The sequence below is a fragment of the Solanum stenotomum genome, chromosome 5 (assembly GCF_019186545.1).
Source record: "Solanum stenotomum isolate F172 chromosome 5, ASM1918654v1, whole genome shotgun sequence".
In the NCBI taxonomy this organism is placed as follows: Eukaryota; Viridiplantae; Streptophyta; class Magnoliopsida; order Solanales; family Solanaceae; genus Solanum; species Solanum stenotomum.
In genome coordinates this window covers 47,917,379-47,980,769 of record NC_064286.1, presented here as the reverse complement: position 1 = coordinate 47,980,769, position 63,391 = coordinate 47,917,379, and the positions used below count along the sequence as shown (strand labels likewise).

Genomic DNA, 63,391 nt, shown 5'->3' with positions numbered 1-63,391 from the left:
GGATTGAAATGCAAGAATGTTATTTTCTTTTCTATTCGCTTCCCACTTTCTTAGGAGAAATGCTTCTACAAGACTTCAGGTCTCTCTTTAATTTTATGTTACATAAGTTTCCTTTGCAGGAATACAACAACAAACCCGGTATAGCCCCAAAAGCGGGGTTTACTTTTCAGGAATGTCACAAAATAATCAACCTACAGGTTATGTTAACAGCTATCCCCCAACTGATGCAGGATGAGACTAGTGCTTATCTTTGTTTTTTAACTTAATGGGAAAACTAAATCTGGATGGACTGGGAAAGGTCAATGAATTTTAACAGTAGCTTGAAACTGCAAATAAAAGAAAAGAAATAACAGCACACATTGTCGCTAAAATTTATTTTCTAAGAAGAGGGAAAAGCAGAATAAAATAATCATAAATAACACTCCTACAAGTCCTGGCAATCATAGAAGATGAAGATGTTATTTTTTGACAACTTTGAGATTCTAAAAATTAGAAGTTGTGACATGTTACCTTTTAAGTAGTATATATTCAAAAGGGGAGCATAAAAGACGAATGGTGTTTTTACATATAAAGCATACACCAACACTTTGGAACAGACGAAAAGATTAGTTTACATCTTTCGAGAAAGGAAGAATGTTATTGACCTAAGTCAAACAAGAAAAGACATTATTTGAATAGTGATCCCTAAGTTTTCCAGAGCAATAATTAAGAAAACAAAAATGCATGCCCCTCAAGAGTGCATGAGATTAAGTTGCACACACAATATACTTTTTGACAAGTTAAAGCAATTTAAGATGTATTACTGACTCAACCTATGGACAAACATTGACACCCAAGGGTGTGGCCTAGTAGTCAATGAAGTGGTTGAGAACCCTGAGGTCTCAGATTCAAAATTCAGTGGGAACAAAAAACACTAGTGAATCTTCCTTTTTGTCCTAGCCTTGGTGGACAAAGTTACCTAGTACTTGTTGTTGGTGGGAGGTGGCATGTATAAAGTGGAATTAGTCGAGGTGCACAAAAGTTGGCCCGGACACCACGGTCATCAAAAAAAAAACTTGTGGACAAACATTTCATTTGAAAATTTGAACTTTCAAAACCAATATAAAATTTGATATGTTGCTTTATCACCTTCTAGTCATGGTAATGTTGAACTTTCAAAACCAATATAACTTAGTTCTACACTTAAAAACCAAAAAATAACTTGTGGAAGGCAAATGTTCCCACTATCAAAGGATAATGGTACACAATGGTTAATTCAATATTTAATAACTAAACAATAGCAAACAACTCCATGTATTCCAATTCACGTGGTACTATTTCCTTAATAAATCATTCCAAAAAAAAGTGGTGCCTTTCTATATTTAGAAACAATTTAATTTTGAATTTCTCATATGATCCTTAATGGCATGATATAACCACAAAATGGTCATGGCTGGTTTAAAACCAAAAGTTCCAAGTCTTTCTGTCTTTCCTAAACATCATGATGAATCAAATTCTACCACATAAATTGGAACGGAGGAAGTAAAATAAGCAATTTCAAATTGGAGTCGGTATATATATGCACATTCTGCTCATTCCTACTTTTTAATAACGGGTGAAAAGATTACAACTCGTCTACTTTTTTCATAGTTATAGTTTTTTATAACTGAGAAATCTGTTGTTTCAACTATGAAACTCAGAGACAATGGGTCCTCCACCTAAAAACAAGATTTGGTTCAATAGTTAGGTTTTGAACTCGTGATACATACCTATGATAAACCATGGAAAACTTTCTAAGGGGTCATTTGGTGTGATAGATAAGAGAAAGTTATCATGGAAAAAAATTTAGTGTCTCTTAATCCTTTGTTTGGTTAGACGGGATGGGATAACGTATCTCAGGATTAATAAATAATACTGGGATAAGTTATCCCTCCCTAGGGTGGAATAGTAATCCCAGGATAACTTATCTTGGGATAAAGTATGTAAAATAACAAAAACACCCCTTTAAACTCTCTTTTATACACCACTTTTACATTCATGTATATTAACATAATTTGTAACAACTATAATAACATTCACAACCTTAATTAATCGTTGTTTTTATGATAATATATTTTTCTATTAAAGAATTACATTTTATAAATACAATTTTTATTTATGAATATTTTATAAGTTGAATTTATTTGTCTAATTCTTATGTTTTATTTATAGAGAAAATGGCCAAATGACCCCCCAATCTGTAACCGGATTTCCAACTACACACTCATACTTCACGGGAGTCCTATTACCCCCTGAGCTATTTTAAAGTGGAATTATTTCCTCCCTGAAATGTCATTACCAGCCATCCGTCTTGTGGTGAAATACACGCACTTGACACGTGTATTTCACCATTTAATGATTTTTTTTAAAAAAAAAAGTTCTTCTCCTTCCTCTTTCTTTCTTCCCCAATCATTTCTTCAACCTAACTACACTAAACATCATTTTTTACCTCAATAAATTTCTATATCTCTAACATTTTATAAAAACGAAAATTCAACTCACCTTTTCATCTACTCCGAATCTCTAGAGTTTAGAAGATAGATGTCCTAATTAATCAAATCTTTCATCCAACTAATTCAACAATTTTCCACATTTTTGTACATTTCGTTTGATTTTCTTCCTTGGACAATTTCAAATACACATTAAATGGGTCATGAACATTCGAGATCAGATTCATCCCTTGAAGATTTCGCCGACAACTCAAAATAATCGCGGATGAGAAGACCAATTTGTAACACCAATTTGAGAAACCTCTCTCTCTCTTCCCCATTCTTTATTATTTCTCCCTCTAAAATTTTCATGATTAATTTATAATTTGAGTTTTTGATTTTGATTCTTCATGAATTTTAGGAGAACATGTAGGATCCTTTTTTAAAATGTAGAAGAAATTGTTTTGTTTTAGTTTCTTTTATTAAGTTTGAAAATATTTTTTAAATATACAATTACTTCACTTTGATTTTGTTACTCTTGAATCCATCACTTTAAAAAAAATAAAATTAATGGGTATGTTTTTAAAAAATAAAAAAAATTAATTTGTTAGATATGTCCTAAATAAGTTTATTGAAAAATTATTTATTCATTAAATGCATTTGTTGTTGATAATTTTTATTTCAAACATCCATTGAAAAAGCTTCAACAATGATAATGGTGAAAAATGGTGTATAGATAAATAAGAAGAAAGAGAAAGAAAAAAGAAAATTAGAAAAAAAAACGGAAATTACAAAAAAACTAGGCAACTCACTCTCTCAAAGAGAGTGAGATACACTCTCTATGCCAACTCAGCACTTAAGAGGTTATTTATTCCATTTTAAAGTAGTTCAAGGGGGGTAATAGGACTCCCACAGAGAATAGATATGTAGTTGGAAATCCGATAACAGATTGGAGGGTCATTTGGCCATTTTCTCTTTATTTATATTTTGATTTCTCTTAAAATATTCACTCTACTACTAAATTACATACTACTAAATTACATATTTTGAATTAAGTAGTTTATTACTCACTAAAAAATTATAATCTATATATCAATTAAAAATGTAGATATCTTTAATAATAAAATTTCTTTTACTTTGATAAACTTAAAATGGAAGTTTTATTTTTAAGCTAAATAAGATGGAAGTTTTATTTTTAAGCTAAATAAGATGAAAGTTTTATTTTTAAGCTAAATAAGTTGGAAATTTTATTTTTTAAGCTAAATAAGATGGAAGTATTATTTTTTAGTTAAAAAGATGAAAGTTGTTTGACCTACTTTCTTTTTTAGTCTGTTTAAATAAAGATTCTTTCCTTTTTTAGAAACTCTTTAGTTTAAACCACAAGAATCAAGATTAATGAAAATTTTGATACATTTGACATATTTTAATTTACTACCATGAGATTCAAAAAAAGAATTCTTAAACGTCGTGTCAAGTCAAAATAGGTCAAACAAATTAAAATGGGAACACTACTATTTTTTATTGATTGTAGTGTATATGTTAGCTTGCACGCACTTAGATTATCCCATTGTGTACCTGATACCTCCTACCAACACAAGTACCAGATAAGTTGGATTACCAAAGCTTAGGTACATGGAAAGAAATCACCTTGTGTTTTATGCCTCCATTAGGATTTGTACCTGAGAGCTCATGATTCTTCTCACTTCATTGACTACTAGATGATACCCTTGGGTGCGATAATTATATTATTACTAAATGTTTTGTAAATTACTTGCTCATTGCAAATAAAAACACAAATTGCTTCCCCAGTAATTGGAGTTGGTAGTATACTCAGTTGCTCAAGTGGTAAGCACCCTCCACCTTCAACCCTAAGGTTGTGGATTCAAGTCACCAATGGAGCAAACAATATACTCCTCACTATCAATCATCATCTAAACATGTCTTAATCCATCATTTAAAATTTTAGGTTCTCAAGCACAAAAAACAAAAGATAATGTTATCTTTCTTATTCAGAATTATTATCTGATGTACATTATCAGCACAGTGTGTACGGAAGGGGATCTGAAATTAAGATTGTGAACTGAAGAATTAAATTGAACCTTAACTAAAATTACCAGGCAACTATGTTCTCGATTTGAACTCTTTATTTAGAATGCAATTTTCACAAATCATAGCATACACATACCAAGGAATCTCTATCAAGATGCAACATACTACATTCTACTAGATCCACTCTCACTGGAACTCTAGTTCCGACTGCTAAAAACAATTCTCTTTTTCTTTTTTGTAAAAATATTCGACAACTAAAAGTTTATCCTCTCCATATTACCAAATGACAAACAGTACAAAGACCATCTATCAATTTGTTCTAACAGCATAACAATAAAAATCAATGTGGCGGAGTTCTTCGTATATGATCTTTCACATTCTAACTATTCAATTAAGATTCAACAGGCACTAGCTAGCAAAGAAAGAAAAGGACACGGAACCAATAAAAAAAATCAAGGAATCAATACCTAACACCAGCATCTCCAACAATACCAATAGCCATTCCAGCAGAAAGTCCAGCAAGACCACAAGCAAGTCCAGATGAGAGATGAGCATAGCCATCAAATAGGTAATACGACTTTGTTTTGGGGTTAATCCCAGTACTGATGATCACAGCAATAATCAAGCCATAAATACCTAACACACCAGCCATAACCACTGGAACAATTGATTTCATCACCAACTCTGGCCTCATCACTCCCATTGACGCCACTCCAACACCACTCTTTGCTGTTCCATAAGCTGCCCCCATACCTACGAATTATTCAAAATAAAATTAGATTTGTGATCAGTTGCAAATGAGCATAAGCTGAGCTAGGCTGATTCACATATGATGTGCTCGTATCTCCAGCAAAGACAGATCCAATATTTAAATCTTATAGATGCAAAATTTCACTGTCTTAGATGGTCATAACTCATAACAGGTACAGATTTAATAAAATGATATAATTTTCAATACTGCTCAGCTCCATATGTAAATCAAAAGCAACAAATTGAACTACTAGTAATAAAAAAGCAACGCTAGCAAATTAGCATTCGGAATAAAATATGATCAGAGGCCAATCAGAGATTTCAAGCTGGTAGATGCAAAGAACCAGCAGCAGTGCTAACATTATTCAAACGATTTCATGAGTTGACTAGAAGACGAAATTCAAACATCAGCTGTCATGGACTCTGCAGATCTAAGGTAGAACTTACATGAGAAGACGAGGGCAGCGGCAGCACCAAGGAAGCCGAAGAAAGGAGCAGTTTCATCTCCGGCAAAGTTCGACATTGTGGTTAAGATTTGGATCTGAGAATTTTGAGTTTTGGAGCTGAATAGATTTTTTTTCTCCTCCCTCACACAGTGTCCATTGGTGTTGAAGCAAATGAAATAATCGATAACTTGGTCATAATGGGTTTGGGCTTTCCAGGCTATTTTGGGCCGACTGCGCACAACTTCGGATCTTAAGAGGGGATAACATTCAACACCAAACTATTTTGCCATACATACAGGGAAAACTACATAAATGGCCATAAAATTTAGGCATAAGTCATTTGCAGCCCCTTAAAGTTGTCTGCATATTTCACATAGACATCTCAACTATGACTATTACTTATTGAACACCTAAATAGTTCAAAAAGTATACCTATTAAACACAAAATGTTGATGTGGCAAAAAAAGTGTTTATCACTTCAGCTGAGCGCGTGAAAAAACCTTAAATATTATTTTATTTTTATTTTTTCAAAAAAAACTTAATACTTTTTGCCACTTGGCATTTAAATAGTTTAATTTTTTAAAAAAAAAAATTTAAAAGTAATACTAATTCTTAAAACAAAAAAAATAAAAAAAAAGCCCCCACCCCACCCCTTTCAAGTCGTCTTCTTCACCAAAGAAGACATGTACATTGTTGTTGTTTTTTTCTTTCTTTTTCTATTCTATCTCTTTTCAACATTTATTAAAAATAATAAAAATTGAATCGACTAATTGAATTTGAAGGGAAAAAAGAAGAGAGAACATCAGGCTGAAAAAAATTAGCCGATTGACGTCCATCTCGGTCACCTTCAAACAAATATTATCATTCAAATTAAAATGTAAACCCATTAAAATTATCAAAAATAATATTAGATTGATTCAATAAAAATAATTTAGATTCTCTCGATTTCTCTTTGCTATCGATTTCAAGACGATTGAAAGACTCTCTTTCTTCATCACTCTTGTATCAGTCTCTTTGAATATCTTTTTCTCTCACGTATTAGGAATAAAAAAAAATTATAAAAGCAATTAACAAAGATATTGAATTTTGTTGTTTGAGAAAAAAAAATCTTGTTAGGAAGAAGATGAAGAAGAAAATGGGCTGGGTAGGGTTGGGCTTCTCATTTTTTAAAAGAAAAATTAGATGGAAAAATTTATTTGAAAAAAATTTCATTCTTTTTAACATAAAATTCTTTTTTTCTATAATTGTTGGACCCTACGCCACATGTTATCTTTTAATTAGCCATTTTGCCACACCACAACAAGTGCATTACACACACTTTATTTTTTTTTACTTATTATCGGAAAAATGTCTGATAGGAACAAGTTTTGAATAGATAAAAGCGTTCAATAGGTACTAGCCTTAGTTAAGGTGTCTAAGTGAATTATGCAGACAACTTTAAGGGGCCGCAGATGACTTAAGCCTAAAATTCAGTAGGGGTTTGGCCATGTGATACCTTATCACGATATGGCATCGTGAGATGGAATCAGCGTTTGGACATGCAATTTTACGCTGATTCCATCTCATGATTCCATATCATGAGATGCGATTCCATATTCTCCAAAAACTATGATATGGAATTATATGGAATTTCATATCATGATTTGAGATATTTTAATACAAAAATTGATCCATGAGTTTATATTTTGTTAAAACAACCCTACATTTATATCTACTAACCATTTATTTCATATGTAAATAAAATTTATAATCACATCATTACTTTTTAAAATTTATTATTCACACGGATATAAAATTTATTAATCTCACCAACATATAGTCACTTTAACTCACACCAACCGATTGTTGAGTAATAAATTTATTTTATGGCCTTAATAAGTGCACATTTATATTTTATGTGTAAGTTATTAGTATTTAGTTACATATTTCTCCTATCAACTTTGTTTAAAGAGATAATATTTATTTTATGACTTTGCATTGTCTTGGAAGCACTATTTTATTACTCTTACAAACATTATTTTTATGAAGTGCATTCTATAATGCTTCCAATTTATTTTATGTTCACTAAACTAATATTGATGTATTTTCTATTTGATAGGATTGTGTTGGTGCGATTGATGGAACATATATAGAAGGGGAGGTTCCTAAAGCGGTGCAACAAGCATATCGTAATCGCAAAGGAAGAACATCACAAAATGTCTTATGTGCTTGTGATTTTGATATGCGATTTACCTTTGTTGTTGTTGGTTGGGAAGGTACTGCACATGATAGTAAAGTACTTGAGAATGCACTTGTTGAACCAACGTCACAAATTCCATTTCCGCCATATGATAACTTTAAATTACATTCTTAGAATAAATATTATTTATTTACACAAAGCTGTCTCATTTACGTCACATATGTTTTTAGTAATTCTTTATAAAATGTTTGTTGGTAGATAAATATTATGTTGTTGATGTTGGTTTCCGAAACACAAAAGAATTTTTAGCTCCATACAAAGGACTACGCTATCATTTGCAAGATTACCGAGGAAGTGAAAGAGAGTCTCAAAATTCCAAAGAACTGTTTAATTATATATAGGCATTCATCTCTGCACAATGTGATTGAACAGACGTTTGGAGCTTGGAAAAATAGATTTAGAATATTGAAACAAGGCATGAACCATTATGATATTGATACACAAGTGAAAATTGTCATAGTTTGTGCAGTGTTACATAATTATTTGCGAGAATACCAAAGTACTGATGAAATATTTATGGTCTATGACATGAAAATATAGTTGCGGATGATATTGACCAATAAATGGCTCAAAGTAACAATGTTGGTTCGTCTTCTCGGTCACATGTTCGAGAAATTCAAGTTCAACGTGAGGAAATTGTCCGTATTATGTGGGAGGATTATATTAAAGACTAGTACACTACAATTTATGTTCAATTTTTTTTATTAAATTAAATTTAGATGAAGCAATTACTTAAGTGGATAACAAATAACTTTGTAATAATTTATTATGCTATTTTATAATTTTTTGTTTATTTGATAAGATTGAATAAACAATTCAGACTATTTTAATAGTTTTACAACTTATGAGATTTTTATGTTTATGAGAAAATATACAACACAAAAATTCCATATCGCATGTCCAAACAAAACTTCAATTTCATCTCATGATTCCATATCATGATACCATATTGCATGGCCAAATGGGCCCTAAAATAATTATAAGTTCATATCTTTTGATAAAAATAAAATAAAATTATAAGTTCATATCCAAACCTAAAGTAATTCCTGAAATAGTCATTCTCTCATAAATATACGGTCCATACCCCTCATTCATTAAGGCTGATAATTTCGATTAACTGATACTAAACCAATATCATATATTGTATTGGTATATCATTAAGGCTGATAATTTTTGCTTAACTGATACTAAATCAGTATTATATATTGTATTGGTATCATTAAGACTGATAATTTCGCTTAACTTGATACTAAATCAACATATATATACTGTATTGGTATCATTAAGGTTTCTTGTTCAGAAATTACTCATTAGTCAATGATACTATAAGAGTATATGTATATTGTTGTGGTATTAATTATCATTGAGGTTTTTTGTTCAGAAATTACTCATTAGTCAATGATACTATAAGAGTATACGTATATTGTTGTGGTATCATTAGGGTTTCTTGCTCAGAAATTACTCATTAATCAATGATATTATAAAGGAATATATATATATATATATATACACGCATACATACTTATTTAGTATCCATTAAGCAAAATTATCAGCCTTAATGATACCAATACAGTATCTGATACTGCTTTAGTATCAGTTAAGTGAAATTAGCTGGGGGTATATAGTGTAATTATTTAGTGGGGGTATGAATATAGGTATATGCTTGTAATTATTTTGCTTTTATGGGGTATTTGCTTTGTTTCCCCTACATATAATTAGAAGGAGAATTTTCGTAAATAGTCACTATAGTAAACTTAATTATGTTTCATAGTTATAGTTTGCATATTTACGGGTTGTAGCTACCATTTAAGTTGCGTCTTTGTATAATTTGCGGGTGAATTTGTATAATTTGCGGGTATATTTGTATAATTGAGCTATTTTTTGTACAAACTCGAAATAAGAATATATACGAACACAAACATCTGAACTTTAAACAATTATACAAATTATATTATACAAAAGTTGTACAAATTATATTATACAAATTCTAAATTATACAAACTCGAAATCTCAGCCCACGTAATTATCACTGAATATTGGTCGCGAGTGGTAATCAACTAAAACTATAGTTATGATAACTAATTAACTAGTATATGTTTGTTTAACCATGTAATTTTCTCTTATTAGAAACTCTTGGTATGACCGATAATAAGTCATCTTTAATATGTTATTTATTAAAATTTCACATATCAATATATCTCTAATATGTATTTATTTTGTGGTGAATTTTCGTATGTAGTGATTTAATTTGTGAAATAATATTTAAATTTATTTTTCTTGATATTTTAATTTGTATTAAGAAATAGAAGCAAATATAGGATATATATATTATATATATTTATTATTTTACCCATATTTAGATATGACAGTTTGTTAGGACCAACACTGCACTAAAGAGCTGAACTAAAAGCTATACAAATTGTACATTGAGGCCCACTAAATAGATGAACTAAAAGCTATACAAATTTGGTCATTTCTGGCCCAATTTAATTGGGTATTAAATTTTGTATAAATTATAGGTAATATGTACTAAATAACATTCTATCTCTTCTAGTTTTTTATTTACCAAAAATTCCTTAAAAATAATGTTTGCGGGATACATAGCGTTATGCACGGGATACATTAGGTTTGATACATTTCACATAGCGGGATACATAGCGTTGTGCACGGGATACATTAGGTTTGATACATTCCACATAGCGGGATACATAGCGCTGTGCACGGGATACATAACGTTGTGCAAGGAATACATAACGTTTGATACATTTCACATAGCTGGATACATATCGTTGTGTACGGGATACATAAATAAATAAGGGATTTTTGAAATTTTTGAAATAAGTAAGAATAAATGGATATTAAGGTAAGTAAAAGAGTGTAGTTAAGTAATTTGTCCTTAAATTTTACTCATTTTTATAAAGACATCTGTATGGTAAATTATCATACTTGTCTTAGTTTTCCGCTTCTTACAATTTCTTTGCTTTTCATCTGCTCAAAGCTCTCTCATTTTCAATTTTTGGAAAGTGTTGCTGCAATTCAAGTTCTTACTTTGCTCTTCATCTACTCAAGGCTCTTCTCATCTTCAATTTTCGGAGAGTGTTGCTTCAATTTCAAGGTATTCCTTTTCCCTTTATTATTCTTCTATCTTATCAATATTTTTCTCTGTGACAAAAGGGGAAAATTGAAATGGAAGTCCCTAGCTTCAATTTTTTCTTCAGACTTTTGTTTGTGAGCAAGGGAAGAATCAAAATATGAGTTTTCACACGTGCAATTGAAAAACTTATAGGTTTATAAGCTTTGATTTTTTGTATTGAAAGAGAAATTAGGACAAAATTACTTTGAATGTACAAGTTTCTCCCTCCTAAGTTCTTATTTCTCCGTTTATTACTACTATTACCACATTTTTCTGCTTTCATCTCCTGATGCTTACTTCTCTTTCTTAATTCTCCCCGTCTTATTCTATTTTTGTATAAATTTGGATTTGTGATCATATTTGGTAGATGGATCTTTGATGTTGTAAGCGGGTGCTTACTATTGGTAAGTGGGTGAGTAGCGGTTGAATTCTCTTTGTCCTTTCTTTTTATCTGATTTTCGTTTTCGTCGAATGTAGTTTGTTGAAAATTTTAATTCTAATTCTTTGTCCACTTATGATTTCTGGTTAATTTATTGCCACTAATAAAAGTTCAGACTTACAAGTACAATGCTAAAGGGAACTCAATTAGTTTAGCTTGATCATCATGATACTATGTTTCGAAAAAGAGCCTGTATATTTAGTTTTTTAAAATTTGCCTTATTTAAGATACTCAAGGAACTATTATGTTGGTAAATGCAGAAATTGAGGATCTGTTGTATTGCTGTTAATGTAACATGCCTAATAGTGCCCTAAAAATATTCTTTATAAAAGGTACTTTTCTCTGCCTATTCTCTTCCATTTTTTACTCTTTGGATTTTTTTCCTCTGTTTCTCACGCCTCTCTTACATCTCTTGCGAAATTCAACAAAGTGCGTCATAGTTTGATATAAGCATATCGTAAAACCAACTCTAACTTTGTTTGTGCACAGTGGGTGTCGAGGCCAAATTTCAGGTTCCTTTTCTTCTATCTTACGCTCAAATCTTTTTCATTTTGAATTTTATTTTAGGCTTTCTCCTTATGTTTTCTCCTATTTGATGTAATTTTGGTTTCTACTTGATAAGTGGAAAAATATATGCATATAGAACATGATTCATGTTTTTTGCATGTTTGTAATAGTTGTTGGCTGCTGTTACCAACATCAGTTTAGTACTACTATATTCATTAAGTAATTCATGATTTTAACTTTGAGTTTTCAAACCCTTCCATTGCTTTGATGGACCAAAAAATTAGAGGGCATATAAACATGTGATTCTATCTTTTTAAGAAAATCTTAATGTATGATCTGCGTCCATTCTTTTGCATTTTTCTTCCTTTTCTTTTCTCTGTGTTAAACTTTTTCTTAGTGAATTTTGTACTACATGGTTGTAGTTGATTGTTTAAACTCTTCTTCAGAACTAACTTTGATTGATTAAATCAGAAAGGAAAAATATAAATGAAAAGAAAAGAGCTTGATGCAGCAAAGGTGTTTGATGATATGCATCAAGTACAAATTATTCTTTTATTTATTTTTTAAATTAGGCATTCTAAAGTTGTTGTGTGAGATCATAGGAATGGATTGCTGGTATTCTGTGGTAATAGGAAGTTCTACCCTAAAGTTTATCTATCACACCTTCTATCCTATTAACCATTTTTCGTAAGTGCATCTAATGTCATCTTACTATGTTTACATGGAGTAGGTAGCGGAAGATGTAATAATAATATATATGAAAGAGCCTATATGTGAAGACACGATATTTCGTGAGCTTACTTTCTTTAATCATCTCACTATTACATTTGCCTTATCATGTGAACAAGCAAAATGTTGAAATTTTGTCTTAAAAGAAGAGCATCACATAACATGATAACACATAATAGGAGTTTCACAATGATAGAATTATGTACAAACTATATATTTTCTGTATTTTGTATTATGGTTATGATTCTTTACATTTATCTTATGTTTGTATTTTTAACACACACCAGCTATTTGAAGAAGTGCAATAGTTAGAAAGTCGGAATATCTTTGCATTATTGTTGAGACTTAGCAAAAAAATCTCAATTTTATATGCCTTTCAACTTCATTCATGGTTCCCTTATGTTAATTTAGTTATTCTTACAAGAAAAATAATTCATATTGTTTTTGCCATGACTAAATAGATTCATTGTCTGAGGAAAAATGAAGAACAAAGGGAAGCTATTTTGGCTAAAGGGTACCAACAGAACAATCTTTGCGGAGAGTTTAATGGTAAGTTGTTTTTAGCACGCAAATGAAATTATCTAGGTGGTTATATTTTCTGCTATCTATGAATATGTAGTGGCTAAAGAATGATCTGGTTTTGATGGTGTTCTGCCGCATCTCTTTATAATAATATATTAGTTGCCTCTATATTTAATGAGAACTCATGAAATGTTAAATGTTAAAGTATCTGTTAGAACCAGTGAACATTAGCTCTTACAATGGTGTCATTTTCATGTCTTGTATGTTATTTCATGTCTTTATAATGTTCCCTAAGTTCAAAAAGTAGTAAGCTATTTGATTTGATAATTAAGAAAAGGAATATAGAGATTTTAATGCCATTTTATTCCTAAAAGAAGTTCGGAACTTCTTTTAATTTCACCTTTGTCTGTCGAAGTCCTAATATTATTGACAGAAAGGACAAGGTAAGACAAGTGACTATATATAATTGGTCTCATGATAAAAGAAAAGAACTAACAGTGAAATTTATCGTAGATGGTGTATTGCCGAAACAGAGATTGTAGGTTAAGAGGTAAAGTGACATACCGCAGACACAAAAGCATTTACTAATTAAATATGACAAATAAGGACATTACTTTCAAAATGATCGAAGTGTAAGACACCACAAAGGAGGAAATCAACTCCTATCTCCAGGTAGTAGGAAGATTTTTTGACAGATACTTCTTAAAATACTTGCTTTATGATTAGGAGAAGATGTGGTTTCTCCTTGAATCCTTCAACTCAAAAGTTTCTTACCAAAATGTACTTCACATTTTCTACTATGCGACATAAGAGAATCAAGTGTAAATTATATTCTCTGTTTTTTCGTTGTTATAACATTTTCAATTCTAATAGCTTCATAAACAAGTCGCCACTGGGTTCTCTATAGTAGTATTTGATTTGAGTAATGTGAACAACACTATTAAAAAAATAAGTTTATATTGTTAGCAATTAAGATTTGCTTAAGTTTTTGGTCAAAACTTTGATTTGCACAACTCTTATGCAAGGAAGACATTTGAATGGATGAAAGTTCCTTTGCATCAACTATAGAAGATATATTTAGTTTTTGAGCTCCTGTTATTTAACTGGAACTACAATGATGATAAAATTTCTTTTATATATGTTTTTATGCATTATGCAATGACAATTAGAATCAAAACTCAAATTTTCCTTTTCAGCATTTTAAATCAAAAAAAGTTGAAGATACACAAATGCACATGTTGGGCCTGTGCCAGCACGGGCCGTGCCCATCTAGTATAGATTATAAGTGACACTCCTTAAACCAAAGTTGTGAAGCTAGCTTGGTTTTCTGTTGAAATTCCACTATCATAGATTTTTTATTTGTTTAGAGAAGATATAATAATATATATAAATTGTGTTTTATTTATATTTTGTTCTTTTTTAATATGGTATTACATTGTTTTATTTATTCTTTCTCATTTTAAAAGGTGACACTGCTAACAAAAATTCCTACGTACACCACTGCATAAAGCATTCAAATTTCATGTTTTTTTGTTTTTTTTTTTAATTACAGAATATTAGGAATGAAACAATATTTCATTGATGTTGCAAGTAATGATATATTCCCTTATGTGTGTTAATTAAGCACAATTGTTATACACCAAACTAGTCTAGAGTTATTCAAAAACGTGCTTTTTTATTATCATTTCCATATTGCTTAAGTTATTTTTGTTTTTTTTTTAAAAAAACAACATTAACCCATGGACAAAAAGTTTGTGATGACAAAAAAGGTCATTTGTGCATACAATAAAAAAGTTTGAAACTCAAAATTCAAATTGGCCCATTTTGCCAAATGCTTGTTCATTCAAACCAGAGGTCATCAACACAATTTTTTTTTTTTTTGAGCAGTCCTTAATTTTTTTCTGTCAAATTAAAGGCCTTTAATTTTTGTTCTTTAGTGCTTCGAGTGATAAAAAAGAGAGTCGAAAATACCTTTGACATTGAAAAAACACAAGTTATACGTAACAGGTCATAACTTAATTTCTACCGAAATTATATCGATAGAGGCAAAAGTTTAATTTCAAATTATTATGCCTTAAGAAGTTCATAACTCATAAGTCTATTTTACAAGACATAATTATGCCTTAAGAAGCTTATAACCCACGAGTTATGTTTTTACAAAACTTAAATCGATGGAGGCATAAATTCAATATCATAACAAAGTTATGCCTTAAGAGACATAACTTATTCCTGCAAAACTTTTACCGAACAAGGCAGAAGTTCTCTAAACTTATGTGTTGCGAAATTAGGTCATAGTTAAAAATATTTTGACCCGCAAATATTTCATTAAATGAACAACATGGATAAAAATTAAAGACCACTCCCGAAATTCACGTAAAAACTTCCCAAATTTAGTCCCCAACTCAATATGGCTATGCGAGTGTCTCAAAATTTACAACTAAAACCATATTCTATGATCAATCCAAGATAATGTCCCAAATTGTAAGTCATCAAACACTTTTATTGTTTTGAACTTGTTCTATATTTTTCTGTAAAATGCATTGCCTTTGAATAATGTAATGCAGTAGCAGGATGAATTTAGTTTGGGTGGTGCTCCTCTTAGTTTATGGTAATTTACATTAAAAAATTCCCTTACAACTTTCTTGTAGTGTTGGTGTATATGCATTTTATTATTAAAATAAAATATTAAGTGCATATGTTAGTGGGTATAAATTGTGGTAAAAGATGACTATTGGTTGTTGTAACGTATATGACCATTACTTCTTGTAACTCTGATGGTCATTAGTGTCTTGTAACTCATATGACCATTAGTTCTTGTAACTCTCATGGACATTAGTTTCTTGTAACTCATATGACCATTAGTTTCTTGTAACTCATGTAACATCTACCCACATTACTACCCCTCATTCTACCCATTGATTATATGGAAGACTTCTTCACCTATAAATAGTGGTGTTTCTTCCTTTGTGAAGGATCCCAAGTAGAAGTGAAATAATGTAAGAAAAGATGAGAAGTTTATATTGAGGTTAGTGTAGATAAAGAGAGAGTTGAGACAAAGAAAATATTCTAAGTCTTCAACTATATTCACTATACAAAAGAGAGTATTATATGTTGAAGGAAGGTGTTCTTTTTGTGGAGCTTTGAACTCTTTAACTAATCCGGAGTTGTTTGAGTTGTACAACGTTGTTGGACTGTTGTATCCTGGAGGGGACAAGTCAAGAGTGATACTGCTGGATCGGTGTAGATTATGCCGCAGTAGACTTGAATCTCCTTAAAGGGAGCGAGATATCCGCGCCTCAGCCTAAATATTTGTTTATTTCATTTTTGTCATTTTTATTTTCAACTGTAATTTATTGTATTTGTGGTATATTACACCATCATGTGAGAATTATTTTTTTGTCTAATCACACATATAATTTAATTGAGCATTCTCACTTGTTTACTTGTTATTCTGTGTTTTTTACATATTAGTAATATACTAATGAACTAATCCGCGCTTCGCGCAGTTATAAAAGATGATAAGATGTCATTTTATATTTATCGAGACATATAATTGATTTTACAGAGAAAAACATTTAGTTAGTAGTTAAATGACTTCCAACAAAGTCATAGGTTACTCTTTTGAACCAAAAGAAAATATAAACTTATGACAATAAATTTTTTATATAAAATACAAAATAAAGATAAATCAAAAAGAGAACAACGAAAAAAATTAATACAATATTATTCTTACAATCTTAATCATTCAAAATAAAATAAAATGTACGAAATCAATACACAATCTTTCGAGATCTTGTCGACATTCATTTCCACAAGTCGATCACCATTCAATAGATTTTATTTTATTCTTCAAGTTAAACTAACAAACAAATAAAATAAGTACTGAAAATATAACAATTTAAAAGGCTAATGTGATCATTTATTCAAAGTCTTACGATGCTTTTATTTATAGGATTATAATTTGACTAACAAATAATGTCATGAATATGACTATTAATTATTTAGAGATAATGATAATAAAAACTATGGGAGTAATGAAAATAATGGTCATTAAGTTTTGCATTAAAGAATATGAATGAACAGATAATTGACATATTTATTATTCTATGATAAAAAATAGAGAATTGTAAAAAGAACAAAAATAAGAAAAAAATAGAATTCTTAGTCAAAGATTATAATAAAGATGAAAAACACAAGAGACTCAAGACAATATTGTGTAGCTTTTAGTGTTATTTAAAGTTTGTAATAAAGGATTTATTCTTGAAAATTCATGGTAAGAAAATTATATTTAGACATTTTTGAGGAAGTAAAAGGCAAAAAAAAATAAAAAATAATTATGTCCAACAAAGTCATAAGTGTTGTAAAACAAGAGAAAATACAAGAATAGTTAAACAATAAAGGGAGACAAATGGTGATGGAAAGTATAAAGTAGAGAATAGTATTTTATCTCGTTTTGTTGTGTCTTTCACAAGGGTGAAGCATACCCTTTAATAGGATGTAGAAATCACCCGTTTAAAATGTTAAATAAAATACGTTAGAAGCTCTTTAAGAGATACATTAAATGGGTACATTAGGTGTAGATTGAAAAGAAACATCCACACAATTAAATGGATTTGTAACACTCCTCCTTGGATGTTTATAGATAATGTGCCTCATTAAAATTTTATTAGGAAAAACTCAGTGGGGAAAGCCTAGTGAAGGAAAAAGACTACACACATCTTGTAATACGCCTTGAGTGTTGCCTCATTAAAACTCTTACCAGGAAAACCGAATGGGACAAAACCTTGGTTAAGGGAAAATGAGTACAATGCGTATTTTACTCCCCCTGATGAAAATTTTATTTGATATCTTGGGGACGACGAATTTCAATCTTATATCTTAGCTTTTCAAATATTGACGTTGGCAATGCCTTATTGAATAAATCTATAAGATTATCACTCGAACGAATCTGTTGAACATCTACTCACCATTTTGTTGAAGATCATGTGTGAAAAAGAATTTAGGTGAAATATGCTTTGTTCGGTCTCCTTTGATATATCCTCCCTTTAATTGAGTTATGCAAGCAACATTATCTTCATACAATATTGTTTGAGTCTTTGTTTGCACATAAAGACCACATAATTGCAAAATGTGTTGAGTCATTAATCTCAAACATACACACTCTCGACTGGCTTCATGAAAGGCTATTATCTCTGCATGATTTGAAGAAGTAGCAACTATTATTTGCTTCATCCAATGCCATGATATAGCAGTACATCCATATGTGAATAAATAACCTATTTGAGATCGGGCTTTATGTGGGTCAGACAAATAGCCAACATCTGCATAACTGATCAATTCTGACTTGGATGCATTAGAATACAACAATCTCATATTAATTGTTCCTTGAAGATATATAATAAATGCTTAACACCTTTCCAATGTCTTCTTGTTGGACATGAGCTGAATCTCGCCAATAAACTTACTGCGAAACAAATATATAGTCGGGTATTATTGACAAGGTATATTAGTGCCCCAATATCACTGAGATATAGAGTTTCATCACCAAGAAGCTTTTCATCCTTTTCTTGAGATCAGAATGGATTTTTATTTATGTCAAGAGATCTCACAACCATCGGGGTATTCAATGGGTGTGATTTATCCATGTAAAATCACTTCAAAATCTTTTCAGTGTATGTTGATTGATGGATAAATATTGTCAAATGTTCAATCTGAATGCCAAGACAAAATTTTATCCTACCAAGATTTTTCATTTCAAATTCTTTCTTCAAACACTCAACGACTTTCTGAAATCTCTTTAGGAGTTCCAATGATGTTCAAGTTATCAACATAAACAAATATTATTACAAATTCAGATTTTGACCTTCGTATAAAAATACAATAACAAATGGGGTCATTCTTATACCCTTCCTTTAGCAAGTATTCGCTAAGACGATTTTACCACATTTTCCCTAATTGTTTCAATGCATATAAGGATATTTGAAGCTTTATTGAACAACTTTCTTCTAAATTTTTATATGCTTCAGGCACTTTAAGTGCTTTAGGAATTTTAATAAAAATATTGTGGTCTAGTGAGCCATATAAATAGGTTGTGACAACGTCCATTAGATGTTTTTCAAGTTTTTCATGAACTGATATATTTATTAGATACCTGAAGGTAATTGCACCTACCACAAGAGAATATGTCTCCTTATAATCAATGTCAGGCCTTTTGTTGCGTTCTAATCGCACACGCAAGTGCACGTGATTGTATAAGTAATAAAGTGGCTCTTTTCAAGAGCCGGGTATCGTACTCACAGGAACTCACGCTTAGAAACTATCAATTTCTCTAGTTCTCAGTTAACCACAAATGTATTTCCAGATTTAAAGAGTTGTCTATTTCTATTTCTAAATTTTTAAACAAAATGTAAATAAACAAGATTCAGTTTCACGGGTTTCAAACAATGATTTGGGAAAGATCCAGGGCTACAACTTCTATCAGGATTCATGCAATCAATATCATTTATATGGGTAATTATTAACTGTCGAATCAATGAATCGCAGGGTTAGATGTATGATCATGGTCTCCCGACCTCTAATCACCTACGATAGATAACACTCTAACTACATCATTGAGCGGGGTTAGACTAATTACCTACCGAGCATTAAGTTATCTTTATGTATAGTGATCCAAGCGAGGTCTCTAGGTATATCCATATCCTAGAAACGAATCAACCCTAGCTATTTAGGGTTCAACAAGCTCCTTATGCCCCACGTTCTATCCTCTTATTTCTCTCCCGAGTTCAATTNAGGTCTCTAGGTATATCCCTATCCCAGAAATGAATCAACCCTAGCTATTTAAGGTTCAACAAGCTCCTTATGCCCCACGTTCTATCATCTTATTCCTCTCCCGAGTTCAATTTGGACAATAAATTTATTTCTATAGTGATCAATCATGAAATACAGAAAATAAGAACATAAGAAAGACTCATGTGATAGTTAATAATAAACCCAACAAAACTCAATCAATTACAATCATCTTGTAGCCACAGCCCTAGAACTAGGGTATTTAGCTACTCATAATCCAATAATCAATCATGCAATGGTTATGAATCGTCAAACGATTGAAAAGAAGAGAGTTTAAGAAATAACCCTAAAACTGAAGAAAACTTTCCTCCAAATCGTCGTCCTTTAAAACCCAGAAAAAGATCCTCATAAAATAAAATAAAGCCCTATTTATATTAAAAGTCGAAACGGCCAAATCTGGTACTCAGGTGCGCGACGCGCGATGCCTTCCAAATTCTGAGTCCAAGATACTTTTGCCTTATGCGCAACGCGCGAGTAGCACGAGGTGTACTGCCTAGAGGTTGATTTTGCAACCCAAATTCTGCATTCCACCGCGCGACGCGAAGAAAACACATAAATGTCTTGGTGCATTTTCCTCAGCTTCTTCCTTGCTCTCTTTGACTCGAATCTTCAGATTTCTTCCTTTATCCCTTTCTGTGCTCGTTTCTCTACCTACACAACTAATCATGTTGGTTAGCTCATAAATAAGCAATTAACTCGATAAGACTATAAACCAATACATTTTGAATTCAAACTAGGCGTAAATGCGGGCATAATTAGCATTCTAGGCGTATAAATATGCCTAAGATCACCTTTGCGAAAATTCTTGTACCACAAGTCGTGTTTTATATCTTACAACTTTACCATTTTCATTGCATTTTCGCACAAAAATCCATTTGTACCCAACTGGCTCGACACCTTCAGGTGTTCGGACTATTGGTCCAAAAACTTCACGTTTTTCAAGTAAAGCCAATTCTGTTTGAAATGTTTCCTTCCATTTTGACCAATCATTTCTCTATCTACATTCATTGACAGATTTTGGTTCTAAATCCTCATCTTGTTGCATTATTTTAACTGTAACATTATAGGCAAAAATATAATCCACCACAATATTTCGATTCCACCATTTTCTCGTCGAGACATAATTTATAGAGATTTCTTCATTCTCCTTATTTTCAGGTACATGAACCTCCTCAGTGGTGTCATCATGTCTCGGAGCTCTTCATGAGCAATTGCCTCCATATTATGATAATCTTGATCATTTATTTCTTTCCTTTTCTGAGGATTTTTATCCTTAGAACCAATTGGCTATCACATTTTAAGTGTGGTCCAGACTCGTTTGCTTTAACATTTTGTCCTATCGGGACATCAACTCGAACTTGAGCATTAGCAGCTAGGATATATGATTTAGTAACCCTTGGAAGGTTAGTAAATGCATCCGGCAGTTGATTTGCAATCTTCTGCAAATAAATTATCTTTTGAACTTCTTGCTCACATTGATTTGTTCGAGAATCTAAATGAGGTAGTAAAAGTGAATTCCAATCTATCTCATTTCCCAACTGCTTTTGTTCTCCCCCTAATATTGGGTATACTGATTCATCAAAATGACAATCAGCAAACCTAGCCGTAAATAAATCTCCAGCTCTAGGCTCCAAATATTTTATAATAGAACGAGATTCATACTCAACATATATCCCAACCTTCTTTGGGGACCCATCTTTGTGCGTTGTGGTGGAGCAATTGGAACATATACCGCACAATCAAAGATTTTAAGATGGAAAATATTTGGCTCCTGACAAAAAATCAATTGCAATGGGGAGATATAATGATAACTGGTTGGCCTTCTGCGCACAAGTGACGTTGTATGCAAAATAGCATGCCCCCAAACTGTAACAGACAACTTTGTCCTCATCAACAATGGTCTAGCTATCAATTGAAGACGTTTAATCAATGACTCTGTTAGACCATTTTGAGTATGAACATGTGCAACAGGATGTTGAACTGTTGTTCCAGTGGATAAACAATAATCATTAAATGCCTGAGATGTAAATTCACCAGCATTATCAAGACGAATTGTCTTTATTGCATAATCTGAAAATTGTGCTTTTAACTTATTATTTGAGCCAATAACCTCGCAAAAGTCATATTGCGAGTTGACAATAAGCACACATGTGACCATCTTGTATATGTATCTATCAAGACCATATAATATTTAAATGGTCCACATGCAAGGTGAATTGGTCCATATATATCACCCTGTATTCGTTTCAGAAATGCAGGGGATTCTAGCCCAACCTTATCCGTTGATGGTTTGATAACCAACTTTCCTTGAGAACAAGCAACACAAGAGAATTTCTTTGATTGAAGAGCATTTTGGTTCTTCAAAGTATGCCCATGTGAATTCTCAATTATTTTGCGCATCATATTATAATCGGGATGACCCAATCGGTCATGCCAAATGATAAAATCATTAGAACCAGTAAACCTTTTGTTTACTACGATTCAACCGTACCAATATTTGTATAGTACAACCCAGAAGAAAGTTTATGCAATTTTTCATGCACAATTTTCTTCTCTGCATTTGTTGTAGTAATATAAAGGTATTCCACATTTCCTTAGTTTGCAGTCTCAACGTGATAGCCATTTTGGCGAATAACCTTGAAGTTTCTTTGAGACTTACTACAATACAATGCATTATTAATTATCAATAATGTTGCTCCAGGTAGTAATAAGACTGCTCTTCCAGAGCCCTCAATCAATTTTGTACTACCGGATATTATATTAACATATGTCTTTTTCACAATAAAATGAGAAATATTTCTTTTCTCTTAGTATTGTATGTGTTGTGGCACTATCTCCATTACTAATTTTGGATCCAACTAAAAACTGAGAAATTTTATTTATCTTCATAAAAATAAAAATACATAATAAGAAGTACGAAACTTAACAAAAGAAAATTAAAGTACATGAACTTTAAGTAAGACATTAAAAACACATAACAACATTATTCATTTCCCAATTCAAATTATCAATCTTCAGTTGCGATCCCCAAAGAAGTCCTCAGCTTCTAGATGAGTATTATCATCGAGCCCATCAAAAGCATCATCTTTCAATGCAAAATTTGCCTCAACATTCTCATCATATTTTTGAGAAGATCCTGCTTGAGCATCACCTTTGAGAGTCAAATGTGACTCTACTCGAATATTAGAAGAGGAGGCACCACATTTATTTCCTTTCCTCTTAAAGGAATTTTGATATAGCTTGACAAAATGCTTAGGTGCCCGACATTCATCTTTTCAGTGACCTTTAAGGCCACAACGATGATAGTGATCGTCATTGCCTTTTGAAGGATTATTTTGAGAACCCATATTGTTCTCCCTTTGTTATGACCACCACCTCGACGATTATTATATCGTCTTTTGCCCTTACCAATCCCACGCACATTATCATGGCCCTGATTATTTTGTCGTATTTTAGACTGTCTGTGTGCTTCTCTCACGTGTGCTTCCGGTAACGGGACACTTTTAGTGGGACGGGCTTCATGATTTCTCATTAAAAGGTCGCTATGTTGCTCAGCCACCAGAAGGCATGAGATCAATTCAGAGTATTTTTGAAAACCTTTATCACGGTATTGTTGTTGTAATATCATATTAGAGGCATGGAAAGTGGTTAGTGTCTTTTCCAATATGTCCTCATTTTTTATAGTTTCCCACATAATTTCAATTGGGAAGTGATTCTAAATACAACAGAGTTATTCTCAATTACAGTTTAATAATCTTGAAATTGTAAGTACATCCACTCATAACGAACCCTTGACAATACCATTGCATTGAGGTGGTCATACCTCCCTTTCAAACATATCCACAATTCAAGTGGATCTTTTACTGTCAAGTATTCAACCTTCAGGCATTCATTAAGATGATGACGAAGGAAAATAATAGCCTTCGCTTTATCCTGACTTGATGTCTTATTCCCTTCGATTATACTATCACCAAGACCCTTAGCGGTAAGGTGAATTTCAGCATCAAGTACCCATGACAAATAATTCTTTCTAGAAATGTTAAGTGCCACGAATTCAAGTTTTGACAAATTCGACATGATAAAAACTATCATAAAATAATTGAGTTAATATTACGATGTTAGTTTATTTATAATGAATGGTAAATTAATGTTCAAATAATAAAGTATAATATGATTATGGAATATATTATATGTTATATGAATGTACATTGAATGTTTCAAAAGCATGTAAACTCATGAAGTATTGAAACGGTAGACTTAATATATTTTCTTAATTCTTCTACAATATTTATTACTTGTTTCAATAGATATTAACGCCAAAGGTTTGTAAGAATTTCAGGTCATATTTAATACAATACAATTCTTCTTTATGACACACAAATACTTATCATAAATGTATGACAAAAAAATATTACTAGTATTTTAACTAGCATGCTATCATATTGCTTAGTAATTAATTTAGAGTTATAAGTTAGTAGCATATAAATAGCATAATAATATAAATCTGAAATGTATTGATTATTATGCCTAGTAAAGTACCACAATAATACCTAAAGCAAGTTATGTATGCAGTAATTAAATCGTAGATCAAAGACTTCTGTAAGTCCTATTAGAGATATTATAAACATATAAATGTATACCTGACTCGGAAAGAAAATTGATTAACTTTTAGGAAAAAAGATAATTCCAAATTAAGTAGGTCTTAATTGGTTTGAAACCGTGTTGAACATGTCTTCAACCAGCTCGTTCCATTGGATCATTGAACCATGTGCTCTGATACCACTTGTTGGATTATGAAGGTGAATTAGACGACACATAAAACTATACTAAAAACATAATATTATTATATGATATGACCAATTGGCCTACATAATTAAAAACTAATAAAAAGACATTAAAACTTTAGAGAGTAAAATCACCCCATAAACAAACTCTCTAAACAACTACATTGTAAATTTTATTGTGTTCTGCTATGAGAAGAGGGGTGTTCAATTTATAGAGTTTCAAATCTTTCCTCTAAGGAAAGAATAAACCAAATATGAAAGAAAATTATAGTTCCTTTCAAGAAATGTAAAAACATGATAATGTTTTGTCTTTTCTTGAAAAATAAACTTCAAATAAGGTAAAAAAATCAGGGTAAAACCCTAACAAATCTTCCCTTTTGGCTTGAATTTTCTGGCAAAATAATCTTGATCCTCTTTTTTCACACAATCTTCATGTATCACTATTGCTTACCATGATTTAAAAAAATGATATGAGTTGAAAATTGAAGTCATGTGTTAAAACTTATGAGCATGGTTAAAAGTGATATGCATGAGTTGAAAGTGGAGCTCATGCGTTAAAAGTAAGATGTATGAGTTAAAAGTGGAACTCATGCGTTAAAAGTAATATGCATGAGTTAAAAGTGGAGCCCGAGCATTAAAACTTTGCTGGGGTTGAAAGTTGGAGTCCATGCTCTAAAGTAAGCATGAGTTGAAAATTTATTATGTTTTAATAGATGGAGGCGCATCAGTATATTGTTGAAAATATATTTGAAATTTTTCTCCACATGTAGTAACAAAAAAAATTTCATTATCATCAAATTTATTGCAAATTGATTTGATACCGTATTGAGCAAATCTTCAACCTCATCCCATTGGATCATTGAACCATGTGCTCTGATACCACTTGTTGGGTTATGAAGGTGAATTAAACGATACATAAAACTATACTAAAAAACATAATAATATTATATGATATGACCAATTGGCCTACATAATTAAAACCTAATAAAAAGACATTAANATCTTGATCCTTTTTTTTCACACAATCTTCATGTATCACTGTTGCTTACCATGATTTAAAAAAATGATATGAGTTAAAAATTGAAGCCCTGTGTTAAAACTTATGAGCATGGTTAAAAGTGAAGCTCATGCGTTAAAAGTAATATGCATGAGTTGAAAGTGGAGTTCATGCGTTAAAAGTAAGATGTATGAGTTAAAAGTGGAACTCATGTGTTAAAAGTAATATGCATGAGTTAAAAGTGGAGTCCGAGCATTAAAAGTTTGCTGGAGTTAAAAGCTGGAGTCCATGCTCTAAAGTAAGCATGAGTTAAAAATTTATTTTGTTTTAATAGATGGAGGCGCAACAGTATATTGTTGAAAATATATTTGAAATTTTTCTCCACATGTAGTAACAAAAAAATCTTCATTATCATCAAATTTATTGCAAATTGATTTGAAACCGTATTGAACAAGTCTTCAACCTCATTCCATTGGATCATTGAACCATGTGCTATGATACCACTTGTTGGGTTATGAAGGTGAATTAAACGATACATAAAACTATACTAAAAAACATAATAATATTATATGATATGACCAATTGGCCTACATAATTAAAACCTAATAAAAAGACATTAAAATCGTAGAGAGTAAAATCTCCCCAAATAAACTCTCTAAACAACTACATTGTGAATTTTATTGTGTTCTGCTATAAGAAGAGGGGTTTTCAATTTATAGAGTTCTAAATCTTCCCTCTAAGGAAAGAATAAACCAAATATGAAAGAGAATTATATTTTTCTTTCAGAAAAGTTCAAGCATTTATGGTAATACTTTGTTTTTTCTTTAAGGAAAGAAATAAACTTCAAATAAGGAAAGAAACTCAGGGTAAAACCCTAACATATAACGTGTTGTAAAATAAGAGAAAATACAAGAATACTTAAACAATAAAGGGAGACAAATGGTGATGGAAAGAATAAAGTAGAGAATAGTATTTTATCTCTTTTTGTTGCGTCTTTCACAAGGGTGAAGCATACCCTTTTATAGGATGTAGAAATCACTCGTTTACAATGTTAAACAAAATACCCGTTAGAAGCTCTTTAAGTGATACATTAAATGGGACATTACGTTAGGTGTAGATTGAAAAATAACATCCACACAATTAAATGGATTTGTAACAATAAGTTACTATTTTGAACCAAAAGAAATTATAAATTTACAACCGTCAAAACATTATTTAAAAAAAAACAAAATAAAGAGAATTCACGAGAGAACTAAAATAAATACAATCTTAATCATTACAACATTAAAAAATTCTGAAATCAATATACAATCTTCCGAGTTCTCGTCGATATCCACTTCCACAAGCTACAATCACCATTCAATAGCATTTATCTAATTCTTTCAAGAACCAAAACATTAAAATAACAAGCACTAAAAACATACCTTAAAATTTTAATGTGCTCATTTCAACAAAATATTACAATATTTCTATTTATAAGATTACAATACAAAATACCATATATTATCATGAATGTGACTATTAATTATTTTAGAGGTTATAATAATAAAAAGTCATGGGGGTGATGAAAATAAAGACCATTAAATTTTACATTAAAGAAAAAAAAAAGACTTTTAAGCAATTTGACACTAAGCTTTTCATATAAAATTTGCATTACTTGAAACTCTTTTCAATTTCTTACAATAAAATTCAGGTAATAAAACATAGGATTTACATGTAAATAAAAAAGAAAAATAATTCTACCTTTCCGCCAATAATCTTTCCGGAGCCTATTTAGATTTTTCTCACTAAATTGCTAGATGGAAATTCTATCCGTTTATCAAACATCATAGAAAAGATGGATTTTTCCAATTCAACAAGAAAACACCTGCAGTAAAATAATCAAATCTCATATAAGTCAAGAAAATCTGAAATCAATATATAAACTATAAAATGCTATTCTAAAAAGTTATAAAAAAAAATTGTGATTCTTGATCAAAAAGATGAGCAAGCTTCACCTAGTTAATCTCTAGTTCAACTATACATATAAACTTAATCATTTCTTTTGTATCAAAATTTTCTAATGCCTCTATTTATAGGACATAATATGGAGTATCAAAAGATATCATGAACATGACAATTAATATGAATTAGGATTTATGATTATCAAAGGTCATGTGAGTTATGGAAATAAAGATAATTAAGTTTTTATATTAAAGAATATGAGTAAGTGGAGTAGTAATTGACACATTCATTTTTGTACAATAATAATTAAAGAAAATAGAAAAAATGTCAAAAAATTGAGAAAAATTATTATTATATAGAAATGTGAAGTCGACCAACGACCAATGGCAAAAGGGATATTAAATCAAATATACAAGGGCAAATTATAACTACTATACTAAAATTTGTTGATATCCGTGCACTCATGCTCAAACCAAGGCTCTATTTTTTTTATACTCTAGAAGCATCTACATCTTTCTCCACTCTTCCAATGAAAATAAATAAATATCTCATTTGCATCAGTTTTCTTAGATTTTCAAGACTAAAGGGTTGAGAGTGTCTCCAGGTATGTTTTATTCGCATTTTTACTTAAATCTCTACGGTTAACTTTTTCAATTTTCAATTTTGAGTGACCATTTCTTTTTTCTTGCTCTTAATCAGTCCTTTTCAAATATTCAAAGATGGCATCTGTTGGCTTTCTTAATTGGATATTACAAAAAAAAATTAGAACTGTGTGTTTTCTTCTATCTTCTATTTTCTTAAAATTATCTCTTTCTTAGATTATGGATAATTGAGATTTCTATGTTCTCTTGTGCTCGTGTTTAATGGTATAACAGAGCCTTCATCTTTAGTATTAAGACACTCATATAGCTAAAGCATCACAGCAAAGGCAGTCGCTTTCTTTTAAGTTATATTACAAATTAAATTTTCAAGAAAACAGATGTGAATTCCAATAAATCCTATTTGCTTACCAATATACTAATAGTAATTCTTAAGCTTTGAGTAAATAGGAATATAACGTGAATATCCCCAAAGTGCAGGTGTTTCATGGTTGATATTTTTTCTCTTACACTTAGATTATTTGTATGCTTAATTGGTAGTGTTTGTATTGGATGGCTGGTGGAGCACTATTTGTTAAGGTGTCCATGCATTATACTTAGTCACTTTGCCTATACATGTGTGTTTTTTCTGCTTTTTGAATAGCATCGAAGTGCTGATCGATACGGTCTATTTTTCTGTTGGTTAGGCTAGCTAAGTATTGTTTGATGTTATGCTACTACTAGATTAGGAGTTAGTTACAAATGTTTGACCTCTTCTCACTCTTGCTACATTTATTAGAATAGAAATAAAGCTTTTCGACCTCTTCTTTATTATGTGTTTTGTGTCTTTTTCTCCAGAAATTTGTGTCTTCAATTCTGGTGCTTATATCCTTAAGCTTTTTCTATATGGTCAAATCAAATGTTTATTAGACACTAAAATATCAATGTTCATCAAGAAGTTGTACATGTAATTTTTGCTCTTCAAGAGCTGGGAGGCTTAGATTCATACTTCTCTAATTATTAATTAATTAGTGAAGGGATCATACTATGTTGAAACCTAATCTTGCCATATAGTAACCGTATTTGGGTTCTAAGCATTCTCAAGTTTTTCATTAGTCATCTAACTCTTCCCGTCTGTTTGCACTAGGGGTGTATATGGCCGGGTTTGTTCGGGTTTTTCAAATATCAAACCAAACTATTTGTGTCAGATTTTTAAATTTATAAATCAAACCAAACCAATGAAACTCGGGTTTTTCAACCTTGGGATTTTTTGGATTTTTTCGGGTTGTTTCGGGTTTTTCCGATAAAATATTCATACAAACATATAATTTACTTGTACTTCAAATATTTCTTTAGTCCTACCAAAATACAACTATCTAAGATGTTTCTTAAAAATATAATACTATATGATATGATTAATGACACTAAAATATCCAACAAAAATAACAATAATGAAATCGCGTAAAACAAATATTGCAAATTAACAAGTCATAATGAAAATGATCATAATTTAAAAGTACTAAATCATGCTAAAATTAAGTTTAATAAGTATTAGTTACATGACTAAATATTAAAGGAAATTAAAATTAGATTATGTATTTTAGTTGTCTAAACCAATGTAAAACTAAAGAACAAATATTCAATATTATTGTCATTCTTAGTGTTGAATTGATTTTCTTTTTGCATTAGTATTAATTTGATTTTGATTTAAGCTTTATTATAATTACCAACATTTGTGGACTATAATATTTATTGGCTCATTCATAATTCTAAGTTTCAAACTTGAAATAATATATTAAAAGATAAAAACTATGAAAAAATATAAGAAATATTTAAAAATTATATCAAAGTAAATATTTTATGTATAAAATAAAATTTTAAAATTATATATATAATATCGGGTTGGTTTGGTCTCGGATTGGTTTTTTTAGTTAAAACCAAACCAACCCAAATATAGTCGTCTTTTTTTTTTTCAAAACCAAATCACTAGTCGGGTTTTTTTTTTGGGTTGACTCGGTTTGCAGTTTGGTTCAGTTTTCAATTCGGTTTTGTACACCCCTAGTTTGCACCATCTGATGAAGTTTTGTACCCTTTTATTTCTTTCACGGTTTAAATTATTTTCGTTTGATCCTACACAATTCTAACCTTTATAGCATGCGCTAAGTTGTGATCGCATTCACAACGACACAATCATCTCATGCTTTTACTACAGATCTCCCAAGTCATTTTTCCTATCTGGTTGAACATATTTCTATCTATTATATAGAAAGGTGAAGACGATCAAGGACGATCAATGACAATTTCGAAAATCTAATATGATTGAAGGGCAGAATAGTAATTGCCAGGGTATTATCAATTTTTGTTTTAAATTAAATTTAAAAAAAAAAAAAGGAATAGTAGAAAGAGAAGACCCAAAGTCAATTTTTGTAAAATTGGAATAGTAGAAAGAGAAGACCCAAAGCAATAGCTCTATCTTCTTAAAATTGATCGGGAAGAAACCCAAATTTCACACTTCACTTTTTTGGGATTAAAATTCGCCACTTCATCTTCTTGAAATGGAAGAGAATATCCAAATTGTACAATTTTTTCTTCTTGAAATTGAAGAGAAGACCCAAATTGTACAACTTCATCTTTTTGAAAAAGTCGAAGAGTCGCAGCTTATCTTCTTGGAATCGAAGAGTCTTCATCTTCTTAAAAATCAAAGGGTCGCGACTTCATCTTGAGGTATGATTTTTTTTTAGCACACGAACAAAAAAGAACGGAAGAGAAGGCCAAATCACACAGTTCACAATTTTATCCGTAGATTTCCATTTTTTTCAACTTCAGAATGGAAGAGAAGGCCAAATCACACAGTTCACAATTTTATCAGTAGCTTTCCTTTTTTTTCAACTTCAGATTCAATAAACAAAGGCAAAAGGGTCTGGTGGACCCTTCTACTTGTATGAATTTGTATTGTGAATCCTTCTACTTATCCCTTTGTCATCTGGACCCCTGAACCCATCTAAACTCAACATTTTAAACACATTTTCTGACTTGGCATCCTATGTGGCAGACACAACAAAGGGGCGTGTGATACACACACCTGAGGAGTGTGAGATCTGGTTAAATGGGTCTAATAGCCACATTAGGGTTTTATAAAGCCATCTTCTTCCCCATATGCATTTAACACCATTATTAGACAAATTTGAGCCTTTTCTGGCCTCTTTTTCGATCTTCTTTCTCCAAATTTCTTCTCCATTTTTTTCCATCGTTATACTCCTCTTTTATTTCTATGCATTTCCATTTAATTCTTTGCTTCATTTTGTGGTTGATCCTATTGTAGTTTTCTACATCATCATGAAAGTTACTTTTGTTAGAATCCTATAATCTAATAGAAATCATGAAACATGTAATTGAAAGCATAACAAACAAAATCCCAAAAAAATTTCAACATAATTAGTATGAATCGACTAAACACCTAAAAATGAAACAAAGACATAAATAGAAGATGAAATCTAGACTAAACAACATACAAATACGAAAATAAGTTACAAAATTTACATAGATAAATTGAAAATCGAACAAAACCAACAAAAATACTCAAACAATTTTGTGGGAATGAAGAAAAAAATGAGAAAGAAAAAATGTGGGTATATATAGCCACACACAGATGTTGTGGTGAACCTCTCTTCTTCGACTTGGATGAAAACAAAGATGGGTTGCCTTGATTGAGTTATGATTTCTGCTACCGGTGTTTTTTCTTCAATGAAAATAGTAGAAGAGGTTGAATTTTTTTTTTAAGAAAGATGAAAGAGAAATGAAATGAGATTGTGGGGGAAACTGGTGGGTTTGGTGGAAAAAGACAAATAAAAATCAGAAATATATTAATTAAATATAATAAAAATGTCAAGATGACATGAAGTGGTATATATACACGTGTCATTTATAATTATTTTTAAAATTATGTATCAAGCGTTTGTGGTACATGCACAACTAAAGGGTTAAAAAGTGTTTAAAATGTTGAGTTTAGATGGGTTCAGGGGTCCAGATGACAAAGAGATAAGTAGAAGGATTCACAATACAAACTCATACAAGTAGAAGGGTCCACCGGACCCTTTTGCCATAAACAAAATTATCAGCTTAGAACAATTGTACTTTTTGTTGCAAAATTATTGAATTTCCCAAATACCCAACCAAGTTTCTANAAATGAGATTGTGGGGGAAAGTGGTGGGTTTGGTGGCAAAAGACAAATAAAAATCAGAAAAATATTAATTAAATATAATAAAAATGTCAAGATGACATGAAGTGGTATATATACACGTGTCATTTATAATTATTTTTAAAATTACATGTCAAGCGTTTGTGGTACACGCACAACTAAAGGGTTAAAAAGTGTTTAAAATGTTGAGTTTAGATGGGTTCAGGGGTCCAGATGACAAAGAGATAAGTAGAAGGATTCACAATACAAACTCATACAAGTAGAAGGGTCCACCGGACCCTTTTGCCATAAACAAAATTATCAGCTTAGAACAATTGTACTTTTTGTTGCAAAATTATTGAATTTCCCAAATACCCAACCAAGTTTCTATAATTATGATGGCCACGTGTACTTCATTCATGAAAAGCACAAAAAATATCACAAGTGATCGTACTATCTAAACATGATGGGACCCATTTTTAATTCAATTTATATTACATTAACACCTTTACTTCTTGCACTAAAATAAATATAAAAAGAAACAAACATGATTTAAAATGTATTAAATGAAAATAAAAATATTTTAATTAGGAAGCATAAAAATAAAAATAAATAAATAAAATGGATAGATAAATTAAATGAAATTAAAGTAAAACTAACAGTCTCACTAAATTTTAAAATAAATAGTTTTAAAATTTTGCGAATCAAGCATTGAAGAGAAATAATAAGTATTCTTCGTGTTCAATTTACGTACATTGATGAAAAGAATATTCTGATAGTAAAATAATTTAAATTTTAAAATTAAACAGATTAAAATTTAATTAATTATAGTAGATTGTTTACTTTATTTACTTAATATTGCTATTCTTTTTTCTTAAATAAGAAGTTAAGAATCGAAACACATGAAAATCAATACATTAATTAGAGAAGTAAATAAATTTTAAGTAGATTAATATTTAGAAAGAGATGATAAAAATAGTAAATGCCTAATAGTAATTTCAAAAATTATGAATAAATTTCGGAATAAGATAAAAAAAATTGGTATTGATTTCCTTGCCCAATCATATTAGATTTTTGAAATTGTCATTGGTCGTCCTTGGTCGTCTTCACCTTTCTATATAATATATATATATATATATATATATATAATAGAATAGAAATGTCATGTTAATTTAACATTTAATTCTAGATAGATTTTTTTATAAAAAAAAAAAGAAAAAAAAAAGGAGAAAATGCATTTATGTTTTGAGATTGTTTGCAATTTTTTCATTAAATTGATAAAAATAACAAAAATACTTATTTCTGCTAAACAAAAAAATACTAATTGTGCATGAAAAAAAGAGAATAATATATATAATGAAACATGCTTCTTAGTTCGAATTTTTATGTGTGTGATAAATAAAAAATATTAATCTCTCCGTTTCAATTTGTTTGATCTATTTTGACTTGAAATGAAGTTTAAGAAATTAAGGAAGATTTTTTAATCTTTTGATTTTAAATTTAAAATGTGTGAAATATAGTAATTGTCTTTTAATCTTGTGATCTTAAATATGTTATGTGGAGTTGGAACTAAGAAAAGAAAAGGAACATAACTTTTTAATAGATTATAAAGAAAAATATGACAGATTAATTGAAATGAATAGGATAGATTTCAAGATGATAATACATAATGATTCATGATTTTTATATAAGATATAATTCAATCTAACAGACAGATTAACTTCAAATCCTAATAAATTTGTGTCATTATAGTAAAAATTAAATAAATTAAAGATTAGACTTGAGTGTTTTGCAACTTAAAAAATGAATCTACCCATCGTTAATACCAATTATATTTTAAAATATTATTGGATTAATTTAATTTAATATTTTTTTATTTAGTATTCAATATTCATATAGGAGTTCGATTAATTCTAATGTATGCCGAAATAGGGCCCATTCGGATATAGTGCTCCCTACTAAGAATTTTTTTCATATTCAAAACTCAAAATTAAGCTATTTAATTAAGGAAGGAGCAACACCATTCAATGCAATGATGCACTATGTTCTTTGATGGTTATTTTAATATTTTTATACTAATATTTTTACCAGAATCAGTATTAATTAATATTGATCAGAATGCTATAGAAGTACCTTTTAATATTTGTTAAATAACGATTAATAATTGATTATATTGGGTCCGTATCACGGGATTTAAGTAGATTAATATTAGAAAGACATGACAAAAATAGCAAATGCCTAATAGTAATTTCAAAAATTATGAATAAATTTCGGAATAAGATAAAAAAAAATTGGGCAAGGAAATCAATACGATATGTAATGATATATGTATCAAAATATCATGTTAATTTAACATTTAATTCTAGATAGATTTTTTTTATAAAAAAAAAAAAAGAAGAGAAAATGCATTTATGTTTTGAGATTGTTTGCAATTTTTTTTCACTAAACTGATAAAAATAACAAAAATACTTATTCCTGCTAAAAAAAAAAATACTAATTGTGCATGAAAAAAAGAGAATCAAAAATATATATTGTATCATGCTAAGAAAATTATGTTCATTAAGATAAATTATACATATATTGAACTTCATGTGATAATGAAACATGCTTCTTAGTTCGAATTTTTATGTGTGTGATAAATAAAAAATATTAATCTCTCTGTTTAAATTTGTTTGATATATTTTGACTTGAAATGAAGTTTAAGAAATTAAGGAAGATTTTTTAATCTTTTGATTTTAAATTTAAAATGTGTGAAATATAATAAATGTCTTTTAATCTTGTGATCTTAAATATGTTATGTGGAGTTGGAACTAAGAAAAGAAAAGGAACATTACTTTTTATTAGATTATAAAGAAAAATATGATTGATTTATTGAAATGAATAGGATAGATTTCAAGATGATAATACATAATGATTCATGATTTTTATATAAGATATAATTCAATCTAACAGATAAATTAACTTCGAATCCTAATATATTTGTGTCAATATAGTAAAAATTAAATAAATTAAATATTAGACTTGAGTGTTTTACACCTTAAAAAATGAATCTAACCATCGTTAAAAAAAAAAAAAAAAAAAAAAAAACCAATTATACTTAAAAATATTATTAGATTAATTTAATTTAATATATTTTTATTCAGTATTCAATATTCGTATAGGAGTTCGATTAATTTTAATGTCCGCTGAAATAGGGTCCATTCAGATATAGTGCTCCCTACTAAGAATTTTTTTCATATTCAAAACTCAAAATTAAGATATTTAATTAAGGAAGGAGCAACACCATTCAATGCAATGATGCACTATATTCTTTGATGATTATTTTAATATTTTTTATACTAATATTTTTACCATAATCAGAATTAATTAATATTGATCAGAATGCTATAAAAGTACCTTTTAATATTTGTTAAATAACGATAAATAATCGATTATATTGGGCCCGTATCACGGGCCTTAAGAATCTAGTAAATAAATAGAATCCTTGGCCAAAGAGAGGTGACACATCATTTTTCATTGATCTAGTTTTATGTTATAAATAGATTGTATATGTAATGGCATCCCGCTAAAAATTATTTAAAGAAGATATTTCACGTGTGCACCAAAAAGTTCTTGGAGAATTGTAATTAACTTTAATTCAATTCGATAAGGAATTGAAAATCAAAATAAGAAAAGTTTTCATAAAAGAATCAGACGGAATTCGCTATTTGTTTATTTATGAGAAGGATTAGCATAGGAAGGTTGTAAACAAAGCTGGAATTTGGGTCCAATTCGATTCTAACGTGTGAGATAAGGAAGTCTAAAATCATACCAGGAAGACAACAATGTGCTACACAACTCTTTTAACACCCTTCTGCATAACCCATGTTTAAACAATTGGAGTATGAATAACATAAAACAAGAGCTTAACATTGTGAAATACAACAATAAAGTTGAGTTTAACTATAATATCATTAAAAGAAAATGAAAATTGGACTGGACTTAGCCTGCAAAGGCTCTCGTGAATATTAATAAAAATTTCCAAATTAAGGTAAGATATTTTACTAAAAAAGAATTCGCCAAATTTCCAAATTAAGGTAAGATATTTTACTAAAAAGGAATTCGTCAAATTTCCCATATTTTTCCGTTGATTTTGGAAACTGGTTCCCTTGTCACTAAGAAAGTGTTAGATGGAGTGTGGCAAGTTCCTTGGTCGATTTCAGTAGAAAACAGGGGTATTAAGAGCATGTTAGAGACTTACAATGTGGAGATTAAACACATATTCAGGGAAGGGAACAAACTTGCGGATTTTTTAGCTAACAATGTTGTTAATTTTGCAAGTACAAATAGAATTTTTAATAGTTTGCAAGAATTACCACAACAGGCAATGACTATTATTCAGCCAGAGAAGAGCAAAGTTCCTAATTTCAGAATACAAAAATATCAAAATCACAGAGTTCATAACATGAATGGAAGCTAGCTATGAGGCATAAGTCAATATATAGTTAACAGTGAAATATCAAATTCATCGAAGCTTGAAATATCATATTATAAATTCATCGAAGCATTAAATATCAGATTCTAAATTCATCGAAGCTTGAAATATCAGATTCTAAATTCATCGAAGCTTGAATTATCAAATTCTAAATTCATGCTTAGATTCTTTAGCTTCGAATTCATATGGTCGATTAGGAGGGTCCTTAAAGGTCAAAGAGAAGCATACTTGCTTGATCTTAGTGTTGATGTAGTGGTATTAGCTCTTAGGAGCTCAATCTTCAGAAGACGAAGTGACAGTTGGTTAATTCTCTGGCCTTTAGTTCTTTCCTATGCTTAGTATTGATCTGGGGCCTTACCTTGATGACAAAATCGAAGACACGAGTTGTGAGCTGAAGAAGTCTTCAAAGAGATTGAATTCATGGCGTTTGTGAGACTTGTAAACGCCTTTTGTGGATGTCACTCAAGCTCAGGAGCTTTGCTGTTGAAAGATTATTGTTATTGGGAGGCCATCGGAGTTTGAGGTTGCCGACGCTAATAGTGTTCCGACCATCGGTTCCGTTTGTGGGGATCGAACCCACGACCACGTGGTTAAAAGCCATGCGCTCTACCACTGAGCTAAGACGGCCCAATTATTATGAATTTGATGTCATGACTCAAAAATGAACGTGATGACACTTGTCTATTCCCACCAAGACAAGTCAGTCTCAACCAAAAAAAGCGAAAGAAATGCAGAAGATAAAGTAAGAACAAGATAAAAGCAGAAAACTTATTCTTTCTATTGACACCCCAAAACATGGTTGTCACGTGTACAAGTCACTAATACAATAAGTGCGGAATTAAGAAATACGTACAAATCTCAACCTTTGTTTTTCAAATAGAAAAAAGAATAAAAAGAAGAACTAGAGAGCCCGCTAGGATGACAAGCAGTTACCTCTCAACAGTTTTCTGACAAGCCTCCGAGATAGGAAAGAAAGAGCAATCACACGGAATCGGGCTCGAAACCTACACACAAGTGTAGAAGCAAGGGGTGAGTACCAACAATACGGTACCCACCAAACAATCTAATAAATGAAGTGACCTACCCAGATGATTAAGCACAAGAAATCCTTTCGAAATCGCCTTCAACGGTTTCCTAAGCTCAAAAATGGAAAATTGGACTTAAGCCCCGAAATTCGCAGGGAAAAATCCTCTCTGAATACACTTAAGCAAACACTAGTTCGCAAAAGTGAACTCCACTAAAAGCTCGGCCTTCGCTTTCGCGAACAGTCCCTTCGCGATCATGAAGGTCTGGATTTCCATTCCCTTTGCTTTCGGGATCAGGGTCTCGCAATTGCGACATTTGCGAAAGCGAACCCCCTATCGCGACCACGAGGATAACAAATATCAGACCTTAGCAAAATCAACCAACTCTCAAAACATCGAAAAGATCCTCGAGATTCATTCGAAACCCCATACACATAAACCACATATGCAAATCGATTATATTGAAATTTTGGACTCAATGAAATTGTCGAAACACGAATCCAAGGTCTCCTTGACCAGACATCCGTGAAGATCACAAGAAACTAACATAACGCCTAAAAGACTAAAACAAGTTTGATACTTCTCAAAAATCAACCAAGACCTCACCGATGTCTAAAATCATCTTTTGAAACCAATGAAACTCACAAAATTTCAATTCTAGCATTTGAACCCCGAATGTTGACCAAAGTCAATCCGAAGGCTAAATTCTCAACAATTTCCAACTTAGGATCTCAAATCATCAAAAAGACTCCAAATCTGAATCGACAACTCCCACAGAACAGTTTCCACATTTTGGAGCTGATGGAATCGACGGAATTCTATTCCGACACTCGAAACTCCAAAAGGCATCGAAAACCACTTTTTAACCATGTTAGCCTTTCAAACTCAAATCTTACCAAATTCTCAACTTTAAACTCAAAGTTCGAAATCAATTTTCAAAACTCAATCATAAAAACAGCAAGGTGTCAATATCAGGTGGGAAAAACGATAAATTTACGAAACTTTCTAAAAATGACCAACTGGATCACTACATATATTTACATCAATATATATATATAGACACACTAATTCATAATTGTTTAAATTGACACATGAATCACATAATTGTAGTATACTAATATGACTGTTCAATATATCCTAAATTCTAATCCTATTATAGTCGAAATAACAAACAGAAAATATCTAACTTTGAAGTATAGAAAAGTACTAATTGAAGTTATTGATTCTTTCCTTTGCATTGGTGAAATAAAGGGGAGAATAGAACAACCAACGACTCTATTATTGAGGTAATTTCAGTTGAAGTCTACCTTGTCAAGATGGTAGACTGGAGCAGACTTCTCTTAGATGTATTCAAGTATCTTGATTGGCAAGTGAAATTGCATTTGGCGGAAACTGAAGTGAAGATATTATTTACTTGTATGACTAAGATTTGACAGCACATGCCTTTCTTTCACAGTGCTGTATTTTGTGTTTTGATGATTTTACAAACTATCGTGCAAAGGGACCTAGTCCACAGACAAGTCAACTGTGTGCAAATGTAAGCCTGTACTTTCTGCAGTGGTTGGTAGGCAAAAGAGGCACTACAACGGCAGGCTACCTCGACCAATGGCATGCATCTTAGGTTTTGTCTCTCTTATAAAAGAACAAGTGACAAGATCAAAACCTAATTTTTGCAATCAAGATTATTCACAAAAAACAAAAGTAATTTCAAGGAAGAACATTGTTCATACTCAACAAGGACCTGATCGAGTGTTACAGTGTCTTGAGTTGTTGCTGTGTTTTGTGTCTTCTGCTCTTATATTGTAAATTATACTCCTATGTTATAAAGGATAGTAGATTGTTTCTTCTCTTATCTTTGAAATTTGAGTTGGTGGCTAGAGTTAGTTGTGGTGTAGTGTTGAAATCTATATCGACTAGAGTTAGTTGGTGTAGTGGCAATAAAGTTATTGCTTGGTTTTCTTGTAATAGAGCTGTTACAAGGTTGGTAGGATATTTAATTCATTTATTTACTTGAGTTTGTAATTACGAGTTGCTTGAAGTTAGTGAAGCATTGAGAAATCATGTGAGACATGTCGTAGTTTTTCCTCCTTTGAGCAAAGAGGTTTCCACATAAACATATTGTGTCATTTTACTTTCAGCATCTAACTTAAATACTCTGTTAACTGGTTTTGTAAAGAAGGATGAGCTTATTATCCACCCGAGCTTCAATCCATGCGCCACCTTGCCCTCGGTGATTTCAGGGTTGTAAAAAACATGGGATACTTGCAGAAAGCAACACTAGATTGGCATAAAATAGTATAAACAACAATTCTGTAATTTAATAAATCAAACGCAGAACACCTAAAAACGGTCACTTGGTGAGCAAGAGCACTTGCACTTGCACCTCAGTGTAATTGTTTTTGAATCATTAGGCAGGACCGAACTACATTATCAACATATAACAAGGGAAAATGCTCTAATATGCCGTTGAACTTTTAAAAAGGCTCATCTATACCATTCGTTAAAAATTTGGCTCATCTATGCCATTTTTGTTTGAGAAAAGGTTCATCCATGTCATTATTTGTCATAGGTGTCATGAGTCCACTCGATTAATATTTATTGTCATTCAAAAATAGTATCTTTTACTGCAAAATAACGAATACATTATGAGCACCAAGGATATGCACCTTCAAGTAAGTACATATAACTTTGTTGATCGGATAAATTTTCAAAACTCAAATCCATAATAGAGTAAACATGATATACTAGATGAAAAGTAGTACATACATGCACGAATTTTAGAAAAGAAATAGTTCTCAGACTGTTCACAAATAATGATTGCAAAAATACACAATAAATACAGACCAAATTGCACAGCTCTTTAAGCTATTATTAAGTAGAAAGAAAAGAATTCCTACTTCTACAAACAGCACATAACACCAACAAATTGAAGTGGCAGCTGTGGTGTCATGAATAACAAACAATACACGTAATAGATACTCTTTGACTTTAGGCTACAGCTGTCTTGATCTTCTGAAGTCTCACATACAGTGCGGCAAGAATAGAGTCAAGTTCACTCAGCTCTAGACTGCCCAGCTCGGGAAGACAAGATAATGCCAACAATAAGCCCATAAAGAGCCAAGGCTTCAGCGAAAATGAGAATGAGGATCATCCCAACAAAAAGCTTGGGTTGTTGTGCATTAGCCCTAGAAAATGATTGTTGTTCAGTACACAAATAGGAATCATTTATAAAGCTACGATCAGCTTGACAACAGAAATACAAATAAACCATCCCAACCAAAGTGAATAGAATGGATCAATCCTAAGCTGAATATGTAATAACTAGCCTGCAACAGTCATTGTATTGAGTGTTTGGTCGTTATATGCCATGAATAGTTTAGGCAAAGTCATATAGACTTGAGAATAAAAGGTAAAGAATTTAAACAGTTTTAATGGGTGAGAAGTCGTTGTATGTTTTTTCTCCTAATATGTAATAGATATTACCATAAGCTGGGAATAATAGCTAAGCATGAAGAGTTGACGAGTGGCTAAAAGATATGGAGAGAAGGGATCCTAGGGCAGAGCAATGAATGAAAGGCACCCATTCTGTTAAATATACCCCTACTATATTTCAACTATATTGACTGCAAACATGCACCTTCATCTGGGACAGTTTGCTCTGCAAGTCAACACCTTAGACCACAAAAATTGCAATATTCGAAAAAATCCATTGAGCCCTAACAAACCACTGGGATTGAAATGCAAGAATGTTATTGTCTTTTTTATTCACTTCCCACTTTCTTAGGAGAAATGCTTCTACAAGACTTGAGGTCTCTCTTTAATTTTATGTCACATAAGTTTTCTTTTTCAGGAATACAACAACAAACCCCAAAAGTGGGGTTTACTTTTCAGTAATGTCACAAAATAATCAACCAACAGGTTATGTTAACAGCTATCCCCCGACTGATACAGGATGAGACTAGTGCTTATCTTTGTTTTTTAACTTAATGGGAAAACTAAATCTGGACGGACTGGAAAAGGTCAATGAATTTTAACAGCAGCTTGAAACTGCAAGAAAAAGAAAAGAAGTAACAGCACACATTATCGCTAAAATTTATTTTCTAAGAAGAGGGAAAAGCAGAACAGAATAATCGTAAATAACACTCCTACAAGTCCTGGCAATCATAGAAAATGAAGATGTTATTTTTTGACAACTTTGAGATTCTAAAAAGTAGAAGCTGTCACATGTTACCTTTTAAGTAGTATATATTTGAAAGGGGAGCAAAAAAGAGGAATGGTGTTTTTACATATAAAGCATACACTAGCACTTTGGAACAGCCGAAAAGATAGTATACATCTTTCGAGAAAAGAAGAATGTTATTGACCTAAGCCAAACAAGAAAAGGGGATCTTTGAATAGTGATCCCTAAGTTTTCCAAAGCAACAACTAAGAAAATTACCAAGCAACTATGTTCTCTATCTGAACTCTTTATTTTATTAATTTCAAAAGTTCCCTGCAGATGTTAGAATGCAATTTTCACAAATCATAACATTGAGAAAACAAATACCAAGGCATCTCGATTACATTCTACTAGATCAACTCTCATTGGAACTCTAGTTCCAACTGCTAAATAAATTCTCTTTTTCTTTTTTTTGTAAAAATGTTCGACAACTAAAAGTTTATCCTCTCCATGTTACTAAATAACGAACAGTACAAAGACCATCTATCAATTTGTCCTAACAGCACAACACTAAAAATCAATGTGGCGGAGTTCTTCACACATGATCTTTCACATTCTAACTATTCAATTCATATTCAGCAGGCACTAGCAAGCAAAGAAAGAAAAGGACAAGGAACCAATAAAACAAATAAAGGAATCAATACCTAACACCAGCATCTCCAACAATACCAATAGCCATTCCAGCAGAGAGGCCAGCAAGACCACAAGCAAGTCCAGATGAGAGATGAGCATAGCCATCAAATAGGTAATACGACTTTGTTTTGGGGTTAATCCCAGTACTGATGATCACAGCAATAATCAAGCCATAAATACCTAACACACCAGCCATAACCACTGGAACAATTGATTTCATCACCAACTCCGGCCTCATCACTCCCATTGACGCCACTCCAACACCACTCTTTGCTGTTCCATAAGCTGCCCCCATACCTACGAATTATTCAAAATAAAATTAGATTTGTGATCAGTTGCAAATGAGCATAAGATGAGCTAGGCTGATTCACATATGATGTGCTCGTATCTCCAGCAAAGACAGATCCAATATTTAAATCTTATAGATGCAAAATCTCACTGTCTTAGATGGTCATAACTCATAACAGGTACAGATTTAATAAAATGATATAATTTTCAATACTGTTCAGCTCCATATGTAAATCAAAAGCAACAAATTGAACTACTAGTAATAAAAAAGCAACGCTAGCAAATTAGCATACGGAATTAAATATGATCAGAGGCCGATCGGAGATTTCAAGCTGGTAGATGCAAAGAACCAGCAGCAGTGCTAACATTATTCAAACGATTTCATGAGTTGACTAGAAGACGAAATTCAAACATCAGCTGCCATGGACTCTGCAGATCTAAGGTAGAACTTACATGAGAAGACGAGGGCAGCGGCAGCACCAAGGAAGCCGAAGAAAGGAGCAGTTTCATCTCCGGCAAAGTTCGACATTGTGGTTAAGATTTGGATCTGAGAATTTTGAGCTTTGGAGCTGAATAGATCTTTTTCTCCTCCCTCACGCTGTGTCCATTGATGGAATAGTTGATAACTCTGTCATAATGGATTTGGGCTTTCCACGCTATTTTGGGCCGATTGCACAACTTCGGATCTTAAGAGGGGATAACATTCAACACCAAACTATTCTGCACAAATGTTATACACCAAACTAGTCTAGGGTTATTCAAAAACGTGCTTTTTTTTTAAGAAAAAATTATGCGATTAAGCAAACTTATATTATTTAATTACTTATCATAGCTAAAGTTTGCTATAATTATCATTTGTGACTAATATTATACATTAATTACATGGGCTGACTTCGAGTTTGTATAATTAGTCACTTTTGTATATGTATAATTCGCCAGAATATACAAATACATATGTATAATATACAATTATCTAACCAATATACATATAAAATTCACCTCTCTCCCACTCTTTGCCCTCTCTCGCTCGCCTCTCTCCTCCCTCTCCCAATCTCGCTTGCCATATATACAAATACATATGTATAATATACAATTATCTAACCGATATACATATACAATTCACCTCTCTCCTCCCTCTCCCAATCTCTCTCACATTTCTCCCCCCTCTCTCAATCTCGCTCGCCTCTCTCCTCCCTCTCCCAATCTCGCTTGCCATATATACAAATACATATGTATAATATACAATTATCTAACCGATATACATATACAATTCACCTCTCTCCCACTTTTTGCCCTCTCTTTCTCGCCCCTCTCCTCTCTCTCTCCCAGTCTCGCTCGCCTCTCTCCTCCCTATAACATGTAGCTAAGAATTGTAATTATCAAACTATAATTATGGAGAGTAATTAGACTATTTTGAGTGGCTATATGTGAAAGTTCTTCTTTTTTAAAAGAAAAATTACCTAAATATATATTTTATTTTATTATAATCTTTAAAATTCTCTACTATTTTAAAATTTTCAAAAATCTCCTCTCAGATACATCACTCCCCTCTCGTTGATACATCTCTATCTCCCTCTCGGATACATCCCTCCCCTGTGTTACTGAATGTCTATTGATGTATCCAGAAACTTAGTGATGTATCCGGAAGTCTAGTGATGTATCTGGAATTTATAAATTTTAATAAATTCTTATAATTTGGAAAATAGTAGAGAAATATTGTAATTAGCTTTTAACACTATGAGATTTATGTAAATTATATTTATATTTTTTCATTATTTCCATAGTGCTTAAGCTATATTTGTAAAAAAAATTATATATTAAAACATGGACAAAAAGTTAGTGATGACCGAAAAAAGGCCATTTGGGCAGACAATCAAAAAGTTTGAAACTCAAAATTCAAATTTGGCCATTTTGCCAAATGCTTGTTCATTTAAGAGTGATCTTAGGTTTAGCAAACATAAAAATCATATTTGTATGTTATAGCTATAGTTTGCATAATTGCTCTTCATAACAAATTTTATATTTGCTATGGAGTATCAGATTTGTATAAATCGCAGGCAGACATTTCATTTGTATAAAAGCACAGCGATTGTATGTGTAGATAATTGTATATATGTAACTACTATGTATATGTATCAATGATTGTGTTTGTATATCTGCATAAAATTTGAATTTGTATACAATTGAATCGAAATAAAATATTTGTATATCAAATCTCTCTTATACAACACAAATTATATATTGTAATTTGTATAATTTATGTTTGTATAAAGCGACAAAGAGAGAAAGGCAAAAGAGAACTGATAGGAGAAGATCTGTATTTGTATAATTATAAGTGTATAGAACGAAAGTATATGTATTTGTATTTGTATATATAGTTTTCTCTCGCTTTATACAAACACAAATGCAATTTATATAGTTGTGTTTGTATAAAAGTGAGAGAGGCGAGGGAGATCAGGGAGAGTGGCAAGCGAGATTCCTGAGGAGAGAGGTGAATGACAAGTGTTTGCTACATATTAGAATAAAACATTGAAACTGTGGTTATACATTTAATTTGAATTAATTGTTTGTTATTTTATACAATTTTCCCTTCATTTAAACCAAAGGTCATCAACACATTTTTTTTGGAGTGGTCCTTAATTTTTTTTCCGTCAATTTAGAGGTCTTAAATTTTTATTCTTTAGTACTTTAAGTGATAAAAAAGAGAGTCGAAAATATCTTTGACATCGAAAAAACACAAGTTATATCTGATAACAGAGTTTAATTTCTACATAATTTATGTCGATAGAGGCAAAAGTTTAATTTCAAAATGTTATGTCTTAAGAAGTTCATAACCCATAAGTTATGTTTTACAAAATATAATTATGCCTTAACAAACTCATAACCCACGAGTTATGTTTTTACAAAACTTAAATCGATGGAGGCATAAATTTCAATATCATAACAAAGTTATGCCTTAATTAGAGATCAATATAACTTATTCCTACAAAACTTTTACCAGACAAAGCGAAAGTTCTCTAAACTTATGTGTTGCGAAATTATGTCATAGTTAAAAATATTTTGGCCCACAAATATTTCATTAAATGAACAACATGGATAAAAATTAAAGACCACCCATGAAGTCCATGCAAAAACTTCCCAAATTTAGTCCCCAACTCAATAAGGCTATGCGAGTGTCCCAAATTTACTACTCCCTCCGTTTCTATTTATATGTTGTCCTACTAAAAATAGATATTCCTTAATACTTGTCATTTCACAAAATTAATGCATAAATGACATTATTCTTTCTATTTTACTATTGAGAGTTATTAACCTTGAAAATATGCATTTAACCAACATAAAAAACAAAGTAATTGATTAATGTTCATTGGTCAAATTAATTAATCAAAATAAATTTAATTCATGTTCATTTATTAAAAATTTTGACTTCAATAGAACACTAAATAAAAGTACAATGATAACTTTACCTAATTTCTTAAGGAATGTGAAACCTAAAATGGTGACAACTAAATAAAAACGGAGTGGAGTAAAACCATATTCTATGATCAATCTAAGATACTGTCCCAAACTGTAAGTCATCAAACTCTTTTATTGTTTTGAACTTGTTCTATATTTTTCTTAAAAATGCACTGCCTTTGAATAATGTGATGCAATAGCAAAATGAATTTAGTTTGGGTGGTGCCCTCTCAGTTTATGTAACTGAAAATCAAAATAAGAAAAGTATTCATAAAAGAATCAGATGGAATCTGTTAATCTATGAGAAGGATTAGCATAGGAAGACTGTAAACAAAACTGGAATTTGTGTCCAACTTGATTAGCATGTGAAATTAGTAGGTTCTACGATCATATAAGGAGACAACAACGTGTCACACAACTCTAACACCCTTCTGCATAGCCCATGTTTAAACAATTGGAATGTGAATGACATTAAATTAAACAAGAGCTTAACATTGTGAAATACAACAACAAAGCCAGATTTAACTATAATATCATTTAAAGAAAATGAAAATTGGACTGGATTTAACTTGCAAAGCTCATGTGAATATTGTCTAAATTGATTTGCTGCTCAGTTAGAAAGTACAGAAAAAAATTCGCCGTCTGTGGGGATCGAACCCACGACCACGTGGTTAAAAGCCACGCGCTCTACCACTGAGCTAAGACGGCTCAATTAATACAGGATTGTCAATACTATAATATATACGTATACTTATTCGTAATTGTTTAAAATGATACACGAACCACATAATTGTAAAATAAGATGACTATTCAAGATATCCTAATCTATTATAGGCGAAATAACAAATAGAAAATATAACTTTGAAGTATCACAGAGAAAAACGCTAAGTTGAAGATATTGATTCTTTCTTTTGCATTGGTGAAATAAAGGTGGGAATCGAACGACTAACAACTCTATTATTGAAGGTATTTCATTTTCAATTCATATATCAATATTTTAACTTTTCAAAATTAAATTTTATTTAAAGTATTTAAAAAAATATACGTATTAAATAATTGCCACCAAAGAAAAAATGTAACTCCCTAAATAATACTAATGTCATACAAAGTTGATGTTGGATTTAAAAGGTGTGAATGTAATATGAAGAGTTGTGACTTTCATAAAAAGTTGTGACTTTTAAGAAGAATTGTGAATTTAATGAAAAGTTGTGATTTTATGAAGAGTATTAAATTTAATGAAAAATTGTGACTTTTATAAAAAAATGTGACTTTTATGAAATGTTGTGACCTTTTCGAATGATTGTAACTTTTCCAAAAAATTGTGACATTTCTAATAAGACGCAATAAACATTCATTCACACTATCCTTTGTTGTCTATAAATAGAGGGATTTCCTCTCATTTTACAACATCAAAATTTATGAACTTCTTTTTCTTCTTTCGTGATATTACTTTTCACGTTGATTAATAGAGTAGGTTAAGAAAAACATGAAAGTAGAATCTCAACACAATATGTTGGAGTTTGAAACTCTAGAATCGATTTATGAAGTTTGAAATAGACACCATTAATGAAATAATGATAAAATTTTAAAACAAGTATCATATGTGAAACAAAAAAAAATATATAAGTATTAAAATATATATCAAGAGTGAAATAAATCCGTATAGTATTGGAAAAGAAATAGTTTAACCATGCTACCTCTTTCAAAATCAACGACAATTTTAAAAGTTAAAACTTAATGATTATGTTCTAGAGTCCAAAAGAGGTACCATGGTCCAGGAGTAAAATAATATGATAATGGTATGCCTCTTTTAAACTCCAGAACAATGTCCTGAAGTTTTAACTTGTAAAATTTGAAACTTCATTATTCTATTATAAAGTTTAAACATGTTTTGTTATTATAAAACTGCGATAATTTTTTTTTTTTGAAAATACTAAATTGAAACTTCATAATATTGAAGTGTCACCTTTAAAATTTTTGAACTCTAATATATTATACATAAAGTTTTACTCATAAATTTTTGAAACTCTAATACCCCACTAATGGGATGTCTTCATATTTTAGGTAAGAGTATTTTTTGTCCCTTTTTTCTTGGTTATATTAAAGAATGGCTAAACACTAGATCTTGGTTAAAACTTAAATGTTGTCCCCACTTAAGATCCGGACTTGTGCAATCGGCCCAAAATAGCCTCGAAAGCCCAAACCCATTATGACTGAGTTATCAATTATTTCATTTGCTTCAACACCAATCGACACTGCGTGAGGGAGGAGAAAAAGATCTATTCAACTCCAAAACTCGAAATTCTCAGATCCAAATCGTAACGAAAATGTCGAACTTTGCCGGAGATGAAACTGCTCCCTTCTTCGGCTTCCTTGGCGCCGCCGCTGCCCTCGTCTTCTCATGTAAGTTCTATCTTAGATCTGCAGAGTCTATGGCAGCAGATGTTTGAATTTCGTCTTCTAGTCAACTATATTTACTTGAAATTGTTTGTAGAATGTTAGCGCTGCTGCTGGTTCTTTGCATTTACCAGCTTGACATCTCCGATCGGCCTCTGATCATATTTATTCGTTATGCTAATTTGCTAGTGTTACTTTTTTATAACTAGTAATTCAATTTGTTGCCTTGAATTATAAATGGAGCTGAACAGTATTGAAAATTATATCATTTTATTTAAACTGTACCTGTTATGAGTTATGACTATCTAAGACAATTAGATTTTGCATCTATGAGCTTTAAATATGCGATCTGTCTTTGCTGGAGATATGAACACATCTTATGTGAATCACCCGAGCTCATCTTATGCTTATTTGCAACTGATCACAAATCTGATTTTGTATTGAATAATTCATAGGTATGGGGGCAGCTTATGGAACAGCAAAGAGTGGTGTTGGAGTGGCATCAATGGGAGTGATGAGGCCGGAGTTGGTGATGAAATCCATTGTGCCAGTGGTTATGGCTGGTGTGTTAGGTATTTATGGCTTGATTATTGCTGTGATCATCAGTACTGGGATTAACCCCAAAACAAAGTCGTATTACCTATTTGATGGCTATGCTCATCTCTCATCTGGACTTGCTTGTGGTCTTGCTGGTCTTTCTGCTGGAATGGCTATTGGTATTGTTGGAGATGCTGGTGTTAGGTATTGATTCCTTGATTTTTTCTTGGTTCCTTTCCCTTTTATTTCTTTGCATGTTAGTGCCTGTTGACTCTGAATTGAATAGTTAGAATGTGAAAGATCATATACGAAGAACTCCAAGACATTGGTTTTTTAGTGTTATGCTGTTAGAACCAATTGATAGATGATCTTTGTACTGTTCATCTTTTGGTATCATGGAGAGGATAAACTTTTAGATGTCAAACATTTTTTACAAAAAAAAAAAGAACTTTTTTAGCAGTCGAACTAGAGTTCCAATGAGAGTGGATCTAATAGAATGTAGTATGTTGCATCTCGATAAAGATGCCTTGATATGTGTTTTCACAATGTTACGATTTGTGAAAATTGCAGCCTATCATCTGCAGAGAACTTTTGGAAGTTCATAAAATTAAAAAATTCAAATAGAGAACATAGTTGCTTGGTAATTTTAGTTAAGGTTCAATTTTATTTTTCAGTTCACCATCTTAATTTCAGATCCCCTTATATCGCAACAACTAAATTGGATCACACTGTGCTGATAATCTATATCAGACGATAATTCTGAACAAGGAAGATAACATTATCTTATCTTTTATGTGCTTGAAAACCTAAAATTTTAAATCATGGATTAAGAGATGTCTAAATGATGATTGATAGTGAGGAGTATATTGTTTGCTCCATTGGTGACTCGAATCCATAACCTTAGGGTTGAAGGTGGAGGGTACTTACCACTTGAGTAACTGAGTATACTACCAACTCCAATTAGCATGGAAACAATTTGTTTTTTTTTTTAAATTTCAATGAGCAAGTAAATACAAAATATGTAGTAATAATATAATTATCGCACCCAAGGGTGTCATCTAGTAGTCAATGAAGTGAGAAGAATCATGAACTCTCAAGTACAAATCCCAATGGAAGCAAAAAACACAAGGTGATTTCCTTCCATGTATCTAAGCTTTGGTGATCCAACTTATCTGGTACTTGTGTTGGTAAGAGGTATCAGGCACCCAATGGAATAATCAAGGTGTGTGCAAGTTGACATAGACACTACAATCATAAAAAATATACTCCCTCCGTTTCAATTGGTTTTCCTATTTGGACTTGACACGAAGTTTAAAAAAATGAACAAGAACTTTTGAATCTTGTGGTATTAAATTAAGGTATGTCAAATGTACCAAAATGCACATGTGGAAAGTTGAAATTAAAGAGTTGCTAAAAAGAGAAAGAGTCTTTTTTAAACGGACTAAAAAGGAAAGTAGGCCTAACAAATTGAAACGGAGGGAGTAATATAATTATCAGAAAGTTTCCCCATGGTTTTGTCATAGGCATATATCACGAGTTCAAAACCTAACTACTGAACCAAATCTTGTTTTTAGGTGGAGAAGGATGGTGGGGAGGACCCGTTGTCCCAGATTTTCGTAGTTGAAACAACAAATATCCGAGTCATAAAAAACTATAACTACGGAAAAAGTAGACGAGCTGTAATCTTTTCACCAGTCTTTAAAAAGTAGGAATGAGAAAAATTTAAATATTCTAGCACCTTAGATCTTTAAGAATAAGTAAAACATGTGCAATATATACTTACTCCTATTCCAAATTACTTATTTTACTTCCTCCGTTCCAATTTATATGGTAGAGTGTGAATCATCATGAAGTTCAAGAAAGACAAAGACTTTTGGTTTAAACCTGCCATGACCATTTTGTGGTTATATCATGCCATTAAGGATCATATGAGAAATTTAAAAATAAATTGTTTCCAAATACTGAAAGGCGCACCCTTCGGGGTGGCCCAATGGTTTGGACTTGGGACTTCCATGTTGGAGGTCTCAAGTGCGAAACCCCTTGCCAGCGAAAGCAAGGGGTTTGCTTCTGGGTCGAGTTCGTCGCACCGGACTTGCCTAGTGCGGGTTACCTCTCCTATGTGATTTGCGAGCTATCGCATAGGAGCGGGGTTTTACCCTGTGCGCATCCAAAGGGTAGCGGTTGCGTGTTTCCCTTGTCATAAAAAAAAAAAAATACTGAAAGGCGCCATTTTTTTTTTTTTGGAATGATCTATTAAGGAAATAGTGCCACATGAATTAGAACATATGGAGTTGTTTGTTATTGCTTAGTAATTAAATATTGAGTTAACCATTATCCTTTGATAGGGGGAACAATTGTCTTCCAAAGGTTATTTTTTGGTTTTTAAGTGTAGAACAAAGTTATATTGGTTTTGAAAGTTCAACATTACCATGACCAGAAGGTGATAAAGCAACATATCGAATGTTATATTGGTATTGAAAGTTCGTGTTTTCAAATGAAATGTTTGTCCATAAGTTGAGCCTGTCATACATCTTAAATTTCTTTAACTTGCCAAAAGGTCTATTGTGCAAGCATGCACTCTTTTTTTTGATGACTGAAATCTCATGCACTCTTGAGGGGCTTGCATTTGTTTTTCTTTATTGTTGCTTTGGAAAACTTAGGGATCGCTGCCAAGTCGGACAGAACTACTATTGCTGCATGTCTTGACTATTCAAAGAATGCCTTTTCTTGTTTGGCTTAGGTCAATAACATTCTTCCTTTCTTGAAAAATGTCTTACAATCTTTCCGGCTATTCCAAATTGCTGGTGTATGTTTTATATGTAAAATCACCATTCCTCAATTTTTCTTCCCTTTTGAATATATATTACTTAAAAGGTAACATGTGACAACTTCTACTTTTTAGAATCTCAAAGTTGTCAAAAAATAACATCTTCATTTTCTATGATTGCCAGGACTTGTAGGAGTGTTATTTATGATTATTTTATCTTGCTTTTCCCTCTAGAAAATAAATTTTAGCGACAATGCGTGTCCGTTATTTCTTTTCTTTTTTCTTGCTGTTTCAAGCTGCTGTCAAAATTCATTGACCTTTTCCAGTCTGTCTAAATTTAATTTCCTGATTAAGTTAAACAACAAAGATGATAAGCTAGTCTCATCCTCCATCAGTCGGAGAATAGCTGTTAACATTAGCTGTTGGTTGATTATTTTGTGACATTCCTGAAAAGGAAACCCCGCTTTTGGGACTATATGGGGCTTGTTGTTGTACTCCTTAAAAAAGAAATTATGTAACATAAAATTAAAGAGATACCTGAAGTCTTGTATAAGCATTTCTCCAAAGAACGTGGGAAGTGAATAAAAAAAGAAAACAATATTCTTGCATTTCAAACCCAGTGGTTAGTTAGGGCTCTATGGTTTTCTTCGAATCCTGCAATTTTTGTGGTCTAAGGTGTTGACTTGCAGAGCAAACTGTTCCAGATGAAGATGCATGTTCTGCAGTCAATATAGTTGAAATATAGTGGGTGTATGTTTAACAGAATGGACGCCTTTCATTCATTACTCTGCCCTATGATACGTTCCCTCCATATCTTTTAGCCACTCGTCAACTCTTCATGCTTAGTTATTGTTCCCAACTTATGTAACATCTACTACATATTAGAAAAAAATCATACAATGACTTCTGGAAATCACCCAGTAAAACTGTTTAAATTCTTAACCTTTTATTGTCTAGTCTATATGACTTTGCCAAAACTATGCATGTCATGTAACGACCAAACACTCAATATAATGACTGTTGCAGATTAGTTATTACATAGTCAGCTTAGGATTGATCCATTCTATTCACTTTGGTTGGGATGTCGTATTTGTCTTTCTGTTGTCAAGCTGATTGTAGCTTTATAAATGATTCCTATTTGTGTACCTAACAACAATCATTTTCTAGGGCTAATGCACAACAACCCAAGCTTTTTGTTGGAATGATCCTCATTCTCATTTTCGCTGAAGCCTTGGCTCTTTATGGGCTTATTGTTGGCATTATCTTGTCTTCCCGAGCTGGGCAGTCTAGAGCTGAGTGAAGTTAACTCCATTCTTACCGCACTGTATGTGAGGCTTCTGAAGACCAAGACAGCTAAAGCCTAAAGTCAAAGATCTATTTCGTATTGTTATTCATGACACCACAGCTGCCACTTTTGGTGTTATGTTCTGTTTGTAGAAGTAGGAATTCATTTTTTTCTACTTAATAATAGCTTAAAGAGCTGTGCAATTTGGTCTGTATTTTTTGTGTATTTTGCACTCATTATTTGTGAACAGTCTGAGAACTATTTATTTTCTAAGATTTGTGCACCGTATGAACTATTTTTCATCTTTATACCTTGTTTATTCTGCATCTATGGGATTGAATTTGAATATTCTTTGATCGGCAAAGTTATATTTGGTGGGTACTACTTGAAGGTGCATATACTTGGTGCTCATATATTTAGTTGATATTCTGGATTATGTTAAAGTAATTTTGAGCTGGACAAATTGATCAAGGTAGTCTAATCTGGTCTGGTTACTAATAAAACTCCAGAGATCACTGTCTTAACTAGATTTGTTTTTGGCCTCAAGTTTTGATTTTTCAGTCTCGTATAAATTATTCTTCAGTTGGTTTGTTACGATACAAGTTCTATTTTTGACTAATTTAGTATATTGGTATTCAAATTTAATGTTTCCATGGTCAGATTCGTGTGACAGTCCAGCATGAGTGACATATATTTCAAGTGGTGGATTATTTTGCAGATCATATACATCTCATTTTTTCCTCTGTCAAACAGTTAATCTTTGATTTTTTGGAGGGCTCAAGGTTTGGAAAAAGGATAAAGGAATACCAAACAAACAATTTGGCTATACTGGGAGTTCAAATGTTTTGTTTGGGTTAATGTTGGAGTAACATGTTATGAGTTCATTAAAATTCGCTATTGCTTTGGAAAGATCGTTAGGGTCATTGAGTTCGAAAATCATTTTTTTTTTTTAAAGCCAGGTCCCTTGAATCTCCACAACGCACCAGAACAGCATTAAAGCAGTGAAACTCCACAAAAACAGCAGTAGAAAGCACCAAAACGGCGCCAGAAAAGCACAAAAACTGCAGCACCTGATTTGCGCTAAAAACACACTAAAATTGGACCAAAAACAGCAGTAGATTTGCACCAAAAACTACACAAGAAAAAACAACAAACTGAAAAACACAATAGCAAAATATAGTTTAAATTTGAAAAGAACAAGGTGTCTATTTTATTTTTTTTACCAAAAGAAAAACTGATCTTTAAAATATAACTCCACTTTGTTGGGTTGGTTGTGATTTTCCAATAAAGATTCATTCCTCTTTCTCCTAATTCTCCTTATTACATTTTTTCTTGTACAACTTTAACATGTCCTCATCTAACTTATGACGAACTAAAGAGAGTCTCAGGCCACACAATATTGGTTTGTCTTCACGTAAGTAGTGCACCAAGTTCAGAGATGGAGACAGTTTGGTTTAAATCGAAATAACAAACTGATTTTGGTTTCGTTTTCTCAATATGGGTTTCAATAGTTTATGAATTCGATTTTCGAGTTCTTTTTGTTGATCTTCCAACAATGAACCAAGCTTTTGTTCCATATGTAAAAAACACACAAGTTCTCAAAGATAAATATAATGATGAAGCAACAAAAAAAAAATTCTCACCACAAGTAAGAGTTGATTCTCTGCCATTATTGGGTCTTAACAAAATAATTAATTTCGATAATCGATTATGTTTTAAGTGAAATTTTAAATAGAGTTTTGATTATTGGGTTTGATTTGAATAAGAGACAAATAAGAAGTTTGGTTAGATATGGAAGTGGAGGGACAGGGGAAACAAAGACTGAGATTTGAGGGGAAAATTTTCTCACGTGATGGCTTGTATGTCTGTTAAAATATAGATAGTTGTTTGAGGAAGTATTAAAAGTGTACCAATTCTTGAAACATGGAGGACTGTTAGTGCTTCATGTTAAAAGACAAAGAACTATTTTGATTCTAAATTCAAAGATAGAATTGTATAAATTTGAGGCACATATATTTCTATTCTTGGTCTCAGATGCTACTTAACATATATGTATATGATGATGATGGTTAATGTCTGACCCTCTTCGTTCCCAACGTGTACGAAACAAGAAGAATTTCAGCATTTGTCATATCTATTTAGGTGTTATGGTGAAGCCAATGAAAGGTATCAAATAATTCTCACTGATGATGCTACATTTAGATTGTTTCCATGGATTCAGGTAGGAGGTTTCTGCGGCACAAAAGGCAAATTGTGTGCTCAAGAACAACTTCTCATGAGAATGTTGTACTACTAACAGGGATGCGATCAGAGCAGTATCCGTTGCAAAGGACCAGTTTGAGGGGCATCCGTTCATTAGGTTGAACGTTTCTCTACTCTGCTTATCGGACCAAGCTTTCCATGTAAGCTTCTTCTAAATTGTTAATCCGCTAAACTGATCTTTGGTCTGCATTGTTTTTATTGCTCACTTACCTCTTGTATAGTTAATCCATTTTAGCATATCCCAAATTATTCAAAAGTATCGTTTCTTACAAAAAATGTGTATCACTTAATCCTCAAATGTTGTACTCTTCATTTGATATTTTCTCCTAGATGCAAATAAAAATCAACTTTAACTAAGAGCTCATTCTATGCAGCAACAAGCACTACCTGAGCTCAGCACTCTCGAATCTTCTTCGGGTTTTTTAATTTCCTGAGCACTTATATACCTAGTTAATTACTATGAAAATAGAAAACTTTCAGATACTTGCAGGCCTTTGGTTCAGAGGTAGGAGCTGTGTGATGTGTGATTTACACATATGTCACGAGTTAGAACCCAGTACAAATGCCTTTTAGTAGAGAAGGGTGAGTGTATAATCAACCGAGCTTCAAATCATGCGCTAACCGGCCCTCAGGGATTTCAGGGTTGTAAAAGACATCTGTGTACTTGCAGAAAGTATCACTAGATTGACAGAAAACAGTATAATCAACAATTCTGTAATTTAGAAAATGGCAAACAGTAGAACCTACACAAAAGATAAATGACAAAAAATAAGTAAAATTGATTAGAGATACATACCTTTAATGCAGGACCATATGATCCAAAAGTCTTCTTTACTTTCTTAAACTCTGTGTCAAATCATTATACGACAAACGAATTGAAATGGAGTGAGTGGTTGTATGTAAATCCCCACATGAAGTCGAAGGAAAAGTTGATAGGTTTTTAGACAAATTGTTAAGCAGTAATGTCCAAGTCATGTACCCAAGAACTCATTAATCCTGCAAATTCTTATACCCACAAGATAATGATGAAAACAAAAGGCAAAAAATCTGGTCTTTGGAATAATAGTTAGTGACTTTATTGTCCCAAAAAAGTTTGAAATGACTATGGTAGGTTATTTTCATACGTTGAGTGACTTTGCTGCCTTAAAAAATATCACTTGTATTCAAAGTCGAAACATGTGATTACTTTTTAGTTTGAAAGAGTTATACAAAAGCCATTGGATTCCATGTTTGTGTTGGAGAGATATTTATGCCATTGGATTCACTGTTTGAATTATTCCTTTTCTTTTAGTGGCGGCTCCTCAAACAACTAGCAAAACAAGACATCTGCAACAATGGCCTACCAAAAGTGATCCTTTATTCAAATTATTGTGTATGCATTATTGTTTTTCTTTTAGTGGTCTGCAAAGCAAAAGAAGACTTATTTGAGAAGAAGACTTTGTGCAAGAACTTTCACAACAATGTCCGACCCTGTAATTGGTGCCACTGTTCAAGTTTTGCTTCAGAAGCTGCTTTCTCTCACTATTGAGGAACTCAGTAGCTCAAGCGACTGCAAGAAAGATCTGGAAATGCTTACACAAAATGTATCCTTGATCCAAGCTTTCATTCATGATGCAGAAAGACGACAAGTTGATGATCTGGCTGTGAAACTATGGCTCAAGAGGTTTGAGAAAGCTGCTAAAAATGCTGAAAATGTGTTCGACGAATTCAGGTATGAATCTATCAAAAGACAAGTGAAGATCCAAAAGAACCCAATGAAAAAGGTCAGTGGTTTCATTTCTCATACAACTTTAAGAGCAAAATGTCTCGAAAAATCAACACCATCAATGAAGAGTTGAGGGATATCAATAAGTTATCCAAATACCTCGGTCTCCAATCATTCATGGTTCCTCCTTGGCAAATACTACCAATTCGTGAAACAGATTCCGTAGTAGTTGCTTTGGATGTTGTTGGTAGAGACAATGATGTTGCAGAAATAAAGAGGAAGATGTTGAACATCAGAGATGATGTTGTTCTGTGCACCATTCCCATAGTGGGTATGGGGGGTTTAGGGAAAACAACTATGGCTAAGAGTATTTTCAACGATGAACAGATCGAGAAATACTTTGAAAAGAGAGTTTGGTTGTGTCTACCTGAAATGTCAGAAATGAAGAGCTTTCTTCAACTAATCCTCGAATCCTTAACAAAGAGGAAAACTGAGGTCCAAAGCAGAGACATAATAGTCAAGACGCTACAAGAAGAACTGGCAGGAAGAAAGTATTTGCTTGTCCTGGATGATTTGTGGCGTGTTGACTCTACATTGTGGGTAGAGTTTGTTGACACCTTGCGAGGAATAAATACATCCCGAGGAAACTTCATTCTCGTGACTACTCGTATGGAACAGGTGGCGTCCACAATAGCAACAGTAGGTCCTCATAGGTTGGAAAAATTAGCAGAAGATCATTGTTGGTCCATTTTCAAACAAAGAGCGTTTGTTGATGGGGAAATTCCAGAGATAGTGTGCATGAAGAACATGATTGTGGAAATGTGTCAAGGTCTACCGTTGGCTGCAAGTGTGTTGGGAGGCCTCTTACGCAACAAGGACAAACATGGATGGCAGGCAATTCTTGATGGAAACCCCCTTGTTACAGGTGAAGATGATAACGAAGAAAATAGCGTTAAGAAAATCCTAAAACTCAGCTATGATTATCTACCATCTCCATATCTGAAAAAATGCTTTGCTTACTTTGCAATGTTTCCAAAAGATTTTGAGTTTGACAAGGACCAACTAATCCAACTCTGGATGGCCGAAGGCTTTCTTCATCCATGTCAAGAGACCACCGTAATGGAAGACATTGGGAACAAGTTCTTTCAACTCCTGTTGCGAAATTCCTTGCTGCAAGATGTTAAGTTAGATGAGCACAACAATATAACACACTATAAGATGCACGATCTTGTGCATGATTTGGCTGGAGATATCTTAAAATCTAAACTATATGATCCGAAGGGCGATGGTCCAGAAGATCTTTCTCAAGTGCGATACTTTGGATGGGACTCACCAAGTGATCAAATAGTTAATATAAATGAGCCAGGACGTTTGTGCACACTGTTTTGGAGAATCAATATATCGGAAGATATGTTGTTGAGCTTTAAGTTCTTGAGAGTTTTAAATTTGTCCAGTTCAGGAATCAAGGAGTTGTCAGCAAAAATCGGGAAGCTAATACACTTGAGATATCTTGATCTCTCGAACACTAAGATCATAGCCTTGCCCAACTCCATTTGCGAGCTCTATAATTTGCAAACATTTAGAGTTGATCGTTGCTATCCACTTCCATATGAGATGGGAAATATGATAAGTTTGAGACACATATATTGCCATTCTCGGTCTCAGAGTCAGATGCCACTTAACATGGGACAATTGAGTTGTCTTCAGACCCTACAGTATTTCAATGTGGGTTTAGAGAAAGGTCGTCGAATAGAAGAATTAGGTCGTTTGAAGAACCTTAGAGGTGAATTGAGGATCAATCATCTCCAATTGGTCCGTAGTAGAGAAGAAGCTCGAACAACATATTTACAAGAGAAATCGAATATTTACAAGCTGTCATATGTGTGGTTCCGTGATGGACCAGAAGGCTGTGAAACCATTGATGAGCATGTGTTGGATGGTCTTCAACCGCATCCTAACTTGAAAACCTTACTGGTGGAGGACTATTTGGGCACTAGATTTCCTTCATGGTTCAGTGAAGAGTCGCTACCAAATTTGGTCAAGTTGACATTAAGTGGTCGCAAAAGGTGCAAAGAAATTCCATCGCTTGGCCAACTGAAGTTCCTTCGGCATCTTAAGCTGATAGGACTCCCTGAATTGGAATTCATTGGACCTACATTTTATGGTGTTGAGGTTAATGATAATGGATCGTGCAGCAAATTCCAAGTGTTCCCGTCATTGAAAGAACTTCTATTGGAGAATATGCGTAGCCTTATTGAGTGGAAGGGAGTGGAATTGATACCAACAACAAGTGGGGCAAGAATGTTTCCTGGGCTTGAGAAGTTGAGGATTTTTAACTGTCCATTGTTAAAAAGTACTCCGAATCAATTTGAAATCCTACGTGAATTAGAGATTGTCGAAGTTGACAGTGAAATGCCATTGTTGAACTGGTGCAGCAACTTGACATCTCTTGTAATTCTTAGTGTGTATGATGTGAAAGAGCTCACTTGTTTTCCAGATGAGATGCTACGTAACAACGCTTCTCTTCAACACCTATCGGTCGCAGACTGCAGAGAGTTTCATGAATTGCCACAGAGCTTGTATAATCTCCATTTTCTTAAGAGCTTAAGGATTAACCTCTGCACCAATTTCAGTTCCTTTCCAGTTCCCACTGGAGAGAATTATTTGACTTCCCTCCAAAGTCTTCAGTTAATCTCTTGTGATGGATTGACCAGTTTACCAAGTGGGATGCTAGAGCATTGTCGGTCTTTGGAATCTTTGAAGGTCTTCAACTGTAACAACTTAGTTTCCTTCCCTTTACATGTCGGGGAAAAACCTTCACTTTCATATTTGAATATATCAAAATGTCCCAAATTGATTAGTGTACCCGCAGGTGGCCTTCGTCTCATTGGGTTACAGAATTTGGAAATAGGTCCTTTCTCAGAAATGGTGGATTTTGAGGCATTCCAATTGATATTTGATGGCATTCAGTCTCTTCATACATTGGAGGTGTGGGGACACTTGCACTGGGATTCTCTTCCCTATCAGCTTATGCAACTCTCTGACCTTATAGAGATCAAAATATATGGATTTGGAATCGAGGCTCTTCCTCATAGATTTGGCAACCTTACTTCTCTTGAAAGATTAATGCTAATGGGGTGCAAACGGCTACAACATCTGGACTTCTCAGATGCCATGCCCAAATTATGTTATCTGTGCTTAAATGATTGTCCATTGTTAGAAGCTATATTGGATGGGCTCGGTAACCTTGTTTCTTTGCAAGAGTTATTTCTACAGAAATGCAAGAAACTAGAGCATCTGCCATCTAGAGATGCCATGCGACGCCTCACCAAATTACGGAACTTGGAAATTAAAGGCTGCCCAAAGTTAGAAGAAAGTTGCACAAATTGGAGTGGCTCAAACTCCCAATGGTCCAACATTTCCCATATTCCCAAAATTGAAGTAGGTGGAAGCATAATTCAGGACTTGCGTAAGTTTCTGTTTCTCTTTTAGTTTCTGAGTCGCATTTTTAATTATTATTTTCCACGAGTTACTCTCCTTTATAGTGTTCCACTTGAAACAAATTTATGAATATCTATTATTACCTTTAAGATATGGTTTAATCATGAATATTTATGTGTGCTTTTTCTCATTGGTTATTAGTTTAAAGGTCATGCTAGAACGTTGCTGTGGTATTTCAAGTCAAAATCCATCTGCGGCAATTACATTAGGTAAACTTGCAGTTAGAATGCTGTAACAATTTTTTCTTTGCACTCCTTTTTTTCTCATGACACAATTTTACTGTTTAACAGGATTGGTTATGTACGACAAAGGAACCACCACATTTGTTTTGTTGAAGAATAGAATCTTCTGCCCCGTAGACAGTTTCATGAGCATTTGGTAAAGACTATATAATCTCTCAACATTAAGTTGAAGCTATTCATAAGATGAAGCTAGAGGTTATTGTGATACAGAGACACAATATATGTCCATTACTAACTACACCTTACTTCTATGCCAGCCAAGACTTAAAAGCTAAGCGGAAGTATAAGGTATGCCCAAGAATAATTTCATCAATTTTACTTTTCAGCTCCTTTTTCTCGTTAAAATACTGAAACGTTTAACAGGTATTATCTTTCAGCAATATAGTCCTTCTCTAAATCCTCAAATATTATTATACACTTCATTATATGGTATGATTCTGGTAAAGGAAATTGTTCTTTCTCTTTGCGGAAAGTGAAGTATTTGATTGGCATAATGGCTTGTCATGATTGGTATACACAGGATTCTTAGATGCAAGACAGATTTCATTTTGGATTCCATTGATAGTAGATGCTTCTCCAAATTATGTTCAGTGTTCAACATTATTTTAATTTTCAGGGGACAGATTGGAACGTTGTGGACATTGGTGCCGCGTTGGAGACTCTGCTTGCACAAAGCTAGAAAATTCAAGGTAAGTCAGTTTTTGTTCATAAGAGATTACAAATGGTGCTTTAGATCAATTGTAACGAGTTGCTTCTCCATTTCACAAGGATCAGACAAAATGTGTGCCAAAATTGACTTTTTACCATTTCTTATGCTTAAGATTATTGGTTGAAACAACGAAATGCATGGACCTTGTTGAGACTTGAGATGGTAGAGTGGAGCAGACTTCTCCTAGATGTGTTCAAGTGTCTTGATTGGCAAGTGAAATTGCATTTGGCGGAAGCTGGAGTGGAGATATTATTTACTTGTATGACTAAGATTTGATAGCAGAGGCCTTTAATTTCTCGCGCACAGAGTACATGCCTTTTTCGTACAAATAGAGTTTTTGTTTCCATCAAACATTTTGAACTTAATACTTATCTGCTGCATCCTTGCCTAGTTGATATCTTCTTTAATGTAGCTCTACTTTTCCTCTTGAAATTTATCTATAGGAATCGCACCATTTCAATCCATCTTATTCATTGGTTTTATAAAAGGCTACTCCAATGTTGGACCATCATTAAATTCCTTCTACCGACACATCTAAATAACTTTAAAATAACCAACACAAATACACCACATGTACCTAACTTAACACATAAAGTGGGAGCCTCACACTCCCTTTTCTTCTCACACCTCATCTCTAAAACTACACTCTCATCTTCTTTACTCTACTGGTATAAAATAGTGTGATGTATAAGATTTTTTAATTTTTAGTATCTGATTTTTCACACAGATTGTATTTTAGGAATAGCAATATTGTGAAAAAGTATACTAAACATGTTGAGGCAATCATCAAGTAGGAATATCAGGACAAAAAGGGATCAAATTAAAGCATGTTTTTGATATGTTTATGGTTGATTTACGAAGTAAAACAGTCTTACAGCAAGACTAAAGTGGAAAATTTGGGTGAAAAAACAGTGAAAGAACAAGATTTGCAAAAAGTTGTGAAGATACGGAGAAAAGATCTGAATCCCTTGCTGTTAGATGAGTTAGCTGATGAGTTTCAGAAAACCCCAGATGAAGAATTAGATGAAGGGAAAAAAGATGAGAATGACGGAGATTATGAGAGTGATGGAGTTGGGAGAGCATGAACAATTGGGAGATATAATTGATGAAGATGACAAAGATGAAACAAGGAGAGATGCAGTTTGCAAAAAGAAAAAAAACTATTATAGTATTTTTAATTAGTTGGAAAAAAACCAAAATTTCTAACTCATGAAGATGTAGTAGAGATTAGAGAAGAGAGCTTTAAGTTCTTGCTAATGAGTAGTAATTTACTCGTGTTATTATGATTTAGACAGACAATTGC

The 63,391-nt window shown here is 32.2% G+C and overlaps 4 protein-coding genes and 2 non-coding genes across 6 annotated transcripts in view; 2 read left to right on the top strand and 4 right to left on the bottom strand.

Annotated features, from left to right (window-relative positions):
* LOC125864516 (V-type proton ATPase 16 kDa proteolipid subunit) overlaps window positions 1–5,857 on the bottom strand; it is a 6,805-nt gene extending 948 nt beyond the window's left edge. Inside the window, exons 1-2 of the mRNA XM_049544538.1 lie at window positions 5,694–5,857; window positions 4,964–5,249 (exon numbers count right to left, since the gene is read on the bottom strand). Coding sequence (XP_049400495.1) covers window positions 4,964–5,249; window positions 5,694–5,769 — 362 coding nt within the window. The 5' untranslated portion in view covers window positions 5,770–5,857. The remainder of the gene's footprint in view (window positions 1–4,963; window positions 5,250–5,693) is intronic.
* A 31,760-nt stretch (window positions 5,858–37,617) lies between these two features.
* TRNAK-UUU (transfer RNA lysine (anticodon UUU)) lies at window positions 37,618–37,689 on the bottom strand. Its single transcript has one exon. It is a non-coding gene; the product is annotated as a tRNA-Lys (tRNA).
* A 3,124-nt stretch (window positions 37,690–40,813) lies between these two features.
* Window positions 40,814–43,834, bottom strand: LOC125864515 (V-type proton ATPase 16 kDa proteolipid subunit). Its single transcript, XM_049544537.1, has 3 exons — window positions 43,681–43,834; window positions 42,951–43,236; window positions 40,814–41,272 (listed from the first exon to the last, which is right to left on the bottom strand). Exons 1-3 carry the CDS (start codon window positions 43,754–43,756, stop codon window positions 41,140–41,142), a joined length of 495 nt encoding a protein of 164 aa, XP_049400494.1. The 5' UTR covers window positions 43,757–43,834; the 3' UTR covers window positions 40,814–41,139.
* Window positions 43,835–47,319: 3,485 nt separating this feature from the next.
* TRNAK-UUU (transfer RNA lysine (anticodon UUU)) lies at window positions 47,320–47,391 on the bottom strand. The gene has a single exon. It is a non-coding gene; the product is annotated as a tRNA-Lys (tRNA).
* A 1,498-nt stretch (window positions 47,392–48,889) lies between these two features.
* Window positions 48,890–53,953, top strand: LOC125864517 (V-type proton ATPase 16 kDa proteolipid subunit). Its single transcript, XM_049544539.1, has 3 exons — window positions 48,890–49,086; window positions 49,536–49,821; window positions 53,552–53,953. Exons 1-3 carry the CDS (start codon window positions 49,011–49,013, stop codon window positions 53,682–53,684), a joined length of 495 nt encoding a protein of 164 aa, XP_049400496.1. The 5' UTR covers window positions 48,890–49,010; the 3' UTR covers window positions 53,685–53,953.
* A 3,438-nt stretch (window positions 53,954–57,391) lies between these two features.
* Window positions 57,392–62,246, top strand: LOC125864074 (putative disease resistance protein RGA4). The gene is made up of 4 exons (XM_049544016.1): window positions 57,392–57,625; window positions 57,700–61,105; window positions 61,996–62,068; window positions 62,201–62,246. Exons 1-4 carry the CDS (start codon window positions 57,392–57,394, stop codon window positions 62,244–62,246), a joined length of 3,759 nt encoding a protein of 1,252 aa, XP_049399973.1.
* Window positions 62,247–63,391: the final 1,145 nt, after the last annotated feature.

Bases quoted from the DNA above. Each gene is read 5' to 3' on its own strand.
- LOC125864515 (XM_049544537.1), bottom strand. From the start codon at position 43,756: ATGTCGAACTTTGCCGGAGATGAAACTGCTCCTTTCTTCGGCTTCCTT. The intron at 43,237-43,680 runs GTAAGTTCTACC...AATAATTCGTAG, and splicing joins CGCTGCCCTCGTCTTCTCAT to GTATGGGGGCAGCTTATGGA. The intron at 41,273-42,950 runs GTATTGATTCCT...ATCATTTTCTAG, and splicing joins GTTGGAGATGCTGGTGTTAG to GGCTAATGCACAACAACCCA.
- LOC125864517 (XM_049544539.1), top strand. From the start codon at position 49,011: ATGTCGAACTTTGCCGGAGATGAAACTGCTCCCTTCTTCGGCTTCCTT. The intron at 49,087-49,535 runs GTAAGTTCTATC...AATAATTCATAG, and splicing joins CGCTGCCCTCGTCTTCTCAT to GTATGGGGGCAGCTTATGGA. The intron at 49,822-53,551 runs GTATTGATTCCT...ATCATTTTCTAG, and splicing joins GTTGGAGATGCTGGTGTTAG to GGCTAATGCACAACAACCCA.
- LOC125864074 (XM_049544016.1), top strand. From the start codon at position 57,392: ATGTCCGACCCTGTAATTGGTGCCACTGTTCAAGTTTTGCTTCAGAAG. The intron at 57,626-57,699 runs GTGTTCGACGAA...GAAAAAGGTCAG, and splicing joins CTGCTAAAAATGCTGAAAAT to TGGTTTCATTTCTCATACAA. The intron at 62,069-62,200 runs GTAAGTCAGTTT...CTTATGCTTAAG, and splicing joins ACAAAGCTAGAAAATTCAAG to ATTATTGGTTGAAACAACGA.